Below are 72,089 nucleotides of genomic sequence, written 5' to 3' on the forward strand. Positions count from 1 at the left end.
TTCAGATGGTGTCAAGCATGTGTGGCAGCAACCAGGTGAGGAGTACAAAGACAAGTGTGTCTTGCCTACAGTCAAGCATGGGAGTGTCATGGTCTGGGCCTGCATGAGTGCTACCGGCACTACAGTTCATTGAGGGAACCATGAATGCCAACATGTACTGTGACAATGATAATGACCCCAAACACACCTCCAAGATGACCACTGCCTTGCTAAAGAAGCTGAGCGTAAAGGTGATGGACTGGCCAATTATGTCTCCAGATCTTTAACCCTATTGAGCGTCTGTGGGGCATCCTCAAATGGAAGGTGGGGGAGCGCAAGGTCTCTAATATCCACCAGCTCTGTGATGTCGTCATGGAGGAGTGGAAGAGGACTCTAGTGGCAAACTGTGAAGCTCTGGTGAATTCCATGCCCAAGAGGGTTAAGGCAGTGCTGGAAAATAATGGTTGCCACACAAAATATTGACACTTTGGGCCCAATTTGGACATTTCCACTTAGGGGTGTACTCACTTTTGTTGCCAACAGTTAGACATTAATGGCTGTGTTGTGACTTATTTTGAGGGGGCAGCAAATTTATACTGTTATACAGGCTGTACACTCACTACTTTACATTGTAGCAAAGTGTCATTTCTTCAGTGTTGTCACATGAAAAGATATTATAAAATATTTACAAAATTATGTGGGGTGCACTCATTTTTGTGAGATACTGTACATATACATACAAAGTGTTTTGTTTCTCTGTTTTACCCCTGTTCTCAATCTCTCCATTATTGACTTCTCTGTTCAGTCAGGTACGTTAGTGGCCAGTCACTTATTATTGGACTACACTCACTGTATAGTTTACAAAACTGTAGAATTTTAGTATCTAATATTGGGCCAAGTTACAAGTGGTGCGCTATTTAGTGTGTAGGTTTACACGTGAATTGCAAGTTGAAAGTAAAATACTTGCGCAAAAGTAAAACTTAATGCACGTTAACTTTAGGACATCGGTTATCACAGCCGTGCTAACTCATTGGCTCCATAGACTTCAATGGAGCAAGTTATGAGGAAAAAGAAACACTTAGCGCTTGCGCATCCTCTTTCTGCACAGCATAAGACCAAGGGATAGATTTAACAAGCAGCGAATGCGCTTTCTACCCCTGAAGTTTCTGGCTAGCCAGAAACATAAGTTAAGAAGCAGTGGTCATAAGATAAGACCGCTACTCCTTAACTTGTCCGCCACCTTTTAAGCGGCATTGCACAGGGGGGCGGCATTGCAGGGGGGCAGCATTGCAGGGGCGGCATTGCACAAGCATTTTACAAGAAATGTTTGTGCAAAGTTAAATGCCGTCAGAGATGTAAGGGGAACATGATTCGCTACAGCAAATCGTGTCCTCCCAGCAATTGATAAATCTACCCCCAACTCTGATGTTCAAAGCATTGACAGACCAACAAGATACTGCCTTTTTTGCCTCGCCAGCCTTCAAATCTGTGAGTCTGGTGACTCTTTCAACTATATAAAAAAATAAAAAAAATATGGACAACTATTAAACAAAGCCACAACTAAAAAATATAGTTACAAAAAGTTACACAACTATTAAAGCCACAACTAAAATAAGTTACACAAAGCCATGAAAACCAAGGTGTTGCATGGATGTAGTCAAGGTTGGTATAGGCTAAGCTGTGTGTGTGTGTGTTTTGGTGGAGCTAGGCATGCTATAGAAGGAGTTATTAGGCAGTCAGATGGTGTGGCCTGGAGGGAAAGGTAATAAGTGGGGATAAGCACCCCTGAGCACAATAGAGGTGCAAGGAAGAAGACTGGAACACATTAACACCCATCTAGAACTAGCAATGGTTATATAAGCACCCCAATTACACAAGTGGACACTATTAGTAGTTGTGTGCACAGTGCAATAACATACTTACCACTTAGTACCCGTGTTAGTGCTGAGAGTTTAGTTCTGTTCTAGGGCCTTAAAAAAGAAAAGAAGACTAAAGAAGCATTATTAACACTACAATTTAGCAGTTTTTACTCTCTGATCTGCTTGGTATTTTACCAATCTTTAATGTAAGCTTTACGTTTAGAACTCAACCTAGATCATGAGTGGAGCGCTATTTATCACTCCCGCTCGTGCATTAACTTTTGCTAGAAGTAAGCTTTGAGTATTACAGGGTGCAAGTAAAAGTTTTTCACGCAATCGCTAATGTGACGCATGCAAAAAGAAGAAAGAACTTTGGAGAATATGTTCCAAGTATTTTAAAATAGATATTCCTATATATCTGTATATATCTATACATACATATAAATATATATATATATATATATATATATATATATATATAAAGTAGTGAGTGTACAGCCTATATAACAGTCTAAACTTGCTGTCCCCTCAAAATAACTCAACACACAGCCATTGGTGTCTAAACCATTGTCAACAAAGTGCTCAGACCATACGCCGCACACTGCATCAAATTGGTCTGCATTGCTGTCATCCCAGAAGGAAGTCTCTTCTAAAGATGATGCACAAGAAAGCCCGCAAACAGTTTGCTGAAGACAAGAAGACTAAAGAAAAGGATTACTGGAACCATGTCCTGTGGTCTTATGAGACCAAGATAAACTTATTTGATTCAGATGGTGTCAAGCGTGTGTGGCGGCAACCAGGTGAGGAGTACAAAGACAAGTGTATCTTGCCTACAGTCAAGCATGGTGGTGGGAGTGTCATGGTCTGGGCCTGCATGAGTGCTGCCAGCACTGGGGAGCTACAGTTAATTGAGGGAACCATGAATGCCAACATGTACTGTGACATACTGAAGCAGAGCATGATCCCCTTCTTTTGGAGACTGGTCCGCAGGGCAGTATTTCAACATGATAACAACCCCAAACCCACCTCCAAGATGACCACTGCCTTGCTAAAGAATTTGAGGGTAAAGGTGATGGACTGGCCAAGCATGTCTCGAGACCTAAACCCTATTGAACATCTGTGGGGCATCCTCAAATTGAAGGTGGGGGAGCCCAAGGTCTCTAAGATCCACCAGCTCTGTTATGTCATCATGGAGGAGTGGAAGAGGACTCCAGTGGCAACCTGTGAAGCTCTGGTGTACTCCATACCCAAAAGGGTTAAGGCAGTGCTGGAAAATAATGGTGGCCACACAAAATATTGACACTTTGGGCTCAATTTGGACATTTCCATTTAGGGGAGTACTCACTTTTGTTGCCAATGGTTTAGACATTAATGGTTGTGTGTTGAGTTATTTAGAGGGGACAGCACTGTACAATGTACACTGTTATACAGGCTGTACACTCACTACTTTACATTGTAGTGAAGTGTCATTTCTTCAGTGTTGTCACATGAAAAGATATAATAAAATATTTACAAAAATTTGAGGGGTGTACTCACTTTTGTGAGATACTGTACATATATATATATATATATATATATATATATATAAATAATAGTTATAAGTATATATTTTACCATCAGACATATATATATATATATATATATATATATATATATATATATATATATATATATATATATATATATATATATATATATATATATATATATATAAATATTTATTAGGGAATAAATAGAACATATTCTGCTTTGTGAAGAACTTTGTGAAGGAATGTGAAAATATCAATATTTCAAACGTGATAGTTCAAATATTTTAATAATGCGGAAAAATATTATTTAGAGAGTTTGTATTGTTTTAAGGAATTATGCTTTTTTCACTAATTAAAGTATATATCTACCAAGAAATAATTTATATGTTAAAATAAAATAGGATTTTCTTTGTTTTTCATTGAATAACTACTGAGTTAGTGATGTAGTGATATCACAATTTCCAAGTTCTCCTATCTGGGTTTCATAGACCCTTTTTTTTGCCAATATGTTATTTTGTACTTTTGTCAGTCAGTCTCAATTATAACTCCCTTGGGCTTTCGCAATGAAACTATTGTCTCATGACTTGTTCAGTTAAATGAGCTGTCAGGTGTCGTAGAGAGAGCGTTAGATTTTACCTTTTTGGCAGTTTAATTAATATAATCCTATACAGTATCTGCAAAAAAAAAAAGGTTAAATTATTGCGTATATTAACCCTTTGGCTGTTGGTGAGGCCTGCAACACATATGATAACATTTACCTCTCCAGTGTTTATGGTTTGAAACTTGACCACCAATGTTTATATTGGTAATAAGAAAATCAGCCACATTTAGGGCTAGATTACAAGTGGAGATCTCTACTTTTTAATACCAGCGCACGGCCCCATAATCTCTGGTTAATTTTCTAAATGCTAATTGCTACCACATGCTTGCAGTAGCAATAACCAGCCACTTGTAATGGCTGGTTATGTACCGCACGCCCGCAAATGGGCAAATTTGCCCATTTGCGGGCGCACAATAATTCAGCGCTCCTCTTGTAATCTATTGTTGAAATATACAAGAAAACAACTAAATTAGTTTTCAACATTCATAGTTCTCTGATTTAACCATTTATTTTCCTGATTGCGTCATTTTTTATTTGAACATTTATGTGATTTATCCGGCAAGTGCTTTTAATTATTGACTCATTTCACGTCTAGCCATCATTTCTTTTAATTACAAATTTAAATTAGTGTGAGTTAGTAATAAAAATGTCATTGAATAGCAGTGAAATTTTAAGCACGGGAAATATATATTAAAATGAAAAGTACCTGAGGCATGACACTACAATGCTATTTGTAAAACTAGAGAAAAATAAGGTAGCAATAGATGTAACGGGACGCTAAAGGAATGCTCAGACTATTTTGTTGTGTTAAATGTTAAGACAAAAGCGAAGTGTATTCCAGAAAATAAGACATTCAAATACATACAAGCTATAAGATAAATATATTTAGGCTTTGGGAAAATGTAGTAGCAGTTAGTTCATGGTACAATATCTAAGTAAAACTAAGTTGAAAAATAAAGAAATATAAAAATGCATGGACTATCCTTAATACAAAAATCATGTTGTAAATCTTAATATAGCAATTGTATTAAAGGGACATTAAACACTAAGGGCTACATTACAAGTGACGTGCTAACATAAGTGTGCAGAATTTAAATATGACGCCTGCGCTAACTTATGTGCATATTACAAGTGAATATGCACCTCAGAACGCAATCTAAATTTGAACTTGCCAGGTTAGCGCAAATAAAGACCTCTCAAAAAGTTGCACTAAACACCACATAAATACATTAAAATAAAGTGTTATACTATATATATATATATATATATATATATATATATATATATTGTTAGGGATCAGACCGACTATAGTAATAACACAGTTTACTCATGGAAGCGTTCGGATAAAGCTGTGCACAGAAGACAGTCTAGAGGTAGGTCTAGAAACAGACGCAACAATAGTAACAACAACAAAAATACAAAAAATGCTAATGGCCAAGTACCTACACATAACACAGAGGCAAAGCGAGTAACATATTCTGATACTGATTTTGAGTCAGGGGAGGAAGTTGGGGCCTCCAGTGGTGAGGAACTCCCCAGAAGCATTCTCAAAAACACACAGCCTGTATTAGCACAAAATACACATGCTCTGACCACCTCTGATCATTATCAGCCTCAAACAGCTTCCTCTAATCTAAAAAGTGTTGATTCCAGAAACCTTGCTTCTAATTATGTGGAAGAAGGTGCAGGAGCCTTTGTTATACAAACAAGTGTGTCTGCTGATGATCAGAGAAGGATAGAGCAGGTTTTTTCTCTCCCTCCACAACGCACCGGAATAGGGCAAACAGGTCAGGGACGTTATCACCTAAGAGGTCAGAGAGGGAAACAAAAATACAAGTAAACAATGTAATAAATCTATCCAAACACACACTTACTGATTCACAAGTCTTTCTCCTAAGTCGAGGTTTGAATTTTGCACCCACCAATCATTTTAATGTCTTCAATACCATCTTAGATGTTAATAAACTAAACGAAACATGACTTTACAAAAACATTTTTTCACTAAATCATCTGAAATTTCAGATAATAGGGTGGAACCAACAGGTGATCATCCACCCCATGTTTTGCGTACTGGTAAATTAACATTCAGTGAAACCTGTGATGTGATCAATTTGGAATGTTTATCCCGGGAGACTACGTCAAGTACATATAGGGAGAGTATTAATGCATCCAGTGGTTTCCAAAATAAGTCACTGTTTTACCCAATTCACACAAGGGGTAATACTCTGGAGACCTTCTTCAAACGTGTGGAAAGGGATCTTATTAAACTTAAGAACTCTGTTGGATATCAAGCCCCCAATCTGTCTGGACCAGAGAGAGCTGCCCTTAAAGAGCTACAAGAGAATCATGATATAGTAATACGTACAGCGGACAAGGGTGGCTCTGTCGTGGTCCTAGACAGATTGGATTATGTCAATGAGGCTTTACGTCAACTTAATAATATTGAGGACTATATTCCCCTACCTAGGGACCCCACTGTTTATTTTAAAAGGGAACTTCTGGATATACTGGATGATGGGTTGGAGGATGTGCACTACGACCGTAAAACTTTTGAGTTTCTGGTAGTTGACTATCCGGTGGTGCCCATCTTCCACCATCTTCCTAAGGTACACAAATCCCTTGAGGACGTGAGGGGACGCCCTATAGTTAGTGGGATTGGTTCTCTTACAGAACACGTTTCACAGTGGGTGGATAACCTTTTGCAGCCACTTGTAAAGAATTTGTACAGCTACATTCAGGATACTAAAGAGGTTATATACACATTTGAAGACATGCGATGGCAGCATAACAGCCATAAATGGGCCACTATTGATGTGGTCGCACTATACTCCTCCATTCCACACGAGGAGGAGTGGAGTGGGAGTGAGTCACAGTTTATGTCCTTTATGATGTACCTTAATTCAAACAACATTGGTCTGAGGTTTACCAGTGAGCTGCGGGAAAGTGAGATCAATTTCCTAGACATCACCATTAAGGGCATGGAGGATGGCAGAATAGTGACAGAGATTTATAGGAAGCCCATAGCTGGGAATACCCTGTTACACGCCCAAAGCTGCCACCCTAGGCATGTGCCCCATGCTGTGGCCAAGGGCCAATTTATGAGGGTGAAACGTAATTGCTCTTTACCTGAGAAATGTGCAGAACAGTCTCAAGATTTGGCCAAAAGGCTAAACTATAGAGGCTACAGTTCTAGAGTAATTAAAAAGGCTAAAGAACAAGTTGATGGCCTGGACAGGTCAAGTGTTCTGCGCCTGACAGATAGGACTGGTGATAGGGGTAAAACCATTAGTGACCACAATGGAGTAACCTTTGTTACAGAGTTTAGTCAAGAGTACCCTGAAATTTGCAAAATTGTTAAGAAGCATTTTTCGTTTTTAGCAGCTGACGATAAGCTTGAACATTGTGTTTCTCAAGGTCTACGCTGCTCTTATAGGAAAATGACTACTTTGGGTAACATATTATCTCCATCTGTGTTACCCAAGATTAAACAAAATCAAAGTTCTTGGCTTACCCACAGAGGCATTTTTAAGTGCCGTAATAAATGTAGGGTGTGTGAGTTTGTGCTGCCATCTGATAGGATTAGATCTGAAGTCACAGGTGAGATTTTTGCAATACAATCCTGCCTCAAGTGCACCTCTACATATGTTGTGTATGTGCTGAGTTGTATTTTGTGCCATTTACAGTATGTTGGACTTACGACTACTGAGGTAAAGGAGCGCATTCGCAATCATCTCTCTTCCATACAAGCTGGTGTAGCTTCTACACCTTTGGTGCAACACTTCGCAAGATATCATCAAAAAAGTGTGGACTCGCTTAGGTGGCAAGCTATAGAGAGAGTGCTCTGCCCTCCTAGAGGGGGTGATAGGGACAAGCTGCTGCAAAAGAGGGAACTATTCTGGATTTTTAAATTACAAACCCGTGTACCTACCGGTTTAAATTTGGAATATGATCTGATAAACTACTGGCAATAAATCATTTTTGCCACAGGTCTTTTCTCTTCTTTTCTTCCCCATCATGCAGCAGCTTGTCCCAATTGTGCACCCATTTGCTGTACTTCAGTTTGTCCAATTTACTGGCATATCTATTGGTTTGTATATATACCGTCCTTTACTAGTGTGTACAATCCATCTTTTTATTGGAACATTATGTATATACAACTCTCTATTTGGTATACTAATGGTATACTACTATCCCTACAGTGTTTTTAATATGTTTTCCATATTTTATATATTTTTCATATTTTTCTTACTTTCCATTTTTACTTTTTACATCATTATACATTTTTCATTTTATTTTTACTATTTCTTTTCTTCTTTTATACAGTACGTGATGTTGCCACTATAGGCACTCTGTCTAGATTTTAGATCTTTTGTTGCATCTACTAAGTTAGTATATTATGTCTTGCTTTATTTTACTTACACACATACATCTAGCTCCCACTTTAGTTCAATTAGTGGGTATGAACTTTGTTAGGTTAAACATGTTCTTTTGCTTTCAAATGTGTGGCTAAATAAATAAAATAATACAGTGATAGCATGCTTTACATTATAATATTACTTTATAATTAATAGCTGTTTAAATGTATAAATGTTGCAACTACATTCATGTGCCGTTTCTCTTAAGGTTTCTCAAATACTTTTTCAATACTTTTACATCATATTTTCAACACATTTGACTATACAGTTTGTAAATTAGTATTTGCGCTATTTTCTCCCTTTCAGACCACAGGTTAAATTATTATGTGTACAAGTACTCATAGAGTTAAAGTTAACACACAGCTTGCCTTTGATTTTACCCAATCAGGGTTATACTGGTGCCTTTTTAAGTGGTTCAGGTGCTTTGTCCTTTAGCTATGATTACGGCCTGAGGCCGAAACATGTTAGCGGACCCATTGCTGTGATGTACCTGTGTGACCTCTGGAGTGTTTCTACTTTTAACTATGTTTAAATAAAGACTGTGATTTTTACCTTACAACCGCTGTCTGCAACAACTTTGTTTTATATATATAATAATACGTAATACGTTCAAACAAATTTCATATAAATAACAGTGGGGAAAATCCACGCTCACCTGGTTTAACCTCAAGATATGAGGTATTTGTAATGCACTTGTGTTAGTATACTCTTACTCCTTGCAGTCCTCCTGTATGTTCACTGGTCCTCAGAGGTTCCTGGGTGTCTGCAGGGTCCCAAGTTTACAGGATATACCTCAAATGTATAGGATACTATAGGATGTGGGAGTGGGGGATGAAGTGTACTATTTTGCCAGTTGCGCACGCATCCTCAAAAGAATGTTGGCTGCATCCAGGTGGATTCCGAAAATGGCAGGGTGATGATCACCCTGCCATTTTCGGAATCCACCTGGATGCAGTGTAGGCAAACAAAGCAGCATTAAGAAAAAAAAAACCTAACCGCCCACACGAAGTATGAAAATATAAAAAACTAACCACCTGCTCGAAGTATTAACAAAAAAAAATTAACCACCCACACTAAGTATTAATGCAAAAAACGAAACGACCGCACAAAGTATTAACAAAAAAAACTAACCCTTAAACCACCAAACCCCCACAACAGAAACTATCTAACCCTTAAACCGCCAAACCACAACGCCAACTAAATAAATTACAATATAAAACCCTAAACTAATTAGCATATTAACTCCTAAACCGCCAAACCCCCACATCGCAATGAACCTAATTAATCTATTAGCTCCTAAACCGCCAAACCCCCACAACGCAAATAACTAATTTCATTACTAAGCCCCCTAACCTAACACCCCCTAAATTAACCCCAATTACATTAAGTAAGTTACAATTAAAATAAAAAATCCTAACATTAATTTAAAAATAAAACCTAACATTAAATTACAAAAAAATAATCTAAAATTAAAAAAAAATTAAAATTACAGAAAAAAATAAACAAAATTATCAAAAATAAAAAAAATTAAACCTAATCCTTATGAAAATAAAAATCCCCCCAAAATAAAAACACCCCCTAATCTAAACTAAACTACCAATTGCCCTAAGTTAAACAGCTCTTTTACATTTAAAAAATACTAAGTCCCCCCTAACAGTAACCCACCCACGAAACCCCTCAAAATTAAAAAACTATCACTAAAATAAACTAAACTTCCCATTGCCCCTAAAGGGGCATTTCATTGTTTGGGTATTGCCCTTAAAAGGGCATTCAGCTCTTTTTACAAGCCCATTAAATCCCTAATCTTAAAAATCAACCCCCCCCAAAAAAAATTAAACAAAATCCTAAGTCTAACACCCAAATAGGTACTCACCATTCCTGAAGTCCGGCGGAGAAGGTCTTCTTCCAGGTGGTGAGGTCTTCTTGGAGGCAGCGATATCGTCTTTCAGCACGGCAACCTCTTCTATCTTTATCCAACTTCACAGAACAGAAGAGAGCCATCGAGCGTGGAGATTCTCTTTGTACGATCGTCGCCGCACACTGCAGATGGAATGCAAGGTAACCGTTTAAAAATGGGGTACCTTGCATTCCTATTGTCTGACATTTTTAAGTCAGCCAATAGGATGAGAGCTACTAAAATCTTATTGGCTAATTTGAACAGCCAATAGGATTTCAGTAGCTCTAATCCTATTGGCTGATTTCAAAATTTTAGCCAATAGGAATGCAAGGTACTCCAAATTGAATTAGGTACCGTCCATTCAATTTTTAGTGTACGATGGAGATCGGATGAAGATGAGCCTCCACACCACTGAGGATCACCTCCACTGAAGACCACCACTGAGGACCACCAATGAGAACCACAGCTGAGGACCGCCGCTCCGGATCCACGCATCAGGGAAGACTGCTTTGCATCTCTGCGCCGCCTTCACTCTGGATTAAGATAGAAGATGATGGAGCAGCCTGGAAGAAGACCTTCACTGCCGGACTTCAGGAACGGTGAGTACCTTTTTGGGGCTTTTTTGGGCTGTAAAAGAGTTGATTGCCCTTTTAAGGGCAGTAAAAGAGCTGAATGCCCTTTTAAGGGCAATGCCTATACAAAGGCCCCTTTAGAGGCAATGGGTAACTTAGGTTTTTTTAACATTTACAGCTAGATTACGAGTTTTGCGTTATGAGGGGTGGGGTACTAACTTGCAAGTTATTTGCGCCGCTCACTTCCCTACAGCGCTGGTATTACAGGTTTACAAAAACCCGGCGTTAGCAGGCAAGAAGTGAGCGTAAAACAAAATTGAGCTCCATACTGCACTCCAATACCAGCGCTGCTGAAAGCTGCGGTGTGCTGGTTTTACGTGCTCGTGCAGAATTTCCCCATAGACATCAATGGGGAGAGCCGGCTAAAAAAAAGTCTAACACCTGCAAAAAAGCAGCGTTAAGCTCCGTAACGCAGCCCCATTGATTCCTATGGAGAAACAAAACTTATGTTTACACCTAACACCCTAACATGAACCCCGAGTCTAAACACCCCTAATCTTACACTTATTAACCCCTAATCTGTGGCCCCCAACATCGCCGACACCTACATTATACTTATTAACCCCTAATCTGCCGCTCCGGACATCACCCCCACTATAATAAACATATTGACCCCTAAACCGCCGCTAAATTGTTATTAACTATATACTAACTACCTAGCTAAAATAAATACAAATTTACCTGTGAAATAAAACCTAATCTGTCTTACACTAACACCTAACCTTACACTACAATTAAATCAATAACCTAAATTAAATACAATTAGCTAAATTACAAAAAAAAACACTAAATTACACAAAATAAAAAAAGAAATTATCAGATATTTAAACTAATTACAGCTGATCTAATAGCCCTATCAAAATAAAAAAGCCCACCAAAAATAAAAAAAAATGCTAGCCTAAACTAAACTACCAATAGCCCTTAATAGGGCCTTTTACCTGTAAAAAAAATACAAACAACCCCCAACAGTAAAACCCACCACCCACACAACCAACCCCCCAAATAAAATCCTAACTAAGAAAAACTAAGCTCCCCATTGCCCTGAAAAGGGCATTTAGCTCTTTTTCAAGTGCCCACATGTTATACTCTGCAAGGGAGCAGGTTCAGGAGTTGGGAGCTGTTGTGCAGAGGTGTCAGGTTCTGGGCTTAAAGTTGTGTTTTGTCTGCGTGTGTCTTTCCTTTTTGGCATAATTAAACAGGTACAAGGTTTTAGGAAATAAAGGTGATGGTTTTATTTATAGGATAATTAGCAATGCAGAGATATGCAATTAGATAAGGTAATGTCTATAGGCTGTAGTATTAGGCAGGAATACAGATCTTTGTAATAACAGGCAGGATACTTGCATATGCTGTAGATTGGAACTGTAATAACAGGCTGGAATGCAGAGCTTTTTAATAACAGGCAGGATACTTGCCTATGCTGTAGACTGGAACTGTATAATAACAGGCAGGAATGCAGAACTTTGTATAACAGGCAGGATATGTGCATATGCTGTAGACTGGAACTGTGCAATAACAGCCAGGAATGAAGAGCTTTGTATAACAGGCAGGATACTTTCATATGCTGTAGACTGGAACTGTGTAATAACAGGCAGGAATGCAGGACTTTGTATAACAGGCAGGATACTTGCATATGCTGTAGACTGGAACTGTGTAATAACAGGCAGGAATGCAGGACTTTGTAATAACAGGCAGGATACTTGCATATGCTGTAGACTGGAACTGCGTGATAACAGGCAGGAATGCAGGGCTTTGTATAACAGGCAGGATACTTGCATATGCTGTTGACTGGAACTGTGTAATAACAGGCAGGAATGCAGGACTTTGTATAACAGGCAGGATACTTGCATATGCTGTAGACTGGAACTGTGTAAAAACAGGAACAAGCAAGCAAAAGTACCTGAGTCAGTCCTTAGGAAATATAAACGGATTAGCCAAGATCAATTGCCAGAATATCAGTCCAGAAATGGAACACAGTGCCAAGGGAAAATCAAGAAAAGCAGTCTGTAAATGAAGCAGAAATCAGGCACCAGGAAATCCAAACAAATCTGTATTTCACTCAGGAAACAGGACCAGAGGGTCTTTCAGAGTATAACACTCAATGTCAAGGCCCAGAACTGAAACGAACCTCCCAGATATAGCAGGCTGCTGATTATATGATTTGTTTCAGCTGGAAAGCAGGTGGAGCCAGAGAGCCAAAGTTGCAGCAAACAGAAAAACACAATATTCTTAGCCTGTGATCAAGCCAACTGGTGGCTAAGTGGTAAAACAACAGGCTGGGAAGAACAGCAGCAGAAATAGAGGCAGGTCTCAGGTTCAATTCTAGGCTGGATCATGACACCACACCCTAAGCTAAAAATAAAACCCACCCAATAAACACTAAAACTAACCCAATAAAACCTAACACTAACCCCAGAAGATCCACTTACAGTTTGTGAAGACCCGACATCCATCCTCAACAAAGCAGCAGAAGTCTTCACCCAACCGGGCAGAAGTCTTCATCCAGACAGCATCTTCTATCTTCATCCATCCAGCACGGAGCGGGTCCATCTTCAAGACATCCGGCCCGGAGCATCCTCTTCAATCGACGTCTTCTTCCAATTGAGGTTTCCCTTTAAATGATGTCATCCAAGATGGCGTCCCTTAGATTCCAATTGGATGATAGATTTCTATCAGCCAATCAGAATTAAGGTTGAATTGAGCTTCAAACCTATTGGCTGATCCAATCAGCCAATAGGATTGAGCTCGCATTCTATTGGCTGTTCCAATCAGCCAATAGAATGCAAGCTAAATATTATTTATGTAACCCCTAAATCTGCCACCCCTAACGTCGCCGCCACCACTATACTAAAGTTATTAACCCCTAAACCTCTGGCCTCCCACATCACCAACACTAAATAAATATATTAACCTCTAAACCAAACTCTAAATCTAACCCTAACTTTAATATAATTAAAATAAATCTAGATAAAACTTACTATCATTACCTAACTAATTCCTATTTAAAACTAAATACTTACCTATAAAATAAACCCTAAGCTAGCTACAATATAGCTAATAGTTACATTGTAGCTATCTTAGGTTGTATTGTTATTTCACAGCTAATTTTGTATTTATTTTGACTAGTTATTAACTATTTACTAACTACCTAGTTAAAATAAATACAAAGTTACCTGTAAAATAAAACCTAACCTGTCTTACCCTAGCACCTAACATTACACTACAATTAAATAAATTACATTAATTAAATACAATTAACTAAATTACAAAACAATAAACACTAAATTACACAAAATAAAAAAGAAATTATCAAATATTTAAACTAATTACACGTAATCTAATAGCCCTATCAAAATAAAAAATAAAAACTAGCCTAAACTAAACTGCCAATAGGGCCTTTTGTGGGGCATTGCGCCAAAGAAATCAGATCTTTTACCTGTAAAAAAAAAAATACAAACAATCCCCAACAGTAAAACCCACCACCCACACAACCAAACCCCCAAATAAAATCCTGTCTAAAAAACCTAAGCTCCCCATGCCCCTGAAAGGGGCATTTGGATGGGCATTGCCCTTAAAAAGGCATTTAGCTCTTTTTCTTTGCCCAAACCCCTAATCTAAAAATAAAATCCACCCAATAAACCCTTAAAAAAATAACACTAACCCCTGAAGATTGATGAGGAGATCCATCCTCATCAAGCCGGGAGAAGTCTTCATCCAAGAGGGTAGAAGTCCTCAACAAAGCCGGGAGAAGTCTTCATCCAAGCAGCAAGAAGTTTTTTTTGGGGGGTGCTTTTTTATTTTGATAGGGCTATTAGATTAGGTGTAATTAGTTTAAATATTTGATAATTTCTTTTTTATTTTGTGTAATTTAGTTAATTGCATTTAATGAATTTTTTTTAATTGTAGTGTAATGTTAGGTGTTAGTGTAAGACAGGTTAGTTTTTATTTTACAGGTAACTTTTTATTTATTTTAATTAGGTAGTTAGTAAATAGTTAATAACTATTTACTAACTAGTATACCTAGTTAAAATAAATACAAACTTAGCTGTGAAATAAAAATAAAACCTAAGATAGCTACAATGTAACTATTAGTTATATTGTAGCTAGCTTAGAGTTTATTTTACAGGTAAGTATTTAATTTTAAATAGGAATTATTTAGTTAATGATAGTAATTTTTATTTAGATTTAATTTAATTATATTAAAGTTAGGGGTGTAAGGGTTAGACTTAGGGTTAAGGTTAGGTTTAGGGGTTAATAACTTTGGTATAATGGCCGCGGTGACGATGGGGGTGGCAGATTAGGGGTTAATAATATTTAACTAGTGTTTGTGATGCGGGGGTGTGGCGGTTTAGGGGTTAATATGTTTATTATAGTGGCGGTGATGTCCGGAGCGGCAGATTAGGGGATAATATTTTTATTATAGTGTTTGCGATGCGGGTGGGCCTTGGTTTAGGGGTTAATACGTAGTTTATGGGTGTTAGTGTACTTTGTAACACTTTAGTTACAAAACCCATAACTACTGACTTTAGATGGTGGAACGAATCTTGTCGGTATAGGCTGTACTGCTCACTTTTGGCCTCCCAGGCAAAACTCGTAATACCGGCGCTGTGGAAGTCCCATTGAAAAAAGTTGAAAGGTACTGTAATTACGTTGCGTTACGGCCAAAAAAGTGTGCGGTACAGCTGTACCTACAAGACTGGTAATAACAGCGGTAGTGACAAAGAGCCATAAAGCTGCTTTTTCACTCATAACGCAAAACTCGTAATCTAGCCGAAAGTGAGCAAAATAAAGTGCTTAAATAGCCTGTAATCCCACCCCTTGAAGTGACACAATTGCAGTATCCATAGAAACAAACAATATGAAAGGAACATTCCTTAATAGAAGTGTTATATGTGTATATGTCCATATAAAGTGAGAATATGGTTATATTCAGGGAATCAATGGAATGAAACAGTGTGAATATGATTTCTTTTTGAACAGAAGGTGCTAATGAAATGTTTATCCTAATGGGCACACATATGTAATTTTTCCATTTGTTGACCGTTTGGGACCAAGGCTATTTTTACATTTCTGCGGTGTTTGTGTTTAGCTGTAATTTTCCTCTTACTCATTTACTGTACCCATACATATTATATACCACTTTTCTCGCCATTAAATTGACTTTTTAAAGATACCATTATTTTCATCATATCTTATAATTTACTATAATTGTTTTTATAAAATATGATACAAGCATTGAAAAAAACAACATTTTTCTAACTTTGACCCCCAAAATCTGTTACACTTCTACCACTACCATAAAACACCCATGCTAAATAGTTTCTAAATTTTGTCATGAGTTTAGAAATACCCAATGGTTACACGTTCTTTGCTTTTTTTTTTTGCAAGTTATAGGGCTATAACTACAAGTAGCACTTTGCTATTTCAAAACCATTTTTAGCGATAGTTACATTGGAACACTGATATCTGTCGGGAATCCCTGAATAACCCTTCACATGTATATTTTTTTAAAAAGAAGACAACCTAAGGTATTAAACTTGGGGTATTTTGACTCTTTTTATTCAACCATTTTACCACCAATCTATGCCAAAGTGGTGATTTTTTGACAAAATAGCAATTTAAGAATACATTTACTGAGAATGTTAAGGGATACTGCCAAATAACACCCCAATATGTGTTTATCAGTGATACCACCCATGTATAGGTGTGTTGGGTTCTCAGGGGGCTAACAAAAACTTATTTTTAGGGGGCGCATTCCAGTTTTCCAATTTGGAATTTCCACATCTGTAATCATGTACCCATGCCCTATTTGGGACATTTCTGAATCCAGCCAATGTAATTTATCCCCATCAAACCATATATTTTTGAAAAGTAGACACCATAGGGTATTTGAAATGCAGGTATTTTTACACTTTCCCTGCACTAATTCAACCACCAGTCTTTGTCAAACTTTTGGGTAGACATTTTTTTGTGTTATTTTTCACACACAGTATACTTTAGGCGTGGATTCTTAGTTCCTGTTATTTGTTAATGCAAAAACACACCTCAATATGTGTTCAACAACTTCTCCTGAGTACAGTGATACCACCCATGAATAGGTTTGTTGGGTTTTCAGGGGGCTAAAAGGCCTTATTTTTAGGGGGCACATTCCAGTTTTCCAACTTGAAATTTTCACATCTGTCATCATGCACCCATGTCCTATTTGGGTCATTTCTGAAGCTGGCCAATGTCATTTACCCCATCAAACCATACATTTTTGAACAGTTGACACCCTAGGGTATTTTAAATGCTGGTATTTTAACACTTTCCATGCACTAATTCAACCACCAGTCTTTGTCAAACTTTTGGGTAGACATTTTCTTGTGTTATTTTTCACACACATTATACTTTAGGCATGGATTCTTAGTTGCTGTTATTTGTTACTGCAAAAAAACACCTCAATATGTCTTCAACAACATCTCCTGAGTCTGTGTACAGTGATACCACCCATGAATAGTTTTGTTGGGTCTCAGGGGGCTAAATGGCCTTATTTTTAGGGGGCACATTCCAGTTTTCCAACTTGGAATTTTCACATCTGTCATCATTCACCCATGTCCTATTTGGTTAATTTCTGAAGCCGGCCAATGTAATTTACTCCCATCAAATTTTCCCCTATCAAACCATATATTTCTGAAAATTAGACACCCTAGGCTATTTGAAATGCTGGTATATTAACACTTTCCATGCACTAATTCAACCACCAGTATTTGTCAAACTTATAAGTAGTACTTTTTTTGTTTTATTTTTCACACACTTTGTACTTTAGGCATAGATTCTCAGTTCCTGTTATGTGTTACTGCCAAATACCCCAATATTTGTTCAGCAAAATCTCCTGAATACAGGGATACCACCTATGCATAGGTTTGTTGGGTTGTTTGGGGTTTGCGATGCCAAACTTCTGACATATGTTTGGGATTTTTTCAAATTTAACATATCTTTTTTTTCTTTTAGTGGGCTTTTTTACATACCCCAATTTATTTGCTCGCTATGAAAGTGTATATATTTCAGAAGTTGAGAACCCAAGGTATTGTATATGGGGTGTTTTGATACCTTTGATGCAACTGTTTTAGCCAAAAAAATTGGAAAAAATGTGTGGTGGTATTTTCTAATTTTTACACACACATTGCTTTTTGGCTATGATTTAGGAGAGCCTATTGTAAGTTATTGCAAAAAAACACTCCACGTAGTATTCTGAAAGACCTCCTGAGTACACCTATGCCCCCATGAATAGGTTTGCCAGGATTTTGGGAAGGTTTTGTTACAATTTTATGACTTGTAAATTTAGTAAAAAGTGAGAGTATATCTTCTGATAGGCCTATCTTTAGTTTGGGGCCTATCACATACCCCATTTTTATTAATTGCCATAAAAGTTTATTTTTTTTAAAATGTTAACACCCCAAGGTATTGTATATGGTGTGCTTTGATGCCTTTGATGCAACTGTTTTAGCCAAAAAAAATTGGATAAAGTGTATGGTGGTAATTTTTAAATTTTCATTTTTACACACACCTTGCTTTTTGACTATGATTTAGGAGAGACTATTGAAAGTTTTTGCAAAAAAACACTCCAGGGGCGCGATCCGATATATGGCACAGGTTTCGGCGCAAGCGTGGAAACCTGCGCTGACCGTAGTTTCAGCTCGCAACTCGAGCTATCTTATATACGGCGCCGTCAGAGGCTAAAGTGCCGTAAGTCTCACAAACCAGCGATGTCCAGAAATCTGCGTAAGTACAAATTTCTGGAGTCGCCAGTGACTTACGGCACTTTAGAAACTGCGGCTGCATAAAAAACCTGACTAAGTTATTAAATCACCCATACTGTCTAAATGCCTCCTAAACATAGCCCGACACGTATAGCCCTCTATCCGCTATCCCCCCTCACTCTCCTAATAATAATAAATATATTAACCCCTAAACCGCCTCTCCTGGACCCCGCCGCACCTAATAAAGTTATTAACCCCTAAACCGCCGCTCCCGGACCCCGCCGCCACCTACATTATCTATATTACCCACTAATGTGAGCCCCCTACACCGCCGCTACCTATTTTATCTATATTACCCCCTAATGTGAGCTGCCTACACCGCCGCTACCTATTTTATCTATATTACCCCTTAATGTGAGCCCCTTACACAGCCGCCATCTATATTACCTACCCCCTAATGTGAGCCCCTTACACCGCCGCCATCTATATTAACTACCCCCTAATGTGAGCTCCTACCCCGCCACCAGCTATATAAAAATTATTAACCCCTAATCTAATCCCCCTACACTGCCGCCAGCTATATTAAAATTATTAACCCCTAATTTAATCCCCATACACTGCCGCCACCGATATTAAAATTATTAACCCCTAATCTAATCCCCCTAAAGTAATCACCTCTGTTACCAGCCCTTAAAAGGGCCTTTTGCGTGACATTGCTCCAAAGTAACAGCTCTATTGCCAGCCCTTAAAAGGGCTTTTTGCGGGCCATTGCCCTAAAGTAATCAGCTCTTTTACCAGCCCTTAAAAGGGCTTTTTGCGGGGCATTGTCACAAAGTAATCAGCTCTTTTGCATCTAATCTAAATCCCCCTACACCGCCGCCACCTATAATAAATGTATTACCCCCTAATATAATCCCCCTACACCGCCGTCACTTATAATAAATGTATTACCCCCTAATCTAACCCCCTACACCGCCGCCACCTATATTAAATAGATTAACCCCTAATCTGACCCCCCTACACCGCCGCCATCTATATTAACTATATTAACCCTAATTATATTAGGGTTAATATAGTTAATATAGTTATTATATTATATATATTAACTATATTAACCCTAATTATATTAGGGTTAATATAGTTAATATAGTTATTAGATTATATATATTAACTATATTAACCCTATCTAACCCTAACACCCCTAACTAAATTCTTATTAAAATAAATATAATTAATATTAATATTATTAATTAAACTATTTCTATTTAAAACTAAATACTTACCTATAAAATAAACCCTAAGATAGCTACAATATAATTAATAATTAGAGAGCAAAAGGAAGCGGCAGGCACTCGTTCTCAAACTTGTAAAAAATATCAAAAATGTATTGGTATACGTTAAAAAAGGTACACAGACATGGCAGGTTAAAACATGCAGGATAATCTTACGCGTTTCGTGCCCCCTACAGGCGCTTACTCATAGACAAGGGACTCTGTGAAAACCCTGTCTATTTATGCAGTGTGAACCATAGGATTAACTATTTCATTTCCACACAGGCACAAATAAAAAGTGGTTAAAAACAGAATGCATGCTACTAGACACAGGATATTGACATAAAAATGGCTTAAGGTTCAAACAATGGAGGAGACTTTACAAGAGCCATGAGTGATATTTAAATAGCACACACATAATGGATGCTAGATTAAGTAATATACAAAAAAGCACAGATACAAGGATTTCATGAATTTGCAAGTAAGGAATAAGCCAATATTTACTAGACACTATAAACAATACCTATAAAATATAAAAAAATTATAATAGATTATGAAAAATTAATCATTTGGAAAAAATGAGATATTAGAGAAAAATGAATACAATTAATACTTCTTTAAATTAATATATATACAAATCTGTGTACTTATAAGTAAAAAGAAAAAAATAATAAAGGAACAAAAAAACATCATAAGTAATTGAATTGATAGCTATATACTGGTGCTTCATAGAGAAGCTGTATAGAGGCTGTATAGAAAGACTAAAAGGACTATATAAGAAAAAGCTGCATAAGAAAAAATACATAGAAAAGCAGCCAACTGGAATAAAGGCTCCTGACTCATATTCCCAATGTTGTCAAGAACAGAAAATGAAAAAAGTGATCTTAATTGTCAATAAAAAAAATTGATATCACATTCTCTGTTCATGCCAAGCGGGCTAAGAGTCTGATGCTTAAGTATCCAGTACAATTCTTTTTTCTCTAAGATGTTGGCCTTGTTCCCACCCCTAATAGGCCAAGTAGCTACATCTATAATTTGACCTGATAAGTTTGCAATATGAGTAAAGTGAAAATTATTAAAATGATTAGCGACTGTGGAATCTTTGTTGTAGTTCTTAACGTCTCTAACGTTCATTGTATCTTGTTCTAAGCATCCTGGTCGTTTTGCCTACATATTGACAATGACAAAAGTTGCATGTCAATAGGTAGACCACATATTGAGAACTACAATTAGCATAAAACGTGGTATCAAAAGTTTTGCCCGTTACTTGGCTACAAAACTGATAGCCTTGGTAAATGTTAGGACATGCATAACAAATTTTGTTTCCACATCTATAGGTACCTGTTTTGTTTAACCATATGCCTTGTTTTTTATGGGGACCAAATGTGACCTGACTCGGCGACAGTAATTGTGATATTGTCTTTGACTTTTTTGGAACAAATTTACAGTGCTTGATATGTGGTTCTAATATGTCATCTGCCCTTAAAGGGACAGTTTACTCAAAATTTTTCTCCCCTTTAATTTGTTCCCAATGATCCACTTTACCTGCTGGAGTGTATTAAATTGTTTACAAGTAGATCCTTTACCCTTATATTGGCATTTGAAATAGTTGATTTAGCATGTGGTATCCCCACCTATTCTGAAAGTTTGTGGCCGCTGGTCCCAGCTATAGATAAGCTTTGTAAACACAGCCAGCAGAAGAAATTACACTCTCAGTAGGATATATAAGAGATAAGGTAATAAAATGTTGATTTTCCATTGTTCTCTCCAAGTACTGGTGATTGTTTTATGGACAGATATAAGATTAAGAAACATGTTTATGTACACAATGTGATACAGTAATGAGATCTGATTAAACCTACAAGCTCAACCCATTTTATTAGGTTGTGGCTTCAAAACACAAAATCAGAGCTTTAATATTCACAAATAAACCTTTAAAAGCTAATTTTCATAGATTTTTTATTCCGCAGTTGGTAAAAAAAGCAATTGTAAACACTTTAAGGGAAAACTATTTTACAGTATACTGTCCCTTTAAGATGTGTAAATGCTTTTTTAATATGATTACAATCTTGTCATATTGTTGACTAAATTCAGTGGAGAAGACTATGGAATCCTCAAACTCTGTATTTTTGTTTGGAATATTCTTACTGTATTCAGGTTTCACCCCTCTAATTTTTTCCTTACAAAGTTCCAATGGGTGATGTTTGTACCCTCTTTTAATAAGCCTGTCTCTAAGTTCAGAAGATTGCTGATCATAGATCAAATCACTTTTGGTGTATCTCCTAAGTCTCAAAAATTGAGACTTAGGGATGAATTTAATAAGGTGGTCACGGTGCTGGAAAGCAGCATGTAGAATAGTGTTTCCCGCAGTTGGCTTGCGGTAAGTTTTTGTAATAATTTTGGTGTTTACAATGCAAAGATTAAGGTCTAAAAAGTTGATCTGCTCATCACTATAAGATCCCGTGAATCTTAACCCCAACTCATTATTGTCACAATATAATAGAAAGTGATTAAATTGTGAATCTTCTACTGGATGCTTAACTATGAGGAGCAGATCATCAATGTAGCGCACTAGTAATCCAATTCTGTTATGCCATGGGTTAGTAGGAGTATATACATATAAATGTTCCCACCAGGCAACAAAAATATTTGCGAATGAGGGCGCAAATTTGCGCCCATGGCGGTGCCACAGGTTTGAAGATAGTATTCATCATTAAAGATAAAAAAATTGTGTGACAATAAAAAGCTCAAAACACTGCAAATATATTCAATATTCTCAGGGGAAAATTTAGATTCTTTGGTCAAGAAAAATGCCACTGCTTGTATGTCTAATGATGGAGAAATGGACGTAAACAATGAAACAATGTCCATAGTTAAGTGTCAACAATAGTTAAGTGTCAACAAAAGATGTGAGGTATCCCTAAGGTAGGACAGCTGGGATACTGCAAGCGGCTGTAAAATGCAATCAAGCCAATCTGCCATAGGCTCAAACAATGAGCCTATGCCAGCCACAATAGGCCTACCCGGAGGGCACCGCACATCTTTGTGTATTTTTGGAACATGGTGAAAGATAGGACAGATTGGATACCGAGGCACCAATGTGTCCATATCTTTATCCTTGAATATTCCCAAGTATATTCCTTCTTCAACAATCTGTTTTAGTTTTTCTTGAAAGACTTTAGTAGGATTGGTGTGCAATTTCTTATACACCTTGTTATCCGACAATTGCCTGTACGCTTCATCAAAGTACAGTTGTTTGTCCATAACAACAATGCTGCCCCCCTTGTCCGAATTTCGTATTACAATATTGTGATTATTAGCCAAGCTATCTAATGCTTTGCGTTCTTTGAAAGTCAGATTAAGGGGGCAGCACTGGTGTCAGTTTGTCTTTTTAGTTCAAATATATCATGCTGTGCAGCCTTTTGAAAGGCATTAATTAGAGGGCCTCTGAAATTTGTGGGATAAAAGTCAGACTTGTATCTCTTTGGTGTAGGTACAGAGCCAGATGTTAATGCCTCTAAACCCTCGCTATGTAGACTGTTCAGATCTGTAATGGCACATGCATCTCCAAATTCAATGTGAGGTGTAGTTTTATTACTTATAACATCTGAGCTATTTGGATTCTCATCAGGTATATTAGCATCACTATTTGTAAGTGAAAAAAATCTTTTTAGAGACAATTTGAGGACAAATTTGTTGATGTCCAACAAGGTGTTAAAGCTAGAAAACTTTCTAGTTGGAGGGAATCCTAAACCTTTGGACAACACTTTGATTTAGATTAATTAATAATTACATTGTAGCTATTTTAGGGTTTATATTAAGGTAACTTTGTATTTATTTTAACTAGGTACAATAGCTATTAAATAGTTAATAACTATTTAATAGCTACCTAGTTAAAATAATTACCAATTTACCTGTAAAATAAATCCTAACCTAAGTTACAAATACACCTACACTATCAATAAATTAAATAAACTACAAATATCTAAACTAAACTACAATTAAATACACTAAATTACTAAAAACAAACAAACACTAAATTACAAAAAATAAAAAAAAATTACAAGAATTTTAAGCTAATTACACCTATTCTAAGTCCCCTAATAAAATAACAAAGCCCCCCAAAATAAAAAAAATTCCATACCCTAATCTAAATTGCAAAAGTTAACAGCTCTATTACCAGCCCTTAAAAGGGCCTTTTGTGGGGCATGAACCAAAGAAATCAGCTCTTTTGCCTGTAAAAAAAACAACACCCCCCCATTACAACCCACCACCCACATACCCCTTTTCTAACCCACCCAATCCACCCTTAAAAAAACCTAAGTCTAACCCCCAAGTGCTCCTTACCTGTCCTGAAGACCGGCGGAGAAGGTCCTGTTCCAGGCGGAGATGTCTTCCTCCAGGCGGCGACCTCTTCTTCTTCCAGGATCCAGCCGGCGCGGAGTGGAGGAGTTGAAGACCGATAACCACGGAGCTGAAGACCGTCCATCTGGAAATGAAGACTGGCGATGCTGGAACTGAAGATCGGCGACGCTGGAACCGGAGACCTCTGGAACTGAAGACCGGAGCCGGAACGTGGAGGATCCTCTTCATATGATCGCCGCCATTCACTGAATAGGAATTCAAGGTACGCGATTAAAAATGGCGTCCCTTGAATTCCTATTGGCTGATTTGAGCCTTCAAATTCAAATCAGCCAATCGGATGCGAGCTACTTTAATTCTATTGGCTGATTTGAATAGCCAATAGAATAAGAGCAACTGTAATTTTATTGGCTCTTATTCTATTGAATAAACAAAAAACCTCTAACAGTGAACATAACCAAAAAAAAGAATAACCGCAAATTAAATTTTTTCTTAAAAAATTGACCATTGTATGATATCGCTTGAAGCAGTCCCCAATGCAGAGTCCAGACTGTCCAGGGCAATCAGGACAGTAATATATGGTGTCCCTTCTCTGCCCCCTCTTGGTACAGACTCTGCATTTTTTTGTGGTTTCTGCTTTGCGGCAGTAGGGGGGATTTAAAAAATAAAATGTGTAGCCCCAACTCTGCTCTCTCCCATCACTGCCCGGGAAGCAGGTGCATCTTGGTACAAAATCCCTGAAATGATCTGGAGCTGAAACTGTAAAAATGTTTGTTTCATTCTGGGGTTTGCTTTTTTGAACAAGAAAAAACCGTTGTGGGTTGCAATTTGCATTAAGTAAATTGCAACCTTTTTGTGCCAGGCCCTTGTCCTCCGCATAATTAGATAGGGCTGCAGCAGCTGATCTGCCAGATCAACCTCACCCATATGCCGGTTATAAGCCTTGATGCACACTGGCTTACTTATGATCTCAGCTCTGCCATGTACAGAGACCTCCACTGTCCTCTCATTGTGGATGGTGGTAAGAAGGTATACATCCTTCTTTTCTCTGTACTTAAGTGGCAACAGCTCCTCTTGGCGCAGAGCTGAGGTCTCCCCCCTTCATAGCCGGGTGCGTGCAAGTTGTCCTGGGAAACCTGCGCTGTTCTTTTTAATTGTACCGCAACCTACTGTATCAAAGCAATACAGTAGCTTGAAAAAAGGACACTTGTATAATAATTATCTAAGTACAAGTGGTACCCTTTGCTCATTAGTGATAATATTAGGTCCAAGACAATCTTGCCAGTGGTTCCCATATGTTCTGGGTAACCTGGAGGGTCAAGGTGGCTATCCTTTCCCTCATACACCCGGAAGGCCTTAGTATACCCAGTCTCGCTCTCACAGAGCTTATACAGCTTTACCCCATACCTGGAGTGCTTGGAAGGAATATACTGCTTGAATCCCAGCCTTCCTTTATTTTTCATCAGGGATTCATCCACACATATTTATCCTTCCAGGTGTATAAGCCTCTGCAAACCTGACAACAAAGTTTGTAATCAGGGGGTGGATTTTATACAGCCTGTTAAATTAGAGATGCTCCCTAGGGGGGCACAGGCTGTTGTCGCTGAAGTGCATGAAACGTAGAATCATTTCATACCTCTTCCTCAATATACTCTGGGAGAAAATGGGGTAAAGCAGATGGGGCTACTGCTCCAGTAGGAGTGAATTGTGGGTTTCTTTATGATGCCCATCAGCATAGTCAATGCCCAGAAATTTTTAAATTCTGTCACATTGATGGGGGCCCATTGCTGCTTTGCCAAATATGTTTTAGGCTTGCAGCACGGAACTGATGGGCATATAAATTAGTTTGGGTGACAATGTTCCCCAATACATCATTGCCCAGAAACACCTCCAGAAACTGTTGGGGGCTAAATCCATATATATTGATGCCAGGATTTGCTGGGAAGGGTGGGATATCTGGCCTCTGGAGATGAAGCATTACCCACTCTTCAATGTAATGCAAGTCACATGCCTCCTTCTGGCAGGGGGGGCTAGCAGGGGGGCTGGCAAGGGTGCTAGCAAACACAGATACATCATTAGATGCAGTCTCAACTGATAGTGATGTATCTGAGCATATGACAGGGTCAAAATTGGGGTCTGAGTCAGACATAGAGGCATCTGACTCTGATGCAAGGATGGCATACGCCTCCTCAGCACTATATATTCTCTGTGACATTATTTTATCTGTCGCAGAAAAAAAATTACTAAAAAAAAAGAAGAATCCACACAAAATTGAAATTAACTAAATTGCTCTGAAAAGAGCCTTTGGTTCTCACAAAAAAAATACTAAAAAAAATTAACCCTAAGAAAATGCACAGACAGCAAAAAAGTACAGCTATGCTACTGCCAGTGATTTATAGTGATCACTGGCAAGCTAGGGGTTAATGGCTCTGAAAATTACATTAAATTAAACTAGCTAAATAGCTCTGAAAAGAGCCTTTTGGGTCTCACAAAAAAAATTACTAAAAAAAATGAACCCCTAAAAAAAAAATTCTTAAAGGGGTTAAACAAATCTACATAGTTGTAAGTTTAATCTATTTAATTTTTTTATGGTCTTAAAACATTTCTATCATGTATATGAAAGAATAGGATTTAAACAAAAAAAGTATATACTGTATATATAGATAGATAGATAGATAGATAGATAGATAGATAGATAGATAGATACTGTATATATCTATTAATGTGAATATATCTTAACATGTTAAATAGTTAAAGTGATGGTAAATTTCAGACTTTAAAAATGTTGCAATGAAAAATATATTTAAAAAGTACATTTATATTTTATAATACAAGATTTATAACCCTACTTGTATCTTTTGTTCCTCTGCCCCTTCGTTTCATCTTTTGACTGGACTGTAACATAGAGAGAAGTCCCAACCACTCTCTACATAGACTTTCTAAGGGCTTTTAAAGGGCTGGACACCAAGAGTGTCATATGACACACACAACAACATTGTATGTTCATTCGATATGTCATTAAAAAGTCCATCCCAGGTCGAAATAACATTGTAATAGAAACAGACAGATTAAAAATAAAAGGTACACATATACTTTTTAAAGGCAAATATTACATATTTGTCTTTTGATTAGCTTAAGTTTAACATCACTTTAAATAAAAAATGTTTAAACAAAAATTGAATTAAGTATACGTTTTGTACTTTCTAACAGGGGTGTGCAATTGATAGTTTAAGTAGCATACAAATGCGGAAGAAGGTGGTCACATGTGCTGTTCGGTTTTATTTCAAGCTACATTTATTCTTGTGAAAGTGCAACACACTAAGATCTAGATTTTTCTAGATAATTTATTCCTGTTCTTTGAAGTGTAATTTTAATATTAGTTATACAAAGGTTGCAATAAATGGTAAATGTGATATTTTCATAATGCATTAGCTGTAAAGGCACTAGCTTACTGAATCTTCACTTGAATGTGTTTTTCATCGACCATCCATCAACAATGTAGGTTCTGTCAAATGCTACAAATGGGACAAATATTTAATAAACAACACAGATGACAAAAGTAATGTTTCTTGTTAAATTCACTCGATTAACAACTAGGGCAATCTCATTAATAAGAAAAAAAGAGAAGTGGGTGGAACGAGTCTTTTATGTTTCACACCAAGTGACTTGTAATAAACATCATAATGTAATGCTTTCTGCTTTCTTGTTAATTGCTAGCAAATAATCTTATTTCATATTAGATAGCAATTAAGTATGTTCATTAAATACATTAGATGTTGCCATAGTACACAGAGATGAACAGGTGAGTATGAACTGTAATTATCCATATAGTTAGATTTTACTTCCCAGCATATATTAAAGGGGATGCACTTTGATCCTGTTTCTCTGCCTATGATAAAGGGGATGCACTTAGCCTTTAAACTTCAATTACACCACTCTTATTAATAATGAGTTTAAGGCTTTCTTTAATGTTTAGTAGATAAAAGCATTTATGATTGCATTTAGGAACAAGTAAAATGCTTAGATATATTTGGTTTGTGTTGCTTGTGTGATTGCAGGGTTATTAACATAATATATTAGGTTTAAAACTATTATAGAATAAATAATAACTGTTAATCATGGGCATTTGCAGAAACTTGTAACTCCAAAGCAAATATCTAGCAAGATTTGTACATCAGAAATATGATATTTAGTGGGTAATTTGACCCACCATTTTAACAAAAGATACTTTACACTTTGTAAAGTGTGGTCTCAACATTTTTAGTAGCAAGAGTCGCACAATTAAAGGGACACTGAACCCAAAAAATTTCTTTCGTGATTCAGATAGAAAATGCAATTTTAAGCAACTTCCTACTTTACGCCTATTATCATATTTTCTTCATTCTCTTGGATTCTTTATTTGAAAAGCAAAAATATAAACTTAGATGCCAGCCCATTTTTAGTGAACAACCTGGGTTGTTCTTGCTGATTGGTGGATAAATTCATTGGTCCTGAACCCAAAATTGGCTGGCTCCTTAGCTTAGTTGCCTTCTTTTTCAAATAAAGATAGCAAGAGAATGAATAAAAAATGCTAATAGGAGTAAATTAGAAAGTTGCTTAAAATTGCATTCTCTATCTGAATCACAAAAGAGAAAATTTGGGTTCAATGTCCCTTTAAACTTTAACTTTCAATTTGCTGTTCCTTCAGGAAACCCACCTTCTTAAAGATAATATACCCAAATACTGGGCAAAACACTTCACTACACATTTTCATGCAACAGCATCCACCAAGAAGAGAGATACTTCAATTCTCATCCATTACTCAATCAACTTCATGCACGAATACACAATAGCGGACACAGAGGGGAGATACTTGATCGATAAAGGCTGAATGCTAGATTCTGAGGTAACCCTATGCAACATCTATGCACCAAACGATAATCAGCACAATTTTTTCAGGCATATATCACAACTGCTTACACAATGGTCACAAACCAAAATAATTTTAGCGGGTGACTTCAATGTCACTTTGGCCCCTCTTAGTCCGACCAACAATAAACCACTATCCAATAAGCACCTACGACTCAACCGTATAGTTAAATCAATCCAGGACTCTCTCTCGCCTCATTCCCTGATTGAAACATGGCACACTCTGTATGGGTCAACGTCTGATACCACATTCTATTCTGCAGCACATAAGTCTTACATAAGACTAGACTATATATAAACCAGACAGATTCTCCAACCTCTATTGCAAGGCTCTCAAATACACGCTTGCGTCTGGTCGAACCATTCAATTATTACTCTACAAATTGATGGCTTATGGGACCCACATAGGAGGAGATCTTGAACCTATGACCCCACATATCTTAAAAAACCCCAAACACATGATGACACACTAAGATTACTCACAGAATACTGGAACATATATAGAGATTCCACGACTAACCCAATAAACACATGAGCAGTACACAAAGCGGTCATTAGGGGGATACTTATTAAAGAGAAAGCCGTACAGAGTAAGAAATATAAACAGCATCTTGCACAACTATACAAGGAAATAGAAACACTAGAAAGACAGCATAAACTTACAAACAAGACGGCAACTCTGCACACTCTTCACACTAAAAAAGCCTCCTTAGCCTCCCTCCACTACTCACAAGCTAATAAGCCAGATAAATACATGGCGTATAAGATTAGAGAAAGATGCAGAGCCTCGGCAATGCCCTTAATCGAAACAGCACAAGACACTACGACTTCACACCCACAGGAGATTGTGGACATCTTTGCTACATATTACAATAAGCTATATGACGGGAAGAAGGTTAACCATACTAATGAGACAGCGAATCTCGCCTCAGCCTTTTTTGCCCACACCCCACTAAAAACCATTTCAAAGGAATATAAAGAGGCACTAAATACCCCTGTTTCCAATTTAGAGGTGTTGGGGGCCATTAGAGACCTTAAACCGGGTAAGGCAGCGGGTCCAGACGGATTCCCAGGCGAATACTACAAATTATTTAAAGCTATGTTAGTCCCACTCCTCACCAAATTTTGCAACCACATTATGGAGGGCAACCCTGTCCCACCAGAACTGCTAAACGCAAAGATAGTGGTGATACCTAAGCCTGAGACCACAAAAAATGTCAAAACTTCCGCCCAATATCCCTGATTAACCAGGATCTAAAAAAAATTACGAAAATAATAGCCAATCGACTTAAACTAATTATGCCTCACCTGGTTCATCCGGACCAGGTGGGCTTTATAAAAGGTAGGGAAGCCCCGGACAACATACACAGGAAAAAATGAGGAAAAAATGAGGATGCCTTCTCTGCTCCTCTCACTGGATGCTTAGAAGGCGTTCGTCAGAATTGACTGGGAATACATGTTTCTAACTCTACATAAGATGGGGTTTGAGGGCTCCTTTGTAAAAGCCCTACGGGCTATATACTCTCTTCCCACAGCCCAAGGTGCCTCGGCAGGCTACCAATCGAAAACCTTCCCAATTCAAAATGTTACTAGACAGGGTTGCCCTTTATCACCATTGCTTTTCACCCTTTGTATAGAGCCACTCGCGGCTAGGATCCGCACACATCCAGATATCGTGGGGGTCAGAGTAGCTACATCAGAATACAAACTATCTCTCTTTGCAGATGATATACTACTAACTATAACTAAACCACTGATATCATTGCCTAACTTGTATGACACTTTAGAGACTTTCTCGACGATATTGGGATACAACATAAATGCAGAAAATGCAAGGCCCTACCCATTACAATCCCCCATCAGACCCAAACACTGCTAGAATCAAACTTTAACTTTAGATGGATGAAATGAACACTCAAATACCTGGGAATATACCTCCCGATACACACTCAAGTATTGTACAAATGTAACTATATCCCACTATTTAGACAGATAAGAAAAGACCTGGTGAAATGGAGAGGGTGTAACTTTTCCTGGCTGGGTAGAGTGGCCGCGGTGAAAATGAATGCCCTTCCAAGAGACCTATACTTGTTTAGAGCTTTAGCTATCAAAGTCATTAGAGCGGACATAGAAACATTACAGACTGACATACTAACCTTCATAAGAGGAAACAAATCAGCCAGGATATAAAAGGCGATATTAGGTAGACATAGATCACTGGGGTGAATGGGAGCCCCTAATTCAATGGATTATTATGACTCGGCCAGACTGGCCCAAGATAACTTGATCCTAAAGAGATCCAAGGAAGTTATATGGCCATCCCTCGAAACAGAGTTGGGAGGATGTGGCGAGACAGATTCAATATTATGGAACACAGGGGTTCCACATACAAGTGGGGAATTCCCTGGGCCTTTTACGGCAGACCTTACGATAGCTACTTGGAGGAAGGCAAGGACTAAGAATAATCTCCTACCACAACATTCTTTATTCATCCCAATCAGATATTTTACTACCCAGTGACCTATGGAATCAGCTCAGGAAATGGGAAAATAAGGGCTTATACAGGGTGGCAGATTATATAGAGGGCAGGACAATGCTAACATACAATGAGCTACAGACGAAATTGGACCCAATAAAACTGCACTGGTATTTATATCTTCAATTATCTCCTCTATACAGACCTACTTGAAAAAAAAACGAAACGGAGCCCCCACGGTCTTAGAAACTTTCTGTAGATCCAGAGAGCACACTAAACACTTCATCTCCACACTATATCTGGCCATACAATCCTCTTCAGGTGATACCAAATCCTCCATTATGCTAGCATGGGAGAAAGCTTTACACATATATAAAGAAGTAGAGGAATGGGAGAGATTGTTTCAGGGAGCTGATAAGGGTCTCCTGAGTATGGATCTAAAAGAAAATGTTACCAAAACTATGTTTAGATGGTACCTGACACCAATAAGAACTGCACATATGCACCTACAGGGCAGTAGGATGCGCTATAGAGGATGCGGAGAGTTGGGAACCTATAGACATATGTGATGGGACTGCAGGGAAGTCAAAGTAATATGGAGATGGCTGTCTTCCTTTCTTAGTCAAATTCTGGAAGAAGAATTCAAACTCATGTTACAACAGGCCCTTCCACATGAGCACATAGGCACTTACAACAAATATATTAACACTTTTATCAGAATCCTCTGTACAGTCACTAGGACATGCATAGCTAGATATTGGAAGACTGGAATCCCCACATGGAAAGAAATATACAATAAAATACAACACACCTACAACATGTATGAATAGGCCTCAGGAATACTAGATAACAGAGAAGTAGCTCACAAAATATGGTTTTACTGGATCGGCAGGCAGACATTATAGCAACACAAATCCCCTGTGGTCGTGGACTGGCTGGCCATCGTGAAAAAGGAAAAAGAGCATTAGGTAAATATGCAGATGACTTAGACTGTGTCGTCACTTATCCCTACACTGATCCCTTACCCATCCATCTCCCCCTTTTCTCTTTTCTTCCTGTTTCCTCTTTCATTATTTCTAGATCTTAATACATTTCTGTTTTGACCGAGTTTGTTGAATAGTTACCATAGATGGAGACAATGAGATTGACGCCCGGTAGAGGCAATCTCCCTTTGCACTAGTCTCAACACAGAGAGACAAGGATGGAGCCGGCACCAAAAGAATTCGAGGGTTATTGGACTATGTTACTTCAGAAAAAGGTGATATTGGACACTTGCACTTAGATAATAAGAGATGGTTTGATTTTCATTATTTCTGAGGGACATGATGATCCATCTGTGCTTGTTACTGTAAATTTGGTCCTCTGGACTGCCTCCTTGCCGAGGACATAAGAATAAACTTTAACTTTCATGATGAAATTGTGAAAAAAACTTGCCAATTTACTTCTATTATGAATTGTTCTTTGTTCTCTTGATATCCTTTGTCAAATTGTAAACCAAGGATATTAGGAGCATGCAGGTACCTTTTGAATTTTAATATTGCACCAAAGATTGTCACAAACACTGCTGCCATAGAGTTCTATAGCCACAACACCCCTGAGCTCCTACGAGCCTGTCCTGGTTTACATTTTAACAAATACTAACAACAGATTTAAGATAATCTGATAATAGTTTTTTCATTGTATTTATAGCTGTAAAAAGTTATATTTTAAATTTAGTGTCATTTTAATAATCCATTTTATGTCTCTGAACATAAATATTTTTTTTCATTTACATCTTACTGCTTATTTGAAAGAGGAAGCTCTTTTCTTTCAATTAGGATGTTCCCTTTTATTACCCTAACCCTTTTGTATAATGGATTACTACACTTCTAATTTTTTACATTTATCATGTGCTGCCTAGAAGGTTAAATTAACCCTCATTTGAAAGAAGATGTTTTTTGCTTTTAAGTAAGTGGTCCCATAAGTAAATGTTGTTTTTTTGGGTGAGATAGAAACACAGGTTATTACTCTATTTTTGGTGTCTAATAGTTGATAAAACTGCCATTTTAACACTAACCATGTTATATTCAAGTTATACAGGTAGAAGAAATTATCCTATTTCAAAAGCGGGTTCCCCAGGTCGCTAATTTGTACTAGGCTTAAAGGGACATGAACCTCAACAAATGTATTTCTAGCTTATAGGAGAGAAGGGAAAGAGGTGATATGATAGCAACTTTCAAGTATATTAAAGCTGTAGAGCTGAGCATGTGAGTATTTTATATAAGAAGAAAAATACAAGAACAAGGGATCATGATCTCAAGCTGAAGGGTAGTAGATTCAGGAGTCATTTGCAGAAACACTTATTTACAGAAAGGGTGATTGATTCATGGAATAAACTTCCACAAATGGTTGTAATGACAAACACTGTGGGGGACATAAAGAATGCATGGGATAAGCATAAGGATATCCTATGATCTAGATAAGTTTATACTTTTAGGAAATATCAGACAGACTTGCTGAGCCTATGGCTCTTATCTGCCATCAAAATCTATGTTTCTATGTTTCTAATAATAATAATGATGATGATGGGAACAGAAAATATGTACTTGTAATTTTAACAAAAATCTTATAGAATTCAAAATCATAAAGAACCTTTCTTTCAATGCTAACAGAACATACCCACTAACTGAATATGAGCCAGTGACTAGTTCACAGAGGCACAGAAGTCACACAGCAAAGTGATGGAAAATGTATGTGCTTCCCTAGTCTAGGTTCCCCTAGTGTACAACTAAAATTCAAAATGTAGTGCCCAACTGGCTTTTTCTAACATCAATAATTACAAATACGATATCAGGATTGGACAGGGGTCAATATGGACACTTGAATCATAGACCCCTGTACATTATTGCAAACATAGGAGATGATTACAAAAACAATATTGCACATTCATTCTCTTCCTGTATTTTTTTTTTTTTGGCACAAAATGGCATAGAGTGAATTAATAATTTGCTTAAGCAATTTTTGGTTTTTGGTCCACTTATGTATTGGACAACTCACCAAATCGGCATAAATTCAGAACAATTTATTTTCATTTAAAGCCGAATTCACATCTCTAATTTGCATATACTGTAGCCCTGAATAGCCCAGATCACAACCATCAAACACCCAATTCCTGCCCATAGATAATTATGCCATGCCCCCTAATCTACCAGAGAAAACAATTAGATATATTGTGGATGGAATGGATACATAATTTGTATTCAGTAATACAGAGAAACTATAATTTATGTTGATTAATTTATCTAAGGAAAAATAATCTTTGTTTTCATTAGATTAATCTTATCTTCAGGGGCTTCTCATCACTTGTTTTTATTTCAACAAATGCAGGAAGTGATAAAAGAGAAGTCAAAGTAAACAAATGTAATATATAATTTATATACAATAACATCCAGGATAATCTAGTTAGCTCCACTGGACCATGAGACCAATAACACAACAATCATAATCATGCCAGTATCTACATGTACAGGTCAGAATCTTTATCTGAGTGAGAAACAAGGATACACAGATTAGTAATTATCCTTTATACGTCCCGTGGTGTACTCATCATTTAGCTCAACATATTTCATCCTGAAATAGTAGTTTTGTTTAATTGTTCATGGTATGCGGCTTTGGTAAATTAAACTTTAGTTTCACAATTACAGTTTGCATGCAGTGTTTAGAATGTTTCAAATCGCTTGTTCTATTTTTTCCTATGGAATTAGTGGAGGAACAGAGCCAAATTATAATTATGTAAATGCCAAAGTAATGAACATTACACTTTAGATCAAACTGTATAGAATTATTTAATGCAGATCTGTCCAACTGGTTACTTACAAGTTGTACTTGGACCACCAGGATTTTTTCACCATTTTATCAGAGGGAAAAAAAGTTATTTATTAATTTGTTGAAGTGCTGTATATTGTATTGTGGTATAAGAGATGTTGCTAAATATATAGATTACAAGTGGAATTTAATCAAGAGCACAGGGAATGTTATGCTGATCATTTACTCTAAGAATAATGCTGTTGTATTAAAAGTGGATGGTTAAAATTTTTAACTAGAGCATCTAAATGCAGCTGAAACTATTTTTTTACTGCTTCCTATACTATTAATTGATAATGCATGGAGCGCTAATAGAGCACTATTTGTAAGACCTTCAAAAAACTTTTATTATTAACCCCTTAATGACCACAATGTACCCTGTATGTCACTGGTCGTTAAGGGTTTTTTCAGGACATAATAGCACAAGTCTAGCAAGAACACGCTATTAATGCCCTCCCTCCAGAAGGCTTTGTGGAATAGAGCAGTCTTAACGCTGGTAGCAAGACCGCGCTATAAAACAATCAAGTCCCAAAAAAAGGCCAGCGACATACAGGGTACGTCGCTGGTCCTTAAGGGGTTAATAGTATAGCACAGAACTATATAAGGAATTTCACTATTCCATCAGATAACTACAGCCTTCATTTGCACTCCATCTGCTTTGCGCTCTAACAATATCTAACATGAATTTTACTGCAAAATACCAAAAGAGATAGGGGGCGCCCTAAGTCAAAATTAAAATTGGTATTTGAAATCTCTTTATACAAATGACATAAAATCAAAACATATATACAAAAACAGAATTTATGCTTACCTGATAAATTACTTTCTCCAACGGTGTGTCCGGTCCACGGCGTCATCCTTACTTGTGGGATATTCTCTTCCCCAACAGGAAATGGCAAAGAGTCCCAGCAAAGCTGGTCACATGATCCCTCCTAGGCTCCGCCCACCCCAGTCATTCGACCGACGGACAGGAGGAAATATATATAGGAGAAACCATATGATACCGTGGTGACTGTAGTTAGAGAAAATAATTCATCAGACCTGATTAAAAAACCAGGGCGGGCCGTGGACCGGACACACCGTTGGAGAAAGTAATTTATCAGTTAAGCATAAATTCTGTTTTCTCCAACATTGGTGTGTCCGGTCCACGGCATCATCCTTACTTGTGGGAACCAATACCAAAGCTTTAGGACACGGATGAAGGGAGGGAGCAAATCAGGTCACCTAAACGGAAGGAACCACAGCTTGCAAAACCTTTCTCCCAAAAATAGCCTCCGAAGAAGCAAAAGTATCAAATTTGTAAAATTTGGCAAAAGTGTGCAGTGAAGACCAAGTCGCTGCCTTACATATCTGGTCAACAGAAGCCTCGTTCTTGAAGGCCCATGTGGAAGCCACAGCCCTAGTGGAGTGAGCTGTGATTCTTTCAGGAGGCTGCCGTCCGGCAGTCTCATAAGCCAATCGGATGATGCTTTTAAGCCAAAAGGAAAGAGAGGTAGAAGTCGCCTTTTGACCTCTCCTTTTACCAGAATAAACAACAAACAAGGAAGATGTTTGTCTGAAATCTTTAGTAGCCTCTAAATAGAACTTTAGAGCACGGACAACGTCCAAATTGTGTAACAAACGTTCCTTCTTTGAAACTGGATTCGGACACAAAGAAGGTACAACTATCTCCTGGTTAATATTTTTTGTTAGAAACAACTTTAGGAAGAAAACCAGGCTTAGTACGCAAAACTACCTTATCTGCATGGAACACCAGATAAGGAGGAGAACACTGCAGAGCAGATAATTCTGAAACTCTTCTAGCAGAAGAAATTGCAACCAAAAACAAAACTTTCCAATATAGTAACTTAATATCTATGGAATGTAAGGGTTCAAACGGAACCCCTTGAAGAACTGAAAGAACTAAATTTAGACTCCAGGGAGGAGTCAAAGGTCTGTAAACAGGCTTGATCCTAACCAGAGCCTGAACAAATGCTTGAACATCTGGCACAGCTGCCAGTCTTTTGTGTAGTAAGACAGACAAAGCAGAGATCTGTCCCTTTAGAGAACTTGCAGATAATCCTTTCTCCAAACCTTCTTGAAGAAAGGAGAGAATCTTAGGAATTTTTATCTTATTCCATGGGAATCCTTTGGATTCACACCAACAGATATATTTTTTCCATATTTTATGGTAAATTTTTCTAGTTACAGGTTTTCTGGCCTGAACCAGAGTATCTATCACCGAATCTGAAAACCCACGCTTTGATAGAATCAAGCGTTCAATCTCCAAGCCGTCAGTTGGAGGGAGACCAGATTTGGGTGTTTGAATGGACCTTGAACAAGAAGGTCCTGTCTCAAAGGTAGCTTCCATGGTGGAGCCGATGACATATTCACCAGGTCTGCATACCAAGTCCTGCGTGGCCACGCAGGAGCTATCAAGATCACCGAGGCCATCTCCTGATTGATCCTGGCTACCAGCCTGGGAATGAGAGGAAAAGGTGGGAATACGTAAGCTAGGTTGAAAGTCCAAGGAGCTACTAGTGCATCTACTAGAGTCGCCTTGGGATCCCTGGATCTGGACCCGTAGCAAGGAACCTTGAAGTTCTGACGAGACGCCATCAGATCCATGTCTGGAATGCCCCATAATTGAGTTATTTGGGCAAAGGTTTCCGGATGGAGTTCCCACTCCCCCGGATGAAATGTCTGACGACTCAGAAAATCCGCTTCCCAATTTTCCACTCCTGGGATGTGGATCACAGACAAGTGGCAGGAGTGATCCTCCGCCCATTGAATTATTTTGGTCACTTCTTTCATCGCCAGGGAACTCTTTGTTCCCCCTTGATGATAGATATACGCAACAGTCGTCATGTTGTCTGATTGGAACCTTATGAATTTGGCCTTTGCTAGTTGAGGCCAAGCTCTGAGAGCATTGAATATCGCTCTCAGTTCCAGAATGTTTATCGGGAGAAGAGACTCTTCCCGAGACCATAGACCCTGAGCTTTCAGGGATTCCCAGACCGCACCCCAGCCCACTATACTGGCGTCGGTCGTGATAATGACCCACTCTGGCCTGCGGAAGCTCATTCCCTGGGACAGATGGTCCAGGGTCAGCCACCAACGGAGTGAATCTCTGGTCTTTTGATCTACTTGAATCATTGGAGACAAGTCTGTATAATCCCCATTCCACTGTTTGAGCATGCACAGTTGTAATGGTCTTAGATGAATTTGTGCAAAAGGAACTATGTCCATTGTTGCAACCATCAATCCTATTACTTCCATGCACTGCGCTATGGAAGGACGAGGAACAGAATGAAGCACTTGACAAGAGCTTAGAAGTTTTGATTTTCTGACCTCTGTCAGAAAAATCCTCATTTCTAAGGAATCTATTATTGTTCCCAAGAAGGGAACTCTTGTTGACGGGGACAGAGAACTCTTTTCTTTGTTCACCTTCCATCCGTGAGATGTGAGAAAGGCTAGAACGATGTCCGTATGAGCCTTTGCCTTTGACAGGGACGACGCTTGTATTAGAATGTCGTCCAAGTAAGGTACTACTGCAATGCCCCTTGGTCTTAGAACCGCTAGAAGGGACCCTAGCACCTTTGTGAAAATCCTTGGAGCAGTGGCTAATCCAAATGGAAGAGCCACAAACTGGTAATGTGTGTCCAGAAAAGCGAACCTTAGGAACTGATGATGTTCCTTGTGGATAGGGATATGTAGGTACGCATCCTTTAGATCCACGGTAGTCATAAATTGACTTTCCTGGATGGTGGGTAGAATCGTTCAAATAGTTTCCATTTTGAACGATGGTACCCTGAGAAATTTGTTTAGGATCTTCAAATCCAAAATTGGTCTGAACGTTCCCTCTTTCTTGGGAACTACGAACAGATTGGAATAAAATCCCATTCCTTGTTCCTTTATTGGAACTGGGTGTATCACTCCCATCTTTAACAGGTCTTCTACACTATGTAAGAATGCCTGTCTCTTTATTTGGTTTGAGGATAAGTGAGACTTGTGGAACCTTCCCCTAGGGGGTAGTTCCTTGAATTCCAGGAGATAACCTTGAGAAACTATTTATAGCGCCCAAGGATCCTGAACATCTCTTGCCCAAGCCTGAGCAAAGAGAGAGAGTCTGCCCCCCACCAGATCCGGTCCCGGATCGGGGGCTACTCCTTCATGCTGTCTTGTTAGCAGTGGCAGGCTTCTTGGCCTGCTTACCCTTGTTCCAGCCTTGCATTGGTTTCCAGGCTGGTTTGGGTTGTGAGGCATTACCCTCTTGCTTAGAGGATGCAGAATTAGAGGCTGGTCCATTTCTGCGAAAGGGACAAAAATTAGGCTTATTTTTAGCCTTAAAAGACCTATCCTGTGGAAGGGCGTGGCCCTTTCCCCCAGTGATGTCTGAAATAATCTCTTTCAAATCAGGTCCAAATAAAGTTTTACCTTTGAAAGGAATGTAAAGTAATTTTGTCTTGGATGACACATCCGCTGACCAAGACTTTAGCCAAAGCGCTCTGCGCGCCACAATAGCAAACGCTGAATTTTTCGCCGCTAATTTTGCTAATTGCAAAGCGGCATCTAAAATAAAAGAGTTAGCCAATTTAAGTGCGTGAACTCTGTCCATAACCTCCTCATATGGAGTTTCTCTACTGAGCGACTTTTCTAGTTCCTCGAACCAGAACCACGCTGCCGTAGTGACAGGAACAATGCATGAAATTGGTTGTAGAAGGTAGCCTTGCTGTACAAAAATCTTTTTAAGCAAACCTTCCAATTTTTTATCCATAGGATCTTTGAAAGCACAACTATCTTCGATAGGAATAGTAGTGCGTTTGTTTAGAGTAGAAACTGCCCCCTCGACCTTGGGGACTGTCTGCCATAAGTGCTTTCTGGGGTCGACCATAGGAAATAATTTCTTAAATATAGGGGGAGGAACAAAAGGTTTCCCGGGCTTTTCCCACTCTTTATTTACTATGTCCGCCACCCGCTTGGGTATAGGAAAAGCGTCGGGGGGCACCGGAACCTCTAGGAACCTGTCCATCTTGCATAATTTCTCTGGAATGACCAAATTATCACAATCATCCAGAGTAGATAACACCTCCTTAATCAGTGCGCGGAGATGTTCTAATTTAAATTTAAATGTCACAACATCAGGTTCAGCTTGATGAGAAATTTTTCCTGAATCTGAAATTTCTCCCTCAGACAAAACCTCCCTCATGGCCCCTTCAGATTGGTGTGAGGGTATGACAGAACAATTATCATCAGCGTCCTCTTGCTCTTCAGTGTTTAAAACAGAGCAATCGTGCTTTCTCTGATAAGTAGGCATTTTGGATAAAAGATTTGCTATGGAGTTATCCAATACAGCCGTTAATTGTTGCATGGTAATAAGTATTGGCGCACTAGATGTACTAGGGGCCTCCTGCATGGGCAAAACTGGTGTAGACACAGTAGGAGATGATGTAGTATCATGTTTACTCCCCTCATTTGAGGAATCATCTTGGGCAATATCATTATTTGTGGCAGTACTGTCCTTACTTTGTTTGGACGCTATGGCACAATTATCACATAAATTTAAATGGGGAGACACATTTGCTTTCATACATATAGAACATAGCTTATCTGAAGGTACAGACATGTTAAACAGGCTTAAACTTGTCAACAATGCACAAAAAACGTTTTAAAATAAAACCGTTACTGTCACTTTAAATTTCAAACAGAAAACACTTTTTTACTGACTATGTGAAAAAGTATGAAGGAATTGTTCAAAATTCACCAAATTTTCACCACAGTGTCTTAAAGCCTTGAAGCCTTGGTATTGCACACCAAATTTCAGAGCTTTAACCCTTAAAATAACGGAACCGGAGCCGTTTTTCAATTTAACCCCTATACAGTCCCAGATACAGTCTTTGCTAAGACCCAACCAAGCCCTGAGGGGAATACGATACCAAATGACGCCTTCTAAAAGCTTTTTCAGAGATTCTTAGATCCTCACACATGCATCTGCATGCCCTGCTCTCAAAAAACAACTGCGCATTAATGGCGCGAAAATGAGGCTCAGTCTATGACTAGAAAGGCCACCTGACTGAAAAAAGGTGTCCAATACAGTGCCTGCCGTTTTATAAACGTTCCCCAAGATTATAAATGTTAGCCTAAATTTGAATAATATGCACAAATAAAGCAATCGATTTAGCCCATAAAAATGTCTACCAGTTTTTTAGCCCATAATAAGCCCTTTATTCTGTTTGTTTTTGACTAAGAAAATGGCTTACCGGTCCCCATGAGGGGAAATGACAGCCTTCCAGCATTACACAGTCTTGTTAGAAATATGGCTAGTCATACCTTAAGCAGAAAAGTCTGCTAACTGTTTCCCCCAACTGAAGTTACTTCATCTCAACAGTCCTATGTGGAAACAGCAATCGATTTTAGTTACTGTCTGCTAAAATCATCTTCCTCTTACAAACAGAAATCTTCATCCTTTTCTGTTTCAGAGTAAATAGTACATACCAGCACTATTTTAAAATAACAAACACTTGATAGAAGAATAAAAACTACATTTAAACACCAAAAAACTCTTAACCATCTCCGTGGAGATGTTGCCTGTGCAACGGCAAAGAGAATGACTGGGGTGGGCGGAGCCTAGGAGGGATCATGTGACCAGCTTTGCTGGGACTCTTTGCCATTTCCTGTTGGGGAAGAGAATATCCCACAAGTAAGGATGACGCCGTGGACCGGACACACCAATGTTGGAGAAATATCAATATATATATATGTGTGTGTGTGTGTGTGTGTGTGTTAAAATGGCAAAGAAAGTCCCATATAATGTGAAGGGTAGGTTCCAAAGGCTACCTAATCAAGTCAAACTGTCCAGGTCCAGGCTGCTATCTGTAGGGGATCAAGGTCAGTATCCCAAAGTCAGTGATCTGTAAAAGTTGAGAGAAGACAGAAGCGCCACATGGCATAGTATGTATATACTTTTGTAAACAAAGGTGCACAAAGTAATCAACTCACATGTGCAAGAGCACCCCTCATGGTGCAAGTGTCACAGGCTGGAATCAAACAGTCACCTAGCAGACTGGCCTCCCGCAAAACTCCAACAGCAGTAAGATAAAATTAAGTGACTAAGTGAACCATTAAACATAATGGTGGATGGATGAATAAAGGTTTGGCAGCAAGTGGTAAGATCAAAGCTTACTTTAAAAGCAGTAAAAAACAGCAACGCGTTTCTCAGCTAGTACCTAGCTGTTTTATCAGGCTTAATAACATGGTAACAATTCACTTGCTATATATAACCAAACACATAATCAGAATAAACATCAACACCTGTGGGTGGGTTTGAACCAATCCAAGAAATTGTCATGACAACAAGCAGCAACAATATCAATATGCAGGATGAAAAACCAAATGTTTAAAAATAGTTAAAAACAAGATTAAAAGCATTACATGATATATAAACAATGTGGACTTAATCATCATAACATATTTATGTAATACATAATTGCCATCTTATGATTACTATACAATATTTGATGACAACTTATTAATAAACATTTCACAATTTATTACTCAACAAAGTATTCAAACTCTGAGACTACAAATCATCTCCCTATATTCAAACACATGTATTCCGATAACCCACAATGGGTCTATATATGTGCACGTTCTCCAAACTACATAGTCAAGAGCGCACCCAAGGAAACAACAAAAGACACTTTCTGATCAGTAAATAAAGCCATTGGATGTGTAAGAAAAATCATATCAAATGCTTACAATTTAATATAAAAGAGGTATAGTAGGGGTTACCTGCGTGTAGACGAGATAGAAGTGCTAAGGGGAACTTGTAACTAACTCCAATAGGGAACACCCTCCAAGACGTCATCAAATGAAAACTCCTCCCCAATAGACGTGATATTAGGAGAGTGTTTGAAATGTACAATGAAAAGACTGAGTAGGCATGAAACAAACTAGGAAGTGGATCTGAATTGAATATGCCTTTATCCATCCATCCACCATTATGCTTAATGGTTCACCAGACGCCTGGATCATACTCAATTGATTTTATCTTACTGCTGTTGGAGTTTTGTGGGAGGCCAGTCTGCTGGGTGACTGTTTGATTCCAGCCTGTGACACTTGCACAAAGAGGGGTGCTCTTGCACATGTGAGTTGATTACTTTGTGCACCTTTGTTTACAAAAGTATATACATACTAGGCCATGGGGCGCTTCTGTCTTCTCTCAACTTTTACAGATCACTGACTTTGGGATACTGACCTCAATCCCCTTACAGATAGCAGCCTGGATCTGGACAGTTTGATTTGATTTGGTGGCCTTTGGAACCTACCCTACTCATTATATGGGACTTTCTTTGTCATTTTATCACACACATATATATTTATATTTATATGTATATATATATATATATATATATATATATTGATATTTTTATATTTGTTTTGATTTTATGTCATTTGTATAAGGAGATTTCAAATACCTTTTTTCATTTTGACTTAGGGCGCCCCCTATCTCTTTTGGTATTTTCTAGTAAGTTTAGTCTCTTTTTTGGTCTACTAGGGGTAGATGACCTGAGTCATCATGCTCTCATTATTAGAGAGATCTTATAGACAGTAAAACAATTGTAATCAGGTCTCTGATGAGTTAAATACTAATGAGAGTCCTAGTGATCCATCAATGTATACTCTGTGTAGTAAATTGGAAAACCTATTAAAGGTGGAACACAGACATTGGTGGGATGCAGAGACACTTAAAAAAATCTATGTCCAAAAAAATCACTAGAAGACTTTGAGTTTTTAAGAATTGCTATTTTAAAAATAATTTAGATTAAAAGAGTGGGAAGATGCACTCAATGTTTGTTCTGCCACATTTATAAATATCTTGATCAAATATTGTCAAAAATTATTTGATGAAATAGGTATAGAGATTGATAACACTCAGAAAGATCTTGAGAAATTAATTACTTTTAGTGGCAGAGAAAAACAATATATGACAGGGCTGATGAGTATCAAAATGAGATTATTCAAATGAAGAATAAGAAGTTTTCTAGGGATGAAGAAGATTATTTCAAGGGGGTAGTTTATACTTTCAATCATAACAATCATAATAATAATAACAATAAGAGATCTCTTCAGAGTCAACCTCCTAGCGAGGCATCTCTAGATCACCCCCCTTACTACCAAAATAAAAACATATATGCAAATAGACATATGAAAACTAACAATACACAATTTTTCCAACAGAATCATAACAATACAAATACATACTGTATATGAATAGGGAAACACAACCTCAGAACATTCCCCATACTCATTATAATCACCAAAGCACTCATGAATAAACATGGAAGATTCAAAGATATCATAATAATAATAATAATATGAATTATCAACACAAACAGCACTATCATAGCTACCTGCATGATAGATTTACTAGATCAGATCATGATCACTATCAACAACATAATCCACATAATACGTATGATTACAGATCTACTAACCTACTTGCTAATAGACATCCCTCTAACTTACATCATAAGAGGCAAACACAGAATTTAGAGTCTACAGGGAGTGCAGAATTATTAGGCAAATGAGTATTTTGACCACATCATCCTCTTTATGCATGTTGTCTTACTCCAAGCTGTATAGGCTCGAAAGCCTACTACCAATTAAGCATATTAGGTGATGTGCATCTCTGTAATGAGAAGGGGTGTGGTCTAATGACATCAACACCCTATATCAGGTGTGCATAATTATTAGGCAACTTCCTTTCCTTTGGCAAAATGGGTCAAAAGAAGGACTTGACAGGCTCAGAAAAGTCAAAAATAGTGAGATATCTTGCAGAGGGATGCAGCACTCTTAAAATTGCAAAGCTTCTGAAGCGTGATCATCGAACAATCAAGCATTTCATTCAAAATAGTCAACAGGGTCGCAAGAAGCGTGTGGAAAAACCAAGGCGCAAAATAACTGCCCATGAACTGAGAAAAGTCAAGCGTGCAGCTGCCAAGATGCCACTTGCCACCAGTTTGGCCATATTTCAGAGCTGCAACATCACTGGAGTGCCCAAAAGCACAAGGTGTGCAATACTCAGAGACATGGCCAAGGTAAGAAAGGCTGAAAGACGACCACCACTGAACAAGACACACAAGCTGAAACGTCAAGACTGGGCCAAGAAATATCTCAAGACTTATTTTTCTAAGGTTTTATGGACTGATGAAATGAGAGTGAGTCTTGATGGGCCAGATGGATGGGCCCGTGGCTGGATTGGTAAAGGGCAGAGAGCTCCAGTCCGACTCAGACGCCAGCAAGGTGGAGGTGGAGTACTGGTTTGGGCTGGTATCATCAAAGATGAGCTTGTGGGGCCTTTTCGGGTTGAGGATGGAGTCAAGCTCAACTCCTAGTCCTACTGCCAGTTTCTGGAAGACACCTTCTTCAAGCAGTGGTACAGGAAGAAGTCTGCATCCTTCAAGAAAAACATGATTTTCATGCAGGACAATGCTCCATCACACGCGTCCAAGTACTCCACAGCGTGGCTGGCAAGAAAGGGTATAAAAGAAGAAAATCTAATGACATGGCCTCCTTGTTCACCTGATCTGAACCCCATTGAGAACCTGTGGTCCATCATCAAATGTGAGATTTACAAGGAGGGAAAACAGTACACCTCTCTGAACAGTGTCTGGGAGGCTGTGGTTGCTGCGGCACGCATTGTTGATGGTAAACAGATCAAAACACTGACAGAATCCATGGATGGTAGACTTTTGAGTGTCCTTGCAAAGAAAGGTGGCTATATTGGTCACTGATTTGATTTTGTTTTGTTTTTGAATGTCAGAAATGTATATTTGTGAATGTTGAGATGTTATATTGGTTTCACTGGTAAAAATAAATAATTGAAATGGGTATATATTTGTTTTTTGTTAAGTTGCCTAATAATTATGCACAGTAATAGTCACCTGCACACACAGATATCCCCCTAAAATAGCTATAACTAAAAACAAACTAAAAACTACTTCCAAAATTATTCAGCTTTGATATTAATTAGTTTTTTGGGTTCATTGAGAACATGGTTGTTGTTCAATAATAAAATTTATCCTCAAAAATACAACTTGCCTAATAATTCTGCACTCCCTGTAATAACTCTATTGATACAATAGATTTTGACCTTTAAGAATTGATCGTTCTGAGGGTTTTAAACCCAATTCTGATACAGCTACACCTTATGGAGATGAATAATGTTCTACTTCTTTTTTAGAGATGGGCCCAGACCATCAGATAGAACAGTGGGCAATGTCCCCTCGGCCACCACGACAAAAAGAGCTTACGCAAGCGTGGCAGCAGAGGGAAATCCACAACCATCAAAAAGGAGAAACTATTGAAATATCAAAAAGGAATATTTAATCTGTCAGAACATACCCACAACGCGTATGAAATTCATGTTTTGGGTAAAGGGTTATGTTTTAGCCCTTCCAATACACTAAACATGTTCCATCTTTTTGTGGATGTCAATAATTGTACTAGGAAGCTATCATTGCAGAAATATTTTGCAGAGAAACACACTAAAAACACTGCAAATGTTCCCATTCTTTTGAATGGAATGGACGAACGGTTAAAAGATGGTTGTGTTGTGTATGAACTTGATAGTTTATTAGACCAATTAATTGAAAATTATCAACATACCGACTTTAAGCCCATATCGAATTTCAATCCACCTAGAATGAAGAATTCCCATATAAATATCTTTTAATCAATGGTTCTAAGGGATCTTGATAAACTTCCTATCGCCTAGATTTAGAGTTTTGCAGCCAAAGGGGTGTGTTAGCTACGTGTGCTTTTTTCTGGCCGCACCTTTTAAATACCGCTGGTATTTAGAGTTCACAGAATGGCTGCGTTAGGCTCCAAAAAAGGAGCGTAGAGCATATTTACCGCAACTTCAACTCTCGATACCAGCGGTGCTTACGGACGCGGCCAGCTTTAAAAACGTGCTCGTGCACGATTCCCCCATAGAAAACAATGGGGCTGTTTGAGCTGAAAAAAAACTAACACCTGCAAAAAAGCCGCGTTCAGCTCCTAACGCAGCCCCATTGTTTGCTATGGGGAAACACTTCCTACGTCTGCACCTAACACTCTAACATGTACCCTGAGTCTAAACACCCCTAACCTTACACTTATTAACCCCTAATCTGCCGCCCCCGCTATCGCTGACCCCTGCATATTATTTTTAACCCCTAATCTGCCGCTCCGTACACCCCCGCCACCTACATTATCCCTATGTACCCCTAATCTGCTGCGCTAACATCGCAGACCCCTATATTATATTTATTAACCCCTAATCTGCCACCCCCAACGTCGCCTCCACCTAACTACACTTATTAACCCCTAATCTGCCGACCGGACCTGAGCGCTACTATAATAAATGTATTAACCCCTAATCCGCCTCACTCCCGCCTCAATAACCCTATAATAAATAGTATTAACCCCTAATCTGCCCTCCCTAACATTGCCGACACCTAACTTCAAGTATTAACCCCTAATCTGCCGACTGGAGCTCACCGCTATTCTAATAAATGTATTAACCCCTAAAGCTAAGTCTAACCCTAACAACCCCCTAAATTAAATATAATTTAAATCTAACGAAATAAATGAACTCTTATTAAATAAATTATTCCTATTTAAAGCTAAATACTTACCTGTAAAATAAACCCTAATATAGCTACAATATAAATTATAATTATATTATAGCTATTTTAGGATTTATATTTATTTTACAGGTAACTTTGTATTTATTTTAACCAGGTACAATAGCTATTAAAAAGTTAATAACTATTTTTTTTTAAATAAATTTTTATTTGAGAAAATCACTGGATACAAAATTATCAAACATAGGCAGTATTGTCAATGATACAGAAAAAAGAAATGGTAGCAACTGTTAATATAGTTTCAGAAGTTTCAATGTACAAGATATTAAAATGTTGCACAGCACTGCATTGTGTACTTTTTCTCATTTTTCAAAGTTATATAGCGTATATAGACATCAATATACACAAGTGGGAACATATGTATACTCTTATAAAACAATCAAAGAAACAAACTAAAAGAGTGAGAGATGGAGAAAACACAGAGAGAGGGTCATGAGGGGGAATGAAAAATGAAAAATGAGGAGGGGCAGCTATCAGCAAAATATTAGGAGGGGGGGGGGGACAAAGTCCATACGCTATCAGCTTGTTCAAATAGGGAATTTTTCCAACCAGGGTGCCCAGGTTGCAAAATAAAAGTCTAGTTTGTCTAGAGCAGAATGCGAGTAGGCTTCCATTTTTGAAAGAAAGTTAATTGTGGCTAATATTTGTGGCATAGTCAGGGGAATGAGTTGTTTCCATGCTTTCGCTATTTCTAATTTAGTAGCCATTAGGACATAGATAGATAAGGCTTTATGTGTAGGAGATATAACTGGGAAATCTAAATGTAGTAAGCCAGTTTGGGGACTAAGTGTAATGTTGATACCTAGAGAGTGTAGTAGGTTGGTTACCTGGAGCCAAACGGAGGAAACTTTAGGGCAGAACCACCAGATGTGTGCCTGAGTTCCCAGCTGTCCGCAGCCTCTCCAGCAGGCAGGATAGTGAGAGTCATAGATCCTATAGAGGGTAACCGGAACTAGGTGCCATCGTACTGCAATTTTGTATTGAAGTTCCCATAGGGACGTACAATGCAATAACTTTTTCGTAGATTTAAGTTCTCTGTACCAGGAGTCAGCGTCAGCCGTGAAGTTCAATTCCGTCTCCCAGGCTATAAACTGTGAAACTTTCTGTTGGGAAAAGGGAGCTAGTAGGGTCTCGTAATGGAAATATAAAGTTCCCTTGAGTTTGTGAGGTTGTGACCATCATTGCTCCCATACTGTGGTAGGCCTAATATTCTCTCTGGGGAACCCCCAGGATCTGATTATGGAGCAGAGTCGGAAGGCGTCAAATTTCAATGGGGTCGGGATCCGAAGTTTATTGCAAATCGCTAAGTAGGATATATTCCCAACATGCCCGTAAAGATCGGCCAAACGGTCTACTCCAAGAGAGGTCCAGCTAGAGACATGAGTGTCAGGCAGGCAGAAGAGAACACTAATAACAGTTTGGCAAGGGGAAGGATGAGGAGCGATCAAGTTTGAATGTCTCGCCTGATCCCAAAACCGAAGGGTGTCTAAGATCACTGGGTGAGTGGTAAGGAGATTTTTCCAATAATGGGAGGGTACCCACGGGAGGTCCGTCAATCTCAAGTCAGAGGGGAGAAGTGACTGTTCCGCCTCTCTCCAAGAGGCTGAGCTATCGCTGTGACCCCATTCTATCACATGTGCTAGGCGTGCCGCTTGATAGTATAGAATAATGTTTGGCATACCTAGTCCGCCTTTATCACTAGGTCTGTGAAGGGTTTGCCTCGACGTTCGAGGTTTCTTACCCTTCCAGATATAACTGGTGATAAGGCTCTGAAGCTTGTTAAGTATCGGCCGTGGTATATTAAGTGGGATAGTGCGAAAAAGATAGGTTACCTTCGGAATAAAAGACATTTTAATGGCTGCAATCCTACCCGTCCAGGAGATTTCATGGAATTCCCAGGAATCTAATAGTTTTTTCCATTCTGGAATTCTCTCCGTAAAGTTCTTGGAAAGAATAGTAGAGACATTCGGGGAGAGGTGGGTACCTAATAATTTGAGGGAATGGGGGGACCATTGAAATTTGTACCTATCACGTAGAGCAAGGAGATCTGAAGGCATGAAGTTGATGTATAGAGCCTCGGTTTTAGAAAGATTTCGTTTATAATAACTCAAAGTTTTAAACTTAGAGATGATTTTAAATACAGCAGGTAGCGACCTATGTGGGTCGGTAAGTAATAGTGTTACATCATCTGCATATAAGGATATGGTATGTTGACGAGGACCTATCGGGAAGCCGGAGATGTCCGGATCAGATCTGATAGCCTGAGCGAGTGGTTCGATAGAGAAGGCGAACAGGTGCGGGGAGAGGGGACAACCCTGCCTCGTCCCATTCGTTATGTCAAAGCTGTTGGATTGAAATCCTATTCTCTTAACACTGGCAGTCGGGTTGGCATAAAGAGCTTGAATTGCCATAATAAATTGCTCCGGAATCCCAAAAGCATGAAGGGTTTCCCACAAGTACTCCCACCTCACCCCGTCAAAGGCTTTCTCAGCGTCTAACGACAGGGCTAACGTGGGAGTATCTCCAATTGCACTCTCCAATAATATATCCAGAACGCGTCATGTGGCATCTGGACCTTCTCTACGGGGCACAAATCCCACCTGGTCCGAATGGACCAAAGAGGGAGTGATGCGGGAGAGACGGGTTGCTAAAATCTTAGCGTAGAGTTTAGTGTCTATGTTGAGTAGAAAAATCGGACGGTAACTTCCACATTCCTGAGGATCCTTACCTGGTTTCAGTATAGTGGTAATTGAAGCTTCGAGGAATTCTTTCCTAAAGCTACCTTTATTGAGTACTTCATTGAATACTCCACAGAGGATTGGAGAGATCTGAGGGGAGTAGGATTTATAGAATTGGCTCGTGAAGCCGTCTGGGCCCGGCGATTTCGCTATTTGAAGGTCTCTGATGGCCAGGGTGACTTCGTCAAGAGAGATAGGGGACGTTAAGGTAGTTTTATCCTTTTGGTCCAATTGGAGGAGGTGTAGATATCTGCGAATGTTTTCTGGGTCAATAGTTTTCGTGGGGTCCGAAGAACTTAGATTATAAAGCTGATAGTAGAATTTTTTAAAGGCCTCACCTATAGCAGATGGAGAAGTAACACATCCGCTGCTGGTATTTATGGCTGTAATTTTGGCTTGTGCCGTCCTATTCCTAAGCTTCCTGGCTAACAATGTGGAGGCTTTGTTACTATTATGATAATAAACTTGTTTAAGTCTTTCTAGCATGTGCTGAGTTTTATTAACTTCTAAGGTCTTTATTTGTTTTGTGATTTCTGATATTTGAGTATTTGTTGAGTAGAGTAAGAGTTAAAGAGTTCGAGTTTCAATGTTCTGAGTTGGCAGTTGAGGGACGCGAGCGTAGCTCCTTGTGCTATCCTAATTTGGGAGGCCTTATCAATAAAAAAACCTCTGAGATACGCTTGAAGCGTAGCCCAGATCACCTCCTCCGACAAAAGAGGGAAGCGATTTACAGCAAGAAAGATGGTGATAGCTGCTAAAGTCTCTGTCTTGATCTCCGGGGTAGTGACCAGGAGATTTTTGAGCCACCATGTGATGCCTACAGTGCGTGGGGAATAGCTACCTAGAACTATTGACAGGGAGTCATGGTCTGACCACGAGATTACTGAGATTGACACGTCTGAAATTGAGTCTAACAAGCGGGAGCTTAAGAAAAAGAGATCAATCCGAGTGTGAGATTTATGGGGGGCCGAATAGAAAGTGTATTCTCATCTGTTCGGGTGGACTGCTCTCCATACATCATAAAGGTTATACTGTTTAATCAAGGTTTGAAAAGATACAGATAGAGGGTGTAGAGTTCTCTCTGATGTGGAAATCGGGGGGCCCGTTCTATCTATCAGGGGGTTCCAAATGAGGTTAAAGTCCCCTCCCCAGACCAATTCCCCCTGGGTCACGGCTGACACTGACTCCAAGAGACATCTAAGAAATCTAATTTGGCCTGAATTGGGTGCGTAAACATTTACCAATGTGAATATTTTGGAATTGAGTTTGCAGATTAAAATTATAAAACGAGCTTGCAAATCTTTTTCTACATAAATTGGCTCATATTGGATGGAGGAACCAATCAGTATAGCCACCCCTCTGGATTTGGAGTGGAAGGACGCTGTAATTACAACAGGGAATTTTCTATATGAATATGTAAAATTTGTGTTAACAAGCCAATGTGTCTCCTGAATGAAGACTACATCAATTTTTTTGCGTGAAAGCATGGTGAGTAGTAGGCTACGTTTGGTCGGGGAGTTGAGCCCTTGGGTATTAAGGGTCAAAAACTTCAATTCTGACATTGTAGATGTATGACTGTATTTCTCCAAGTCTATTTATAGATCTCTATGAGAGAATAATGAAAAGAATAATGAAAAGAGATTACTATACTTAAATCTATAAGGCCCACTGGATGAGCTAAGGGAGGGGGATGCAGCGGGCAAAATCCGCTCAAATTGGGGGATAAAGGGGAGTTGAGGGAGGGGTAATGGGGAGAAGAGTTGCTTATAAGATGGACTTTTCGTATAAGGGATTTGTGGTGCGGGTATAGAGGTGCAGACCTTAAATAAAGGAAGAAAGGGAGGAGGTAAAAAAGATAATAAAACTAGGTAGGAAAAATGAGTAAAGATGGAGAGTGTAAATGAAGGAGTGACACAGTAATTCCGGAGATTTTAGCGTCTCCAGAGGAATTAAAGCGGGTCAGTCTGAGGTGCAGGGAGTAAGATTAGTATGAGGTGTAAAAGTTGGGGAGGGGGGGGTGCCTGGGCAAAAACCCTGTTCCAACTAGTAAGCTGAAATCAGAGAGAGAGGAAGTAAAGGCAAAGGAATAGAACTCCAACATTACCAGGGTCAGGACAGAAAAATGGTCCAACATACACTGAATAAGTATGACAATGTAAACATATATAACTTTTCAATCATATCAAATAAAATTTTCAAAGCATAACAATGGTCTAACTGTATAAAAACATCATAAGGAGGGCCGTTTTAAATAGGCAATAACATTTCTCATCTATATAAGTAAAAACTAAGAAAGTAGCAAGTTGTAGATAAATCACATGTACATCTCTAACTGATACCACCTTATTCCATGTGTATGATGACTCAAGAAATAGAGACCGGCAAAGGGAAAGTTAAATGTAAATTTACCAGTGAAATTCCTCCTGCTTATCTCACAACATTGTCTGAGAAGTAAGGTGGGTCAAACAGGATATAAGGGTTTTGATGGTAGAGTATAAGTGAACCCTATCGCTGAAAGGTAACCACATGATTAGTTTAGAGGTATCCGTTATGTGAGGTAGTGATCAGGGCTAATCAATCAATTAAAGGTTGAGTTAAAGTCTACTATAAGTATAATTGCCTCTTAATGTAAAGGGAGGAAGTATCTCATATAAGTTTAAAGTAAGGCGTGTAAAACCAGCACGTCGTCAGATGTATAGAAACTATCAAATGAGAGCTATCTAAAGTGGGTTCTAGAGGCTAAAACAAGTCTCATCTTAAGAAATATCTGAGTTATGAGTCACCATCTTTCAAGAGCAGGGGGCTATATAGAGCATGGAATAAGGTGTCCAGGAGGCCCATTGTGAATTATAAAAATAAGAAAAGAAGAGAAGAAAAAAAAAAAAAAAAAGGAAAATTATACAGTACTAACTAGAATGTAATAAACATCTAAACACAATGGTTACGCAGTTAGACTCTATAAATGACATGGATACTTTACATTACCCATCCAACATCTTCTGATTACTGGAAGCTGGAAGTCCTGAAGGGTTAAACAACACCAGTACCTAGGAGGCACTGCGTTTGAGAGCAAAAAGAGAAAACAAAACAAACAAAAACTCAACAGGAGCATAATGGTGGAAGAGAGGATAGTCCTAGGATTATGTGCCTCACAAAGTTCAGCAGTAAAAGGGGCAGCGTGTTGGTCATCAGATCTTTCTCCTCAAAACTGTGGTCTTTTCGAGGATAGTGAAGGTGAGGGATCTTCCCTGGCAGACTGAAAGCTGAAGGTTTGGTGTTGAGGCCGCCAAGTGGCCGCCATGGCATTGAGCTTCTTAGAATGTTCCTGAGGAGCAGAAGACTGATTGTCAGTCGGAAGGAGTTTCAGGGACTGTAGGAGCTGGAAACCTTGTTTGAGAGTTGAGATGGTGTATGAAATATCATTGAATTGAAAAAATAGACGAACAGGAAAACCCCATCTATATTTAATATTGTTATTACGAAGACATAGGGTAATTTGGTGAAAGAGTCTTCTTCTAGATAGAGTGTGGGCCGACAGGTCTGGGAAAATCTGTATGTCTTGATGTGGATCCTTCAGGTTTTTATTCTGAAATGAAGCCCTCAGAACTTTCTCTTTGAAAGTGAAGTAATGAAGTCGCACAATTACATCTCTTGCTGCTCCCATGGGTGCATTTCTTGGCCTAAGGGCCCTATGAGCTCTGTCAATCAAGTTCTCCTGGGAGGAGATAGAACCAAGAATTTCTGTGAAGAGGGACTGAAGGTAGTTAGATAGATCCGCAGGGCCAATTTCCTCAGGAACACCTCTGATTCTGAGGTTGTTCCGACGTGATCTATCCTCCTGATCAGCTAATTTAGTTTCTAGGCCGGATATCATTTCTGCTAACGATTGGGTGTAACTTAGTAGGTTGGAATGATCCACATGTAGATCTTCTTGCTTTTTCTCTAATGATTCTGTTCTTTCCCCTAGTAGAGAGACATCCCTCTTCAGCTCAGATACGGAAGCTTTAAGCTCTTGCTTCAGAGATGTGTAATGTGAGTCCATTTTATTTGAGAGATCCTTGATTGATTCAAGGATAGAAGAGGAGGAATGGGATACTCTTTCTGTGGAGTGGGAAAGAGACCGGGAAGGTCCTTTAGCTGAGGTAATTGAGTCTCGTGAGTCCTCATCAGATAGGTCCTGTTCCAATGTGTTCTTATTTGGAAAGTGATCCGAAAGAGTCCGTTTCGGCATGTCGCCATGTTTCTGTTTCTTTCTCTGCGAGTGAGCCATCTTACTCATAATTGATTTGAGAGGTCAGAAACTTTCTAGAAGAGGTTTCAAAGTTGGTTTCGATTTCAGAGTGTGTAGCAAAGGGTATGCGTCAGGCACCCCCCAGTAATGGCACCTAGCCCAACATGAGATAACAATCCACTGATTAGAAATTTATTGTGTGACCTGGGGAGAGTCTCTCACAGCTTCTCAGTTGTTCTCAATTCTTAATCAATCAGCTTTAAGTAATGTTGTTGTAATCTGCGTTGCCGTCTAAAGTGTCTCTCTCCCCTAGGGATTGCTCTCTTCCGAGCAAGTAGGGAAAAAGGAGTTTGGGATATGACCCGTGGACACAGTGGGCCGACGGGAAAGGGAGGGGAGAGAGGGCAGATAGATGAGGCGGCAGTAAGTTTTACCGCAGGGGTTCAAAAAAAAAAAAAAGAAAAATAATGAGAAATGTTGGTGTGATATTGCAGGGATCAGAGGTAAAGTCTTGAATAACAGCAGACCCAGTAAAGTTATAGTGTAGATTGCTTGCAGATCTGTATGTCCGGATTATTGCAATGTACTGCACTTAGTGCAATTCAGTGGTGCAAGTCTCCTTAGATAACAGTGTTACAAACTGAGGTTGTAGCTGAAAATTACAGTAAGTCCCTAATCTCAATATTATGTTGGAGCAAGAGCAGGAATGATTATAGGCCTCAATATAGGCTGCTGGGAGGTGTAAAAATAGCTGGCAGTTATATGTGTCACAAGTATATGTGGGGTAGATACTCATATACAGAGATTATTTGATGTACTCTTTGTTGCAATGACAGCAATCAGGGGAATGTCACAAATATATACAGAGTCCCAGCTTGAGTAATGGAGTGCGAGGCCTTACTGTGAGTAATTAAAAGGCAATGTTATTTTCCCTGTCTGTTACAGAATGCTCATAGTTAGTATTACACAAGGGGAAGAGTCTCTTGTATCCTTGGTCACTCGTCGGGACTATGCTAGTACAAATTAACCTCACCGTATTTCAACTCTACAGTATATGCAGACTGCTTACCCTGAGAATCTGCGTGGCAGTGCTTGCTGAGTCACGGGCAGCGGTGACAGGAAGAAGGCTCCGATGGGAGAGCGGGTAGGCACTCGTCTCTTGTGGAGGAGCTCAGTAGTAGAGGCCAAATGCACCTGGGGAGCCGTTATCCTACAGAGCGCCGGTAAGTGCAACAGGGCTTTCCTACAGGCGGTATTATGGAGACCGGGAGGATCTGGAAGCCGCGTTCTTTCTGTATACCCCTTAAGGAGTGGCCAGGGTAAATTGTTGTTGCGTGGGTGTCCGGGGGTGAGGTAAGTAGCCTGAGAGGTGATGGTTCTGCGTGTTGTCCGGCTCTATTCTTAGTGCCTGTCAGGAGGTTAGGGCAATCCGGAAGTCTCTTGTAACACTGCTGCAGATAGTGGCACAGTGGAAATTTCCCTCTTCAAGCTGGTGAAACGGCTCTTTTAAAAAGTTATCTTCACCTTGAAGGCTAACCGGAATGGTCACAGTGGGGTTAGAGAGGTAGTAGGCAGAAAATAAAAAGAAGTTAGTTGGGAAAAAATAATAAAATAAGGTATGGTCTGCAGAGCTCTCACAAAACGTGACTGCTTGATAGCGTGGCAAACTCCGACCCCCAGTTAATAACTATTTAATAGTTACCTAGTTAAAATAATTACAAAATTACCTGTAAAATAAATCCTAACCTAAGTTACAATTAAACCTAACACTACACTATCAATAAATTAATTAAATAAACTACCTACAATTATCTACAATTAAACCTAACATTACACTATCAATAAATAAATTAAATACAATTCCTACAAATAAATACAATTAAATAAACTAACTAAAGTACAAAAAATAAAAAAGAACTAAGTTACAAAAAATAAAAAAATATTTACAAACATTAGAAAAAAATTACAACAATTTTAAACTAATTACACCTACTCTAAGCCCCCTAATAAAATAACAAAGACCCCCAAAATAAAAAAATGCCCTACCCTATTCTAAATTACAAAAGTTCAAAGCTCTTTTACCTTACCAGCCCTTAAAAGGACCTTTTGTGGGGCATGCCCCAAAGAATTCAGCTCTTTTGCCTGTAAAAAAAAAACATACAATACCCCCCCAACATTACAACCCACCACCCACATACCCCTAATCTAACCCAAACCCCCCCCCCTTAAATAAACCTAACACTAAGCCCCTGAAGATCTTCCTACCTTATCTTCACCTCGCCGGGTATCACACCGATCCGTCCTGGCTCCGATGTCTTGATCCAAGCCCAAGCGGGGGGCTGAAGATGTCCATGATCCGGCTGAAGTCTTCATCCAAGCGGGAGCTGAAGAAGTCCATGATCCGACTGAAGTCTTCTATCAACGGCATCTTCAATCTTCTTTCTTCCGGATCCATGTTCATCCCGCCGACGCGGAACATACATCTTCACCGACGACTTCCCGGCGAATGACGGTTCCTTTAAGGGACATCATCCAAGATGGCGTCCCTCGAATTCCGATTGGCTGATAGTATTCTATCAGCCAATCGGAATTAAGGTAGGAAAATTCTGATTGGCTGATGGAATCAAGTTCATTCGATCAGCCAATCAGATTGAGCTCCTATTCTATTGGCTGTTCCGATCAGCCAATAGAATGCAAGCTCAATCTGATTGGCTGATCGGATCAGCCAATCGGATTGAACTTGATTCTGATTGGCTGATTCCATCAGCCAATCAGAATTTTCCTACCTTAATTCCGACGGATCGGTGTGATACCCGGCGTGTGATGCCCGGCGAGGTGAAGATAAGGTAGGAAGATCTTCAGGGGCTTAGTGTTAGGTTTATTTAAGGGGGGTTTGGGTGAGATTAGTGGTATGTGGGTGGTGGGTTGTAATGTTGGGGGGGGTATTGTATGGTTTTTTTTACAGGCAAAAGAGTTGAATTCTTTGGGGCATGCCCCACAAAAGGTCCTTTTAAGGGCTGGTAAGGTAAAAGAGCTTTGAACTTTTGTAATTTAGAATAGGGTAGGACATTTTTTTATTTTGGGGGTCTTTGTTATTTTATTAGGGGGCTTAGAGTAGGTGTAATTAGTTTAAAATTGTTATAATTTTTTTCTAATGTTTGTAAATATTTTATTATTTTTTGTAACTTAGTTCTTTTTTATTTTTTGTACTTTAGTTAGTTTATTTAATTGTATTTATTTGTAGGAATTGTATTTAATTTATTTATTGATAGTGTAGTGTTAGGTTTAATTGTAGATAATTGTAGGTAGTTTAATTTATTTATTGATAGTGTAGTGTTAGGTTTAATTGTAATTTAGGTTAGGATTTATTTTACAGGTAATTTTGTAATTATTTTAACTAGGTAACTATTAAATAGTTCTTAACTATTTAATAGCTATTGTACCTGGTTAAAATAATTACAAAGTTACCTGTAAAATAAATATTAATCCTAAAATAGCTACAATATAATTATAATTTATATTGTAGCTATATTAGGATTTATTTTACAGGTAAGTATTTAGCTTTAAATAGGAATAATTTATTTAATAAGAGTTAATTTAATTTGTTAGAATAAAATTATATTTAACTTAGGGGGGTGTTAGGGTTAGGGTTAGAATTAGCTTTAGAATAGCGGTGAGCTCCGGTCGGCAGATTAGGGGTTAATGTTTGAAGTTAGGTGTCGGCGATGTTAGGGAGGGTAGATTAGGGGTTAATACTATTTATTATAGGGTTATTGAAGCGGGAGTGAGGCGGATTAGGGGTTAATAACTTTATTATAGTAGCGGTGCGGTCCGCTCGGCAGATTAGGGGTTAATAAGTGTAGGTAGGTGGTGGCGACGTTGTGGGGGGCAGATTAGGGGTTAATAAATATAATATAGGGTTCAGCAGTGTTAGGGGCAGCAGATTAGGGGTACATAAGGATAACGTAGGTGGCGGTGCTTTGCGGTCGGCAGATTAGGGGTTAATTATTGTAGGTAGCTGGCGGCGACGTTGTGGGGGGCAGATTAGAGGTTAATAAATATAATTTAGGGGTCGGCGGTGTTAAGGGCAGCAGATTAGGGGTACATAAGTATAACGTAGGTGGCAGTCGTCAGATTAGGGGTTAAAAACATTTAATCGAGTGGCGGCGATGTGGGGGGACCTCGGTTTAGGGGTAAATAGGTAGTTTATGGGTGTTAGTGTACTTTAGAGCACAGTAGTTAAGAGCTTTATGAACCGGCGTTAGCCCAAAAAGCTCTTAACTACTGACTTTTTTCTGCGGCTGGAGTTTTGTCGTTAGATTTCTAACGCTCACTTCAGCCACGACTCTAAATACTGGAGTTAGAAAGATCCCATTGAAAAGATAGGATACGCAATTGACGTAAGGGGATCTGCGGTATGGAAAAGTCGCAGCTGGAAAGTGAGCGTTAGACCCTTTCCTGACTGACTCCAAATACCGGCGGTAGCCCAAAACCAGCGTTAGGAGCCTCTAACGCTGGTTTTCACGGCTACCACCCAACTCTAAATCTAGGCCTTTGAAACTTAAATATAGACATAATTTGAGCTCTGGTGAACAATATGCGCTTAAGACCCTTATGAATGATAAAAATAAAGTGATCCGCAAGGCGGACAAGGGGGGGGGCGGGGGGAACTGTTCTACAAAACATAGCAGACTATATAATAGAAGCAGATTATATCCTTAATGATATTTAATATTATCGGTTATTACCAGATGATCCTGCCAATATATTTTCAAAAAAACTACATACATTATTACAGGAAGGTTTGGAGGAAGGTAATATGACTAAAAAAGAAAGAGATTACTTGTACACCCAAAACCCTAATACAGACTTCTATTATCCCTTACCAAAAGTGCACAAAAATGCCCAAAATCCCCCTGGACACCAAATAATAGTCGGGATGTGTAGCCTCACTGACAATCTCTCAGCTTACATAGATTCTTTTTTACAAAAACATGTAGTAGCTTTACCCTCATTCATCAGAGAGTCTTCTGATCTATTAAATAAATTAAAAAATTTAAATATTATAAAACCTACAGATAATCTTTGGTGGATAACAAATGATTTGAGTTCTCTTTATTCAAAACATTCCTCATGATAAATGTGTATTAGCTATGCAGTCCTATTTGGAAACAGTAATCTATATGCCCTTAAGACAACAAATCGATATCACTGAACTAATCGACTTTATTTTAAATCATAATTATTTCAAATATCAGGGACGTTTTTATCTGCAAGTAAAGGGAGCGGCCATGGGCACCAGATTTGCTCCCAGTTTTGCTAACTTGTATATGGGGTATTTTGAAGAGTCTTGCATTTACAAATCCTCAATGGGGGCAAGTCTGGTGTGCTATGGTCATTATATAGAAGATTTGATTTCTTTGTTCAAAGGTACTTTGTCTGAAGCCTCCTCTTTTGTAGATTATTTTAATGTCAATGATTTTGGTTTAGAGTTTACAAGCAATATACAATCTACTGATATAGAGTCCTTGGATTTAATCTTTTTCTGATATGGGCAATATTGTGTCTAAAACTTTTTTTTTTTTTTTTTAAAGTAGATTGTAAGAATTTTTTAAATTTTTCAAGTAATCACTATTTGAATTATAAGAAAAATGTCCCTTATCGACAATTTATACGTATAAGAAGAAACTGCAGCACCTTAGAAAGCTACAATACACAATCTATCCTCTTTAAAGATAGATTCCTTGAAAAAGGATATCCTCTTGATTTAATACAACAAGGCTATTTAAGAGCTTTAAATGAAGATAGAAATAAATACTTCATTAAAACCACGAATAAGAATACAAGAAGGGAGGATTTGGGTAGAGACCCCTCCAAAATCTCCACCACTCCTTTGTTTGTCACTGGTTTTAACAGCCATCACCGAGAGATTAAGGCCTAGATTTGGAGTTTTGTCGGTAAGGACCCGCGTAGCTAACGCCGGCTTTTTTCTGGCCGCACCATAAAAATAACTCTGGTATTGAGAGTCCACATAAAGGCTGCGTTAGGCTCCAAAAAAGGAGCGTAGAGCATTTTTAACGCAGCTTCAACTCTCGATACCAGAGTTGCTTACGCAAGCGGCCAGCCTCAAAAACGTGCTCGTGCACGATTCCCCCATAGGAAACAATGGGGCTGTTTGAGCTGAAAAAAAACCTAACACCTGCAAATAAGCCGCGTTCAGCTCTTAACGCAGCCCCATTGTTTGCTATGGGGAAACACTTCCTATGTCTGCACCTAACACTCTAACATGTACCCCGAGTCTAAACACCCCTAACCTTACACTTATTAACCCCTAATCTGCCGCCCCCGCTATCGCTGACCCATGCATATTATTTTTAACCCCTAATCTGCCGCTCCGTACACCCCCGCCACCTACATTATCCCTATGTACCCCTAATCTGCTGCGCTAACATCGCCGACCCCTATATTATATTTATTAACCCCTAATCTGCCCCCCACAATGTCGCCTCCACCTGCCTACACTTATTAACCCCTAATCTGCCGAGCGGACCTGAGCGCTACTATAATAAAGTTATTAACCCCTAATCCGCCTCACTAACCCTATAATAAATAGTATTAACCCCTAATCTGCCCTCCCTAACATCGCCGACACCTAACTTCAATTATTAACCCCTAATCTGCCGACTGGAGCTCACCGCTATTCTAATAAATGTTTTAACCCCTAAAGCTAAGTCTAACCCTAACACTAACACCCCCCTAAATTAAATATAATTTTAATCTAACGAAATTAATTAACTCTTATTAAATAAATTATTCCTATTTAAAACTAAATACTTACCTGTAAAATAAACCCTAATATAGCTACAATATAAATTATAATTACATTGTAGCTATTTTAGGAATAATATTTATTTTACAGGCAACTTTGTAATTATTTTAACCATGTACAATAGCTATTACATAGTTAAGAACTATTTAATAGTTACCTAGTTAAAATAATTACAACATTACCTGTAAAATAAATCCTAACCTAAGTTACAATTAAACCTAACACTATACTATCATTAAATTAATTAAATAAAATACCTACAATTACCTACAATTAAACCTAACACTACACTATCAATAAATTAATTAAATACAATATCTACAAATAACTACAATGAAATAAACTAACTAAAGTGCAAAAAATAAAAAAGAACTAAGTTACAAAAAATAAAAAAATATCTACAAACATAAGAAAAATATTACAACAATTTTAAACTAATTACACCTACTCTAAGCCCCCTAATAAAACAACAAAGCCCCCCAAAATAAAAAATGCCCTACCCTATTCTAAATTACTAAAGTTAAAAGCTCTTTTACCTTACCAGCCCTGAACAGGGCCCTTTGCGGGGCATGCCCCAAGAAGTTCATCTCTTTTGCCTGTAAAAAAAACATACAATACCCCCCCCCAACATTACAACCCACCACCCACATACCCCTAATCTAACCCAAACCCCCCTTAAATAAACCTAACACTAAGCCCCTGAAGATCTTCCTACCTTATCTTCACCATACCAGGTTCACCGATCCGTCCTCGACATCCATCTGGAGCGGAGCGGCAGCATCCTGAAGACCTCTGACGCGGAACATCCATCCTGGCCGACGACTGAACGACGAATGGCGGTTCCTTTAAATGACGTCATCCAAGATGGCGTCCCTCGAATTCCGATTGGCTGATAGGATTCTATCAGCCAATCGGAATTAAGGTAGGAATATTCTGATTGGCTGATGGAATCAGCCAATCAGAATCAAGTTCAGTCCGATTGGCTGATCCAATCAGCCAATCAGATTGAGCTCGCATTCTATTGGCTGTTCCGATCAGCCAATCAGAATATTCCGTTGGAGGTCTTCAGGATGCTGCCGCTCCACTCCAGATGGATGTCGATAGAAGATGCCGCCTGGATGAAGACTTCAATCGGATGGAAGACCTCTTCTGCCCCGCTTGGATGAAGACTTCTACCGGATCATGGACATCTTCAGCCCCCCGCTTGGGCTTGGATCAGGACATCGGAGGAGCTCTTCAGGACGGATCGGTGAACCTGGTATGGTGAAGATAAGGTAGGAAGATCTTCAGGGGCTTAGTGTTAGGTTTATTTAAGGGGGGTTTGGGTTAGATTAGGGGTATGTGGGTGGTGGGTTGTAATGTTGGGGGGGGGTATTGTATGTTTTTTTTACAGGCAAAAGAGCTGAACTTCTTGGGGCATGCCCCGCAAAGGGCCCTGTTCAGGGCTGGTAAGGTAAAAGAGCTTTTAACTTTAGTAATTTAGAATAGGGTAGGGCATTTTTTATTTTGGGGGGCTTTGTTGTTTTATTAGGGGGCTTAGAGTAGGTGTAATTAGTTTAAAATTGTTGTAATATTTTTCTTATGTTTGTAAATATTTTTTTATTTTTTGTAACTTAGTTCTTTTTTATTTTTTGTACTTTAGTTAGTTTATTTCATTGTAGTTATTTGTAGATATTGTATTTAATTAATGTATTGATAGTGTAGTGTTAGGTTTAATTGTAGGTAATTGTAGGTATTTGATTTAATTAATTTAATGATAGTATAGTGTTAGGTTTAATTGTAACTTAGGTTAGGATTTATTTTACAGGTAATTTTGTAATTATTTTAACTAGGTAACTATTAAATAGTTCTTAACTATTTAATAGCTATTCTAACTGGTTAAAATAATTACAAAGTTGCCTGTAAAATAAATATTAATCCTAAAATAGCTACAATGTAATTATTATTTATATTGTAGCTATATTAGGATTTATTTTACAGGTAAGTATTTAGCTTTAAATAGGAATAATTTATTTAATAAGAGTTAATTAATTTCGTTAGATTAAAATTATATTTCATTTAGGGGGTGTTAGTTTTAGGGTTAGACTTAGCTTTAGGGGTTAATACATTTATTACAATAGCGGTGAGCTCCAGTCGGCAGATTAGGGGTTAATAATTGAAGTTAGGTGTCGGCGATGTTAGGGAGGGCAGATTAGGGGTTAATACTATTTATTATAGGGTTAGTGATGCGGATTAGGGGTTAATAACTTTATTATAGAAGCGGTGCGGTCCGCTCGGCAGATTAGGGGTTAATAAGTGTAGGCAGGTGGAGGCGACGTTGAGGGGGCAGATTAGGGGTTAATAAATATAATATAGGGGTCGGCGGTGTTAGGAGCAGCAGATTAGGGGTACATAGCTATAATGTAGGTGGCGGCGCTTTGCGGTTGGCAGATTAGGGGTTAATTATTGTAGGTAGCTGACGGCGACGTTGTGGGGGGCAGATTAGGGGTTAATAAATATAATACAGGGGTCGGCGGTGTTAGGGGCAGCAGATTAGGGGTACATAAGTATAACGTAGGTGGTGGCCGGCAGATTAGGGGTTAAAAAAATGTAATCGAGTGGCGGTGATGTGGGGGGACCTCGGTTTAGGGGTACATAGGTAGTTTATGGGTGTTAGTGTACTTTAGAGTACAGTAGTTAAGAGCTTTATAAACCGGCGTTAGCCCAGAAAGCTCTTAACTACCGACTTTTTTCCTGCGGCTGGAGTTTTGTTGTTAGATTTCTAACGCTCACTTCAGCCACGACTCTAAATAGCGGAGTTAGAAAGATCCCATTGAAAAGATAGGATACGCAATTGACGTAAGGGGATCTGCGGTATGGAAAAGTTGCGGCTGAAAAGTGAGCGTTAGACCCTTTTTTGAGTGACTCCAAATACCGGAGTTAGCCTAAAACCAGCGTTAGGAGCCTCTAACGCTGGTTTTCACGGCTAACGCCAAACTCCAAATCTAGGCCTAAGAAAATAATTTCTTAACATTGTTCTATACTTTGTGATGACCCTTATCTTAAAGACTGTATTATTTTTAAACCAAGGGTGGTATTTTGAAGAGCACCCACTATTAAAAGTAAATTGGCACCAAGTAAAGTGGTTAGAGACAATATAAATAACTATTAACAAGCATACTGGGGTAAAAAATAAAGGTACTTTTTTGGATAGGTTTAAACCCCAATGTGGAGTCTTTAAGTGTTATAAATCCAGATGTAGCATGTATAGGTGTGTCAAAAATGGTACAAAGACTTTTCAGTCTAATATCACAGGCGAGTAATTTAACATTAAAAAATGCCTCACATGCGATTCCACTTATGTTGTATATTTAATACAGTGTATTTGTGGGGTACAGTATGTAAGGCGCACGAGTCACAAAATCAAGAGATGCTGGAGTGAGCATATTCGGAATATCAAAAATAAATTTTTAAAACACAGTGGCCCAGTTTACGAGTTTTGCGCTAGAGGCTATGCAGTGCTAACGAGCAGTTTTCACTCACCGCTCACTTACCTACAGCGCTGGTATTACGAGTTTTCAGAAACCCGTCGTTAAAAGACTAGAAGTGAGCGTTGAGCAAAATTTTGCTCATTACCGCACTCCAATACCAGCGCTGCTTAAGTCAGTGGTGAGCTGGTGTAATGTGCTCATGCACAATTTCCCCATAGGAATCAATGGAGAGAGCCGGCGGAAAAAAGTCTAACACCTGCAAAAAAGCAGCGTAAAACTCCTTAACGCAGCCCCATTGATTCCTATGGGGAAATAAAATTTATGTTTACACCTAACACCCTAACATGAACCCCGAGTCTAAACACCCCTAATCTTACACTTATTAACCCCTAATCTGTCGCCCCCGACATCGCCGACACCTACATCATAATTATTAACCCCTAATCTGCCGCTACAGACACCACTGCCACCTACATTATACTTGTCAACCCCTAATCTGCTGCCCCACCCAACATCGCCGACACCTACATTATATTTATTAACCCCTAATCTGCCGCCCCCAATGTCGCCGCCACCTATCTACACTTATTAACCCCTAATCTGCCGCCCACAACATCACCGCCACTATAATAAACATATTAACCCCTAAACCGCCGCACTCCCGCCTCGCAAACATTAGTTAAATATTATTAACCCCTAATCTGCCGGCCCTAACATTGCCGCCACCTACCTACATTTATTAACCCCTAATCTGCCGCCCCCAACGTCGCCGCCACTATATTAAAGTTATTAGCCCCTAAGTCTAACCCTAAACCTAACATCCCCTAACTTAAATATAATTTAAATAAATCTAAATAAATATTACTATCATTAACTAAATTATTCCTATTTAAAACTAAATACCTATAAAATAAACCCTAAGCTAGCTACAATATAACTAATAGTTACATTGTAGCTATTTTAGGATTTATTTTTATTTTACAGGCAAGTTTGTATTTATTTTAACTAGGTAGAATAGTTATTAAATAGTTATTAACTATTTAATAACTACCTAGTTAAAATAAAGACAAATTTACCTGTAAAATAAAACCTAACACCTAACACTACACTATAATTAAATAAATTAACTAAATTAAATCCAATTACCTACATTAAATTAAATTAGCTAAAGTACAAAAAAAAACTAAATTACAGAAAATAATAAACAAATTACAGAAATTTAAACTAATTACACCTAATCTAATAGCCTTATTAAAATAAAAAAGCCCCTCCAAATAAAAAAAAACCCTAGCCTAAACTAAACTACCAATATCCCTTAAAAGAGCCTTTTGCGGGGCATTGCCCCAAAGTAATCAGCTCTTTTACCTGTAAAAAAAATACAAACAACCCCCCCAACAGTAAAACCCACCACCCACACAACCAACCCCCAAAATAAAATACTAGCTAAAAAAAACTAAGCTCCCCATTGCCCTGAAAAGGGCATTTGCATGGGCATTGTCCTTAAAAGGGCAGTTAGTTTTTTTGCTGCCCAAACCCTAATCTAAAAAATAAAACCCACCCAATACACCCTTAAAAAAACCTAACACTAACCCCCTGAAGATCGACTTACCAGGAGATGTCTTCATCCAAGCCAGGCGAAGTGGTACTCCAGACGGGCAGAAGTCTTCTTCCAAGCCGGGCAGAAGTGGTCCTCCAGATGGGAAGAAGTCTTTATCCAGACGGCATCTTCTATCTTCATCCATCCGGCGCGGAGCGGGTCCATCTTCAAGACATCCGATGCTTAGCATCCTCTTCATCTGACGACTAAATCAGAATGAAGGTAACTTTAAGTGACGTCATCCAAGATGGCGTCCCTTAGATTCCAATTGGCTGATAGAATTCTATCAGCCAATCGGAATTAAGGTAGAAAAAATCCTATTGGCTGATGCAGATTGATGGGATTGAAGTTCAATCCCCTATTACTACTTAGAGGTAGAGAAATCTACTGGATCCACAAATTTCATTCTTTGATCCCAGAGGGACTAAATGAATGTGTGGATCTTGTGGCTTTTGACCTTCAATAGATTCTTTTTCTTATAATTTGTTATTTCATTACACCTTAACAATGTATCACTTTTTTATGATATATATATTTATACACCAATATTAGTATTGGTTATTTACTATTGTACTTGTGTTTTAGTACACTGTTTATCACACAATGGAACATTATTTTTGTGTACCTGTTGTGATGTGTATAGTATTTATGTTCCCTTGGTAACTTATAATATATAGATATCCCTATTATGTTCTTTACACATAACAGTGGTTATTTATGAACCCACATTATTCTTTTTGTAGCATTTTTTATTTTTTGTATATATTATTTTATTTATTTCTTTAGTATATCACATTACATTTCATTTCATAAGCACGGCTCACTGTTTGTGTTCTATAGATGGACACAGACATATACTGTACATACACTTAGTCCCTTTGTGATTCACACATATAGTTATACACAAGTCTCACGTATAAATTCAGTCATCACACACCCTTGTATCAAACCCCCTTTCCTTGTCATTGCATGGCATATCCAATTCAGATTCACTTCCTGGTTTGTTTCACGCCTTTTCGGTCTTTTCATTGTACATTTCAAACACTCCCCTAATATCACGTCTTTTGGGGAGGAGTTTTCATTTGATGACATCTTGGAGGATATTCCCTATTGGAGTTAGTTACGAGTACACTTAGCCACTCCTATCTCGTCTACACGCCAGTAACCCGTACTACACATCTTTCATAGTAAGTTGTAAGCATTTGATATGATTTTTCTTACACAACCAATGGCTTTATTTACTGATCAGAAAGTGTCTTTTGGTGTTTCCTTGGGTGCGCTCTTGATCTTGCGGTTTGGAGAACGTGCGCATATTTAGACCCATTGTGGGTTATCGGAATACATGTGTTTGAATATAGGGAGATGATTTGTAGTCTAAGAGTTTGAATACTTTGTTTATTCATAAGTTGTCATCAAATATTGTATGTCAATAAGGTTTTACTTCACACTTTTTATGGTTTATTTTCTGTTATATACTCATTTGTTTTGTATAGTAATCATAAGATTGCAATTATGTATTACATAAATATGTTATGATGATTAAATCCACATTGTTTATATACCATGTAATGCTTTTAATCTTGTTTTTAACTATTTTTAAACATTTGGTTTTTAATCCTGCATATTGATATTGTTGCTGCTTGTTGTCATGACAATTTTTTGGATTGGTTCAAACCCACCCATCGGTGGTGATGTTTGTTCTGATTATGTGTTTGGTTATATATAGCAAGTGAATTGTTACCATGTTATTAAGCCTTATGAAACAGCTAGGTACTAGCTGAGAAACGCGTTGCTGTTTTTTACTGTTATTAATGTAAGCTTTGATCTTACCACTTGCTGCCAAACCTTTATTCATCCATCCACTATTATGTTTAATGGTTCACCAGACGCCCGGATCTTACTCACTTGATTTTATCTTACTGCTGTTGGAGTTTTGCGGGAGGCCAGTCTGCTTGTTGACTGTTTGCTTCCAGCCTTGCACCATGAGGGGTGCTCTTGCACATGTGAGTTGATTACTTTGTGCACCTTTGTTTACAAAAGTATATACATACTAGGCCATGTGGTGCTTCTGTCTTCTCTCAACTTTTACAGATTAATGAATTTTACTGTGCACCCCTATTGAAGCCTATTATATGAGAAATTTACGACACTTGCATTATCTAACATGAAAATGTTAGTGCACCCTTGACTATCGCTCAAGGCCTTTGAGCAATAATATTGCACAATAGCGCTAAAATATTTGTGCTTCACTTTAAAAAAAATTGTAAGAATATGTAACAATATATATATATATATATATATTTCTTTTGTGCATATTTTTTTAATGTATTTTTCCGTACTGATTTATTTATACTTGTGGGGAATGTTAATGTCTACCAACAGGACTATGGGATTTTTTCTTATCAGCCAGTAGATCTTCCTCACACTAACCAATTGGCCATAAAAAACACATTCTCTTGATTTAAAATTAAAATAATCAGCTATAATTTAAACTTTTTTTCTTATGCATTGAAAATATTTAAATGTTTTTAAAAAAATGCTCTTTCATATGCTTGATAAAAAGTTTTGGAATTTTATAATCTACTGAGCCTGCCATAATGTAAATCAACAAAAATCGAACCAGCAAAAATGGAAAATTTGACTTTTCTAGTTAGGGGATGGAGATATATGTGTCACTAAAGTAAAAGTTCTTACTTTACTTGATGAACAATAGTAGAAATACTGGAGGAGGATCTTATTATATCACTCAAACTATGTACAGCTGTCACTGTACAGTACACAAAACTGGCATATTAAAGGGATAAGAAATAAAAAATGGTCTTTTCTTATTCAGACAGAGCATACAAATTTATAAAAAAGTTTCTAATTTATTTGTTTTATCAAATTTGCTTTGTTCCAATCATATTGAAGTGTTGAAGGGATACCTAGGTAGGCATCTGGAGCACTACAGGGCAGGAAAGCAGGAAATAGTGCTGCCCTCCCTCTAGTGCTCTTGCAAATGAAAAATATTCTTGCACTGTTGCCATATATTGCTCTAGAAATAGACTGTCTCCTAAGCATACATCCCTGCTTTTCAACAAAAGATACCAAGAAAACAAAGAAAATTTGTAATAGAGCATGTGACTTTAAAAACTTTCTAATTTACTTCTATTTGAATAATGAAATGAAAAATTTGGGATTTATCTCCCTTTAATATCTCATTATTTTTAATTCATTCTTCTAGACGGGCTATTTTTTTACTTTATGATGTTTTGATCATATATTTTAATGTAGACCGATTGGTTGATGATGGGCAGCTCTCTAATGCATTGCATTAAAATGTTACCTTTATCAAAGCTAGTGAGAAAAGGCAATGTGTAAAATCGTACAATACAGCAAACAAACGGCTAGATTTAGAGTTCTGCGGCCAAAGGGGTGCGTTAGCTACGCATGCTTTTTTTTCCCCGCACCTTTTAAATACCGCTGGTATTTAGAGTTCACAGAAGGGCTGCATTAGGCTCCAAAAAAGGGAGCGTAGAGCATATTTACCGCCACTGCAACTCTAAATACCAGCGGTGCTTATGGACGGGGGCAGCTTCAAAAACGTGCTCATGCACGATTCCCCCATAGGAAACAATGGGGCTGTTTGAGCTGAAAAAAACCTAACACCTGCAACAAAGCAGCGTTCAGCTCCTAACGCAGCCCCATTGTTTCCTATGGGGAAACACTTCCTAAGTCTGCACCTAATACCCTAACATGAACCCCGAGTCTAAACACCCCTAACCTTACACTTATTAACCCCTAATCTGCCGCCCCCGCTATCGCTGACCCCTGCATATTATTATTAACCCCTAATCTGCCGCTCCGTACACCGCCGCAACCTACGTTATCCCTATGTACCCCTAATCTGCTGCCCCTAACACCGCCGACCCCTATATTATATTTATTAACCCCTAATCTGCCGCCCCCAACGTCGCCGCCACCTACCTACACTTATTAACCCCTAATCTGCCGACCGGAGCTCGCCGCTACTCTAATAAATGTATTAACCCCTAAAGCTAAGTCTAAACCTAACACTAACACCCCCCTAAGTTAAATATAATTTAAATCTAACGAAATAAATGAACTCTTATTAAATAAATTAATCCTATTTAAAGCTAAATGCTTACCTGTAAAATAAACCCTAATATAGCTACAATATAAATTATAATTATATTGTAGCTATTTTAGGATTTATATTTATTTTACAGGCAACTTTGTAATTATTTTAACCAGGTACAATAGCTATTAAATAGTTAATAACTATTTAATAGTTACCTAGTTAAAATAATTACAAAATTACCTGTAAAATAAATCCTAACCTAAGTTACAATTAAACCTAACACTACACTATCAATAAATTAATTAAATAAAATTACCTACAATTATCTACAATTAATCCTAACACTACATTATCAATAAATTAATTAAATAAAATACCTACAATTAAACCTAACATTACACTATCAATAAATTAATTAAATACAATACCTACAAATAAGTACAATTAAATAAACTAACTAAAGTACAAAAAATAAAAAAGAACTAAGTTACAAAAAATAAAAAAATATTTACAAACATTAGAAAAATATTACAACAATTTTAAACTAATTACACCTACTCTAAGCCCCCTAATAAAATAACAAAGCTCCCCAAAATAAAAAAAATGCCCTACCCTATTCTAAAATTAAAATAGAAAAGCTCTTTTACCTTACCAGCCCTGAAAAGGGCCCTTTGCGGGGCATGCCCCAAAGAATTCAGCTCTTTTGCCTGTAAAAAAAAAAACATACAATACCCCGCCCCCAACATTACAACCCACAACCCACATACCCCTTATCTAACCCAAACCCCCTTAAATAAACCTAACACTAAGCCCCTGAAGATCTCCCTACCTTGTCTTCACCAAACCGGGTCCCGATCTGTCCAGAAGAGCCTCCGAAATCTTCATCCAAGCCCAAGCGGGGGCTGAAGAGTGACGTCCATCCTCCAGCTGAAGTCTGGATCCAAACGGCGGCTAAAGAATTCCA

Source organism: Bombina bombina, chromosome 7 (genome assembly GCF_027579735.1).
Source record: "Bombina bombina isolate aBomBom1 chromosome 7, aBomBom1.pri, whole genome shotgun sequence".
Taxonomy (NCBI): Eukaryota; Metazoa; Chordata; class Amphibia; order Anura; family Bombinatoridae; genus Bombina; species Bombina bombina.